Source organism: Cajanus cajan, chromosome 5, assembly GCF_000230855.2.
Source record: "Cajanus cajan strain Asha chromosome 5, NIPB_CcT2T_4, whole genome shotgun sequence".
Classification (NCBI taxonomy): domain Eukaryota; kingdom Viridiplantae; phylum Streptophyta; class Magnoliopsida; order Fabales; family Fabaceae; genus Cajanus; species Cajanus cajan.
The window spans coordinates 39,033,361-39,105,449 of NC_138521.1; the positions used below are offsets into that span (position 1 = coordinate 39,033,361).

A 72,089-nucleotide genomic window follows, 5' to 3' on the forward strand; every position below is an offset into this window, starting at 1 on the left:
ATTTAAATTTTTTAAAAGTTTTTCTTCTCTTTGCTTAATCTTTTGGATTTCTTGTTCCAAAGCCATGATTTGTACTTCTTTTTCAAGTTTCTCTTTTTGTTTTTGAAGCATCTCATCATTTTTCCAAAGTTTTAGTGCTTCAACCTCCTTGACAATTCTTTCAAAACTTTTAGGAGTATCAAAGTCACTACTACCTTGAGAATGATGACTCATGGTTAAGCAAAGAATTTGTATGCTATGCAAAAAGTTATAAAATGTTTTTGGTCTTTTCTAGGAATGAAAATAGCACTTGGAAGTCTAAGTGTACAAGTTGCACTATCAAGGGAGGTGAGCTACAAAGAGCCACTTAATAACCAAGCCTTTTCAAGTGGAAATCACTAAACTCCTTTGTGGTATTTCCAATTCCTCAAAACTTTTCACAAAAATTTTTGTATGCTTTTTCACAATTTGTTTGTTTTTGACACTTAACTAAACGTGAGCAAATAAAACTACACAAGTCTAGACGTTTATAGGCAACAAAGCAAAGCAATTAAGTACAAGAAAACTTAAAAGAAGCAAGTTAAGCAACTAGTCGGATATCCTAAGTGGAAGCTTGAAACATATGAAATTTCCAAGCCACTTCCACTAGTACTACACGTGAGAGTCTATCAAGGGTGTAGATATACCTGACCAGCTTCTTAATACTCCCTCCAAGCTTTACAAATTGGTTTAAAAATACAAGAGAATTGACAAAAATTAAACTAGCCTAAAAAGCAATAAAGTGGCGGCTTTGAAGACCAATTAGTGGCGGTTTTGTGTTCAACTTTTCTAACACTTAACCAAGTGTTTAATCCACCACTAATCCTTCAATATGCTGCTCCTGGACCTGCAAAAGAAACACAACAAAGAGGTTAAGGTGGATGCCTCACAAGGTGAAGGAAATTGGTCACTCAAGTGAAGGAGATTTAGGATGATTTTGGTCACTAAATTAGGTCAAATTTGGTGATTATAGTGTCCAAAATTTTTCCTACTCTTTGTTGAGCAATGCTTGATCCTTGAGCAAGGATTTAAGGCCACTTCCAGCACAGGAAATTATTGAAAGAAAACTAGACAAGCAACAAAGCACAATTTGAAAAGCTTATACCAAAATTAAGAGTAATAGATGTATATGACAAGACTCAAAGAGGTTCAACAAGTAAAACTGAAAATTAAGACTCCAAATAAAAGCTAGCACTCAGAGAGAAGAGTTCCTAGATAGGTACTAGAATAGATGAACAAAACAAAAAAAAATTTGAAGACAATTGGACAAGTATAGCAAAAGTAGTAGCCAAAACAATAACAAGGAATCAAGTAGGTTTTTCAACTTGTATACCTCTCGGCTTTTTCCTTTTAATTTTCTTTCTCTATTTTTTTTTAATTCTTTCTTTTTCCAGTGTCAAATTAAGAGTCCAGAGAGTATATTTGCCTTTTGTTTCAAAATTTTTAGAGATTCCAAGCTATAGAAACCGAGAATACAAATCAGCCAAAAATTAGGTCAAATTTCAAGTGAAAATGATAAACTAGTGCACTAGTTTTAGGTTTTGGTTTGGATTCTATTTGAACTATTTTTATTTTGAACTTTAGGTCTTTTATTTTGTTTAGGCTCTGTTTTATCTCTGTTTTTCAGCCTCCTTTTTTTTTTAAAAAAAATTTGAATCCACAAGAAAAGTGCACTAGAAGTAGGTTAAACACTTGAAATTTTAGGTCACAATTTTTTTTAAGAAATTTTCAAAGGAAAGTGAATTAAAAACTTAAGTACACAATAGAAACCTAACTCTAAAGAAATTTGCTAGAACTAATAGCAAATTATGAACACAATAAGGTAAAAGAAAAGCACATATAGGTAAGCACAAAGAGAAGCAAACCGAGAGCCAAAATAATGAACAATGCACTTAACACAAAAAATTAGGTCAACATGTTATTCAAGGAATTTTGTGACATAAAAGGACTACACACAAACTCTAAGACAAAACAAGATTAAAAACCAAAATCTAATGCATATGCATGAGGTCCAATCACGGACACATACAAGAATGGAGAAACTCAAAGAAAACAAATTATAAGCACAAGCAAAAAGTTCCTAAACAAGTTGATTGAGGAAGAAAATCAAGAACAATCAACCAATGGATCTATGAACACAAGAACATCAACAATATAGATCCGAAAATTGAAACTCAAATTAAGACAAGACAAACACAAGAACACAAGAACACGGACACAAAAATGAAGAACACTTATCTCCTTGAAGACCTTGCTTTGATACCAAAAATGATAGCAAACCTAGGAGAAGTGATGGATGATCTTCTCCATGGATTTGCTTAGGCCGGATCTTCTTCAATGGAGGCTTGATTCTTCAACTCAAGACACTTAGAAACTTAAGAACTCACGGATGCACTCAACCTAGAACTAGGAGGGAAGCATCCAAGCTCAAGCATCAATGGAGAGCACACTTCAAAGAGGAGGATTCTAAGGTGAAATCCTAAGGTTTTGAAGATGAACTCTAAGGTGACTTTGAAAGGGAAAACTCGGCCAAAGGCTCTCAAATTTCATTCAATATTCAAAGTGAGTACAAAAGATGAGAGGAGGGAATCATATAGCATCCGAAATTGAGGAGCACACTTGGCGCCACATGATTGGTCACATGTTGGCGCCAAGATTTGAATTCAAATTCAAATTTGAATTCAAACCTTGTGTCACATGCTCATGACCGGTCATGTAGTGCTAAATGATAGATTAGGTTGAATTTAGAGTGAATTTAGGGTTGCATTTCGGTGTCACACTTGTGCAACCAAGGTGGTGCCAAAAGTGTGACCTAAATGCAACTTAAATTCATCCTAAATTTGACCTAATTTGTCCTAATTCAAATAAACTATTAAACCTCCTTAAACCCTAAACTAATGACCAAAATACAATGGCCTAATGAATACAATCAATAGGAAATATTACAAGGAAAATAATGAGCCCAATATTGGGTACCAAAAGCCCAAAGGCCCATGAAGCCCAAAACTAGGCCTAACTAGCCTATAACCTAAAATGCTACTCTATGTGGTCCAAAATACAAGACCAAAATATATGATACCTATACTAACATGAATATAATAAGAATGTTAAAAACAAGATAAGCCCATGTTGAAACTTGGTTTGGGCCTTCCAAGCCCATAGGGCCCGTTGGGCCTAGACTGGCCCAATCTTCCATGTCTAGCCCACTCCACTTGGATCTTTGAGTGTGTCACCTCTTGCATTCCCAAGTATGATTCCATCAGGGTGGCTAGAGGAACTCTTCTTTCCTCACCTACTTGATGACAAGTGAAGATTTGCTCCACTTTCATCTCCCAATCCAAGTAGGTATCCACATTTTCTTTGCCATGAAAGTAAGGGAGATCAACCCTTGATTCCCTCACTTTGTGTTCTTTAATGACTCTCCTAGGATGAGGTTGGTAGTATGCATCCATGTTCAAACTACCATCATTTTCTTGGCTTTGAGAGTCATTGGAACTCTTAGTAGAAGAACTTTTTTGGCTTTTATGTTTATGAATTTTTTCAAAAGTTTTTCTTCTCTTAGCTTGATCTTGTTTATCTCTTCCTCCAAAGCAACAAGTTGTACTTCTCTTTCAATTTTCTCTTTTTCTTTTTGAAGTACCTCTTGTTGCTTCCAAAGTTTTAGTGCCTCAACCTCCTTGTAGACCCCTAAAATTGTCCGGGTCGGAAATAAAGCTCAAAGACTCTCGAAGACCGAAGGAAAGTCAGCCGGAAGGACTCCTTGAAGACCCTAGGATGATTCTTTGTAGGTCTAGAAGTCTTAGAGTAGCTTAGAATAAGGGTGTGCGAAGATTGGAGCTCAATACACCCTCCCAGAGGTTCAGTACGGCCGTACTGAGCCATTTGAACTGCAATACGGCCGTAGTGAACTCAATACGGCTGTACTGAAGTTTTTGAACTTCAGTATGGCCGTACCAAATTCAATACGGCCGTACTGTAGTTCAAAATGGCTCAGTACGGGCCGTAGTGAAATGATAGAAGTGAGTGGGAGAAGTGATGATTGAACTCCTCCAAGCTCCTTCTAGGCACGGATCCACTTCAAAGGAGATACTACCGAATGAATGAACACCTTAGGAAGGTGAGAAGCTTGCGGAATGAAGGCCTAAGCCTTGAAGGAAGCATCCAAGCTCAAGAACATCAAAGGATTGCACACTTCAAAGGGAAGGAAACTAGGTTTTCCTAAGTGAATTTTGAAGGCACTCTCTAAGGTTCTCTCTTGAATGATTCGGTGACTCTTGAAAATGGCTGAAGCAACTCAGATTTTCATATATTCAAAAGTGATTACAATGTGTAGGAGAAACACTTTAAGTAGGGACGGTTTTGGCACCTAGACTAAACTACACAAGTTGGCGCCTAAAATTTGAATTCAAATTGGAAATTTGAATTCAAATTTTGGTGCACATGGGTGTGGCCGTGAGTTTAGGTATCTAATGTGCATCTACGTCTGATTTGAGAGTCATTTAGGGTTAATTTGAGTGTCACATGTTCAGCCACCAATTGGTGCAAAACATGTGACTCAAATGTAACTTAAATGGCTTCCAAATTAAACCTAATTTAACCTAGTTAACCTACTTTAGTATTTCTTGTATTTTCCTAATCTAATGACCTAAATACAATGGTCAAACAAATACAATGGAAAGGAAAAATTACAAGAATGAAAATGAGCCCAATATTGGGTACCAAAAGCCCAAAGGCCCATGAAGCCCAAAACTAGGCCCAACAAGCCAAAAACCTAAAATGCTACTCTATGTGGTCCAAAATACAAGACCAAAATATATGATACCTATACTAACATGATGTATACAAAACATATGAAAATAGCTATAACAAAATATGGCCCATGAAAAGTTCAACTTGGGCCTTCCTAGGCCCATTGGGCCCGATGGGCCCTGACTGGCCCAAACCTTCATGTCTAGCCAACTCCTCTTGGATCTTTGAGTATGTCACCTCTTGCACTCCAAAGCATGATTCCATCATCCCCTCCCTCTTGAAAAGGATTTGTCCTCAAATCTCGAGGATGAATGGAAGAAGAAAAATTAACACCTACATATAAAACATGCAAGGAATAAGAAGTAACATGGTAAGAGAAAAGATCATGGATCCTAAGAGGAGTCCTAGTATCTAACCTAACAAAGAAAGATAAAATATTAGACTCTCTAAAAATAGGCTCCTCTTCTAAGCATAACCTAGAAGTAAAACCTAAAAATGTAAGAACACTATGACTAAGACAATGAAAAGACTGATTTTTAAACACTACAATATCTTGCCTAAAGTACCCTAAATGGTATCCTAGGCTTTTCCTAAAATATAAAGATAATACTACTAAAAAACGTCCTAAACAATTTTGGATTTGATTGTTTATTAGATACTCATAGTCATATATTCTATTTTTTTCTTGTAGGGAAGGAAACATATTAAGTTCAAAAAAATAAGAACTTCCCATAAGATCAAGCATAGAATATAGATTATTACAATTTATATCTACTAAACAATGTAAACCAAAAATTGGGTGCTTTATGAAATCCAAAGAAATACTTCCTTCCTTGTGCACCTTCAAGGAAGTAGTATAAGGAGTAACACTAGGTATAGTCCACTCCTTCTTCACTATATCTCGAAGTTGAGAAGAATTCTTTACTTGAAATTCATTTTGTTCCTCATTCTCAACTTTAAGATAAGTAGCAGCATTAGGATAAGAGCCAAGACTTTTATGAATAAAGAGAGTTCTTTCCAAATTTTGCTTGGTCATAAAATAACTCTCCTTGGTCACAAAGGTTTTAGTGGAATCCCCTTCTTCCACACTCTTTCCTTCTTTTCTTTCTTTATTTCTTTTTCTTTTCATTTGCTTTTGATCCTCAAACACTTGGGGTGGTGTTAAAGGATTAAAAACAACTTTCTTATTTTTATGAGTGAAGGTTATTTTGTTAGTAAGGCCATCATGTATAGTTTGTTTATCAAATTGCCATGACCTACCAAGCAAAATATGACAAGCTTCCATAGGGATCACATCACATAAAACTTTGTCTTTATAATCCCCTATAGAAAACTTGACCTTCACTTGTTGATTCACCTCCAATTCCTCACCTTCATTGAGCCAATGAAGTTTATAAGGGTGAGGGTGAGGAATGGTGGTAAGGGCTAACTTGTTAACCAACCTTGTACTACAACAATTAGAACATGATCCACTATCAACAATGAGAGAACAAGTTCTTTTAGAAACCAAACATCTTGTATGAAAGATGTTCTCTCTTTGAGATAGTGAAGTGGGACAAGGTTGGCTTCCAAGAAGCCTTTTGATCATAAGAAGATCACCATCCACAGGATATAACTTTTCAATTTTAGGATCTTCCTCACTAGTCTCACTACCACTTGAAGTGGTAGAACTAGATTCATCAAGACTACTATAAATGTCTTGTCCTCTCAAAATCATGACCTTTTTAGTTGGACATTGAGAAGCTATATGGCCTCTCCCAAGACATTTAAAGCATTTGATGTCACTAGTTTTACTACTAGAAGTGACAACATTTTTATTATTTTCTTTTTTTATTTCTTTTTCTTGACTCTTACTAGAGTTTTTAGAAGAGTCATATTGACCCTCTCTCTTGTAGTCATTCTTGATATAAGAGTTAGTTTGAGTTTTTCCTTTTCTCAAATTTTGTTGTTCCACCCTTATACAAAGTTGGACCAAATCATCAAGGTCCCTATAAGGGAGTAACTCAACTCTATCTCTTATATCAAAATTTAGACCACTTAAAAACCTAGCAATGGTCAATCTTTCCTCTTCCCTTATGCCAGCCCTCATGAGATACAACTCCATCTTTTGTCTATACTCCTCAACACTCATATTCTTTTGTTGGAGTCTTTGGAGCTTATCCATAAGCTCCCTACTATAATAAGAAGGTATGTGCCTTCTTCTCATAGCACTCCTCAACTCATTCCAATAAGTGATTGGAGGGTCATTGTGAAGTCTTCTCTCTCTCTCTAAGGATGTCCACCAATACATAGCTTGTCCTTGGAAAGCTAAGGTGGCCAAGGGAACTTTTCTTTCTTCACCTACTTGGTGACAAGTGAAGATTTGCTCCACTTTCATTTCCCAATCCAAGTAGGCATCCACATCTTCTTTTCCATGAAAGTAAGGGAGATCAACCCTTGATTCCCTCACTTTGTGTTCTTTAATGACTCTCCTAGGATGAGGTTGATAGTAAGCATCCATATGCAAACTACCATCATTATTTTGGCTTTGAGAATCATTGGAGCTCTTGGTTGAGCTCCTAGAAGAACCTTTTGGACTTTTATTTTTATTTAATCTTTTCAAAAGTTTTTCTTCTCGTTGCTTAATCATTTGAATCTCTTGTTCTAAAGCCATGATTTGTACTTCTTTTTCAAGTTTTTCTTTTTGTTTTTGAAGTACTTCATCTTGCTTCCAAAGTTTTAGTGCTTCAACCTCCTTTACAATTCTTTTAAAACTTTTAGGAGATTGAAAGTCACTACTACTTTGAGAATGTTGACTCATGATTAAGCAATAAGAGTTTATATGCTATGCAAAAAGGTATAAAATATTTTTGAGATTTTCTAGGAATGAAAATAGCACTTGGAAGTCTAAGTGTACAAGTTGCACTATCAAGGGAGGTGAGCTACAAAGAGCCACTTAATAACCAAGCCTTTTCAAGTGGAAATCACTAAACTCCTTTGTGGTACTTCCAATTCCTCAAAACTTTTCACAAAAATTTTTGTATGCTTTTTCACAATTGGTTTGTTTTTAACACTTAACTAAACGTGAACAAATAAAACTACACAATTCTAGACGTTTATAGGCAACAAAGTAAAGCAATTAAGTACAAGAAAACTTGAAAGAAACAAGTTAAGCAACTAGTCGGATATCCTAAGTGGAAGCTTGAAACATATGAAATTTTCAAGCCACTTCCACTAGTACTACACGTGAGAGTCTATCAAGGATGTAGATATACCTGACCAGCTTCTTAATACTCCCTCCAAGCTTTACAAATTGGTTTAAAAATACAAGAGAATTGACAAAAATTAAACTAGCCTAAAAAGCAATAAAGTGGCGGCTTTGGTGACCAATTAGTGGCGGTTTTGTGTTCAACTTTTCTAACACTTAACCAAGTGTTTAATCCACCACTAATCCTTCAATATGCTGCTCCTGGACCTGCAAAAGAAACACAACAAAGAGGTTAAGGTGGCTGCCTCACAAGGTGAAGGAATTGGTCACTCAAGTGAAGGAGATTTAGGATGATTTTGCTCACTAAATTAGGTCAAATTTTTAGGTCTTAGTGTCCAAACTTTTCCTACTCTTTGTTGAGCAATGATTGATCCTTGAACAAGGATTTGAGGCCACTTCCAGCACAGGGAATTTAAAGAAAGAAAACAAGACAAGCAACAAAAGCACAATTTAAAAAGCTTATACCAAAAACAAGAGTAATAAGTGTATATGACAAGACACAAAGAGGTTCAACAAATAAAACTGAAAATTAAGACTCCAAATAAAGCTAGCACTCAGTTAGGAATGTTCCTAGATAGGTACCAGAGTAGATGAACAAAACAAAAAAAATTTGAAATCAATTGGATAAGTATAGCACAAGTAGTAGCAAAAACAATAACAAGGAATCAAGTGGATTTTTCAGCTTGTACACCTCTCGGCTTTTTCTTTATAAATTTTTTTCTCTATTTTTTTTTTAATTCTTTCTTTTTCCAGCATCAAGTTAAGAGTCCAGAGAGTATAATTGCCTTTTGTTTCAAATTTTTCTATGATTCTAAGCTATAGAAACCGAACCAACAAAACAGCCAAAAATTAGGTCAAATTTCAAGTGAAAATGTGAAACTAGTGCACTAGTTTTTGGTTTTGGTTTGGATTCTTTTTGAACTCTTTTCTTTTGAACTTTTATAACACTTTAGGCTCTGTTTTTCTCTGTTTTTAGCCTCTAAACTTTTTTTAAATTTGAATCCACAAAAAGAGTGCACTAGAAGTACTTGAAATTTTGATTCACAAAAAAAAAATTTGTATAAGATTTTCAATGGAATGTGATTTGAAAACTTAAGTACACAAAGGAAACCTAACTCTAAGGAAACTTACTAGAACTAATAGCAAGTTATGAACACAATAAGGCAAAAGAAAAAGCACATATAGGAGGCAAGAATAATAGGTAATCCGAAAGCAAAATATGGACACAAAACTCAAAATAAAACTAGGTTAAACATGCTATTCAAGGAATTTGCAACAAGTAAAGACTAAACACAAACTTCTAAGACAAAACATGGATTAAAAAACAAAATCTAAATGCAATGCATGTAGTCCAATCATGGACACATATTAGGAATGGAGAGACTCAAAATTAAAATCAAAATAGCACAAGCAAATAATTCCTAACAAGTTGATTGTGGAAGAAAATCAAGAACAATCAACAATGGATCTATGAACACAAGAACATTAAAATATAGATCCGAAAATTGAAACTCAATTAAGACAAACATAAGAACACAAAGAACACAAAATATCACAAGACTATTCGGACCAAAACTCAAGAACACTTATCTCCTTGAAGACCTTGCTCTTGATACCAAAAATGATAGAAGTGAGTGGGAGAAGTGATGATTGAACTCCTCCAAGCTCCTTCTAGGCACGGATCCACTTCAAAGGAGATACTACCGAATGAATGAACACCTTAGGAAGGTAAGAAGCTTGCGGAATGAAGGCCTAAGCCTTGAAGGAAGCATCCAAGCTCAAGAACATCAAAGGATTGCACACTTCAAAGGGAAGGAAACTAGGTTTTCCTAAGTGAATTTTGAAGGCACTCTCTAAGGTTCTCTCTTGAATGATTCGGTGACTCTTGAAAATGGCTGAAGCAACTCAGATTTTCATATATTCAAAAGTGATTACAATGTGTAGGAGAAACACTTTAAGTAGGGACGGTTTTGGCACCTAGACTAAACTACACAAGTTGGCGCCTAAAATTTGAATTCAAATTGGAAATTTGAATTCAAATTTTGGTGCACATGGGTGTGGCCGTGAGTTTAGGTATATAATGTGCATCTAGGTCTGATTTGAGAGTCATTTAGGGTTAATTTGAGTGTCACATGTTCAGCCACCAATTGGTGCAAAACATGTGACTCAAATGTAACTTAAATGGCTTCCAAATTAAACCTAATTTAACCTAGTTAACCTACTTTAGTATTTCTTGTATTTTCCTAATCTAATGACCTAAATACAATGGTCAAACAAATACAATGGAAAGGAAAAATTACAAGAATGAAAATGAGCCCAATATTGGGTACCAAAAGCCCAAAGGCCCATGAAGCCCAAAACTAGGCCCAACAAGCCAAAAACCTAAAATGCTACTCTATGTGGTCCAAAATACAAGACCAAAATATATGATACCTATACTAACATGATGTATACAAAACATATGAAAATAGCTATAACAAAATATGGCCCATGAAAAGTTCAACTTGGGCCTTCCTAGGCCCATTGGGCCCGATGGGCCCTGACTGGCCCAAACCTTCATGTCTAGCCAACTCCTCTTGGATCTTTGAGTATGTCACCTCTTGCACTCCAAAGCATGATTCCATCATGAAATCAATACGGCCGTACTGAAGTTTTTGAACTTCAGTACGGCCGTACCAAATTCAATACGGCCGTGCTGTAGTTCAAAAACCCAGTACGGGCCGTATTGACCTCCCAGGCCGTATTGCGCCTCAATCCTATAAATAGGACGTCATTTGCACGTCCTCCCACACTTTTTCCATACTTTTGGACCCTCTTGCTGAGTATTCTGGGGTTTTTGAGCAGTGTTCTGCCCTAGAAGTCTCTCCGAGAGCCGATCCGACAAAGTTCTTGAGTTCTGAGCATTTAGCTTGAGGATTCGAACTAGTCGAAGGGAAATCTTTTTGATTTCCATAGTAAAAATTAATCTTTAGGGAAGGAGCGAGCAAGCGTGTAGTGGGAAGGAGCGCCAAAAAGCCTCCTAACGTGTGTTTGAATATATAAAAGCACGCTTCAAAGGTTTCTTTTTCAAATCCTTCCTTTTATTGCTTTCTGATTGTTGCATTGCATTTTTCATCATGTAGATATCTCGTTTATAGTCGTTTCTAATAAATAGGGGTAATTTAGTAATTTTACACTGTTATTTATAAAATAATCTGTCATAGGGAACCCGAAAGGGGCGTTGTGGGGTGCTAACACCTTCCTCGCACGTAACTGACTCCCTTACCCGACTCTGGTTGTAATGGCCAAAGTTGATTTATGAAATCAATTGCCTTATATCTTTTTCCAATGTTTTGAGTAAAACATTGGTGGCAACTCCAAGAACCCTTCTTTTGCGAAAACCACTAATCCATGGAGGGTCTCGCTTGAGATTAACATGGATTGGTGACTCATTTAATAAGATTGTTAGTTCGATGAGGTCTCAGTTTGAGAATAAGTCGTTCTAGCAATCCATCATTTTTCAAAACTTAAAAAGAGTCCAACCATCGTCGCGAATGCCAACGTCCGTTTCGGCGGGTGGCGACACTCCTTAACAATTCTTCTAAAACTTTTAGGAGATTCAAAGTCACTACTACTTTGAGTAATATGACTCATGATTAAGCAAGAGAATTTATATGCTATGCAAAAAGATATAAAAGTTTTTGGGATTTTTCTAGGAATGAAAATATCACTTGGAAGTCTAAGTGTACAAATTGCACTATCAAGGGAGGTGAGCTACAAAGAGCCACTTAATAACCAAGCCTTTTCAAGTGGAAATCACTAAACTCCTTTGTGGTACTTCCAATTCCCCAAAACTTTTCACAAAAATTTTGAATGCTTTTTCACAATTGGTTTGTTTTGACACTTAAACTAAGCGTGAACAAATAAAACTACACAATTCTAGACATTTCAAGGCAGCAAAATTAAACAATTAAGGACAAGAAACTTAAAGGAAACAATGTAAGCAACTAGTCGGATATCCTAAGTGGAAGCTTGAAACATATGAAATTTCCAAGCCACTTCCACTAGCACTACACGTGAGGATGCTAACAAGGATTTAGATATACCTGACCAGCTTCTTAATACTCCCTCCAAGCTTTACAAATTGGTTTAAAATACAAAAGATTTGGCAAAAATGTAAACTAGCCTAGGAAAGCAATAAAGTGGCGGCTTTGGCAACCAATTAGTGACGGATTGATGTTCAAGTTTTCCAACACTTATTCAAGTGTTTAATCCGCCACTAATCCTTCAATATGATGCTCCTGGACCTGCAAAAGAAACACAACAAAGAGGTTAATGTGGCTGCCTCACAAGGTGAAGGAATTTGGTCACTCAAGTGAAGGAAATTTAGGAGGATTTTGGTCACAAAATTAGGTCAAATTTGGTGATTGTTGTGTCCAAAATTTTCCTACTCTTTGTTGAGCAATGCTTGATCCTTGAGCAAGGATTTAAGGCCACTTCCAGCACAGGAAAATTATTGAAAGAAAACTAGACAAGCAATAGAAGCACAATTTGAAAAGCTTATACCAAAATATTAAGAGTAATATGTGTAAGACAAGACTCAAAGAGGTTCAACAATTAAAACTGAAAATTAAGACTCCAAAATAAAGCTAGCACTCAGTTAGGAAGATTCCTAGATAGGTACTAGAGTAGATGAACAAAACAAAAAAAAAATTCAAAGCAATTGGATGAGTATAGAACAAGTAGTAGTCAAAACACTAACAAGGAATCAAGTGATTTTTTATCAATACACACCTCACGGCTTTTTCAAATTAAAATGTCTTATATATATTTTTTTTAATTCTTTCTTTTTCTAGTCTCAAATTAAGACTCCAGAGAAGGTGTTTGCCTTTTGTTTCAAATTTTTCTATGATTCCAAGCTACACAAACCGAGACTACAAGTTAGCCAAAAATTAGGTCAAAATTCAAGTGAAAATGAGAAACTAGTGCACTAGTCTTTAGGTTTTGGTTTGGATTCCTTTTGAACTCTTTTCTTTTGAACTTTAGGTCTTTAGGCTCTGTTTTAAACTCTGTTTTCCAGCCTCTTAACTCACTTTTTTTTTTTAAATTTGAATCCACAAAATTAGTGCACTAGAAGTAGGTTTACACTTGAAATTTTGAGTCAAAATTTTTTTATAAGATTTTCAATGGAAAGTGATTTGAAAACTTAAGAACACAATGGAAACCTAACTCTAAAGAAACTTGCTAGCTCTAATAGCAAATTATGAACACAAAAAGGTAAAAGAAAAAGCACATATAGGTAGGCACAAAATAGATCAAACCGAGAGCAACATGTAGACACACAAATCAAAATAAAACTAGGTTAAACATGCTATTCAAGGAATTTGCAACATATAAGGACTAAACATGAACTTCTAAGACAAAACAAAGATTCAAAAACAAAATCTAATGCATATGCATGAGGTCCAATCACGGACACATACAAGGAATGGAGAGACTCAAAATAAAATCAAAATAGCACAAGCAAAAAGTTCCTAACAAGTTGATTGTGGAAGAAAATCAAGAACAATCAACAATGGATCTATGAACACAATTATTTCAAAACATTTAGATCCGAATAGAAACTCAAAGAAGACAAGAAGAACACAAAGAAAACAAGACACGGACACACCAAAATTTAGGAAAACTTATCTCCTTGAAGAACCTTGCTCTTGATACCAAAATTGATGGAAGAGATTAGGAGGAGAGATTGATGTTCTTCTCCTTAGCTCTCCTTATGCACGGATCTTCCTCAAGGAGATGAACTCCGAAACTCAAGTAAAGAAGATGAAGGATTCACAGATGAAGATAAGGCTCAAGCCTTGGATGGAAGTATCCAAGCTCAAGAACTCAAGGGATTGCACACTTCAAAGATAAGGAAACTAGGATTTCCTAAGGGTTTTGAAGGCATTCTCAATGGCTCGCTCTCTTGGAATTTTCGGTGACTCTTGATGGCTGAAATCAATTCAGAATTATCATATATCAAAAGTGTTTTACAAAGGAGGGAAGTGTTACATATATAGGAGGGAAACTAGGTTAAGATTGGCGGCAACTTAGACTAGCAAAGTTGGCGCCAAGTTTGAATTTCAAATTTGAATTTGAAATTCAAACTTTGGCATCCTACAAGCTTAATCCGGTTGCTACCTTCATTTAGGTGTCATTTAGGAGTGATTTGGAGTGAATTTGAAGCTCACATGGCCGGATCCACTCCATGCCATCCATGTGACTCAAATTCAAATCAAATTACTTCTAAATGATACTTAAATGAAACCTATTTCTCCTATTAATGTATACTTCATATAATCCTATGCTATTGACCGAAATACATTGGTCTAATGAATACAATGAATAGGAAAAAATATAAGAAGAAGAATGAGCCTAATATTGGGTATCAAAAACCCAAAGCCCATGAAGCCCAAATATAAGCCCAAAAAGCCTAAACCCTAATCTATGGTCAAAATACAAGACCAACATCAAAGTAACTTCCTATACTAAGAAAATGCAATAAAACATGGTGTTTAATCAATCAAGGTCCAAGTGATAAGCACCCTAGGCCTACCAAGCCCATTGGGCCCACTAAGCTCTGAAGCAGACAAGTCTTCAAGTAATCTCCTGGCCATAGCTCTAGTGGTTGGGCCTTTGGCCCATGCTCTTCCATCAACTCTACTTCCACTTGTTGGTTGACCACCATATCCCCATCATCATTAAGCCAATGAAGTTGATAAGGTTTTGGATGGGGTGTGGTAATCAATCCCAACTTCTCAACCATCCTAGTGCTACAACAATTGCACCAAGATCCACTATCCACTATGAGAGAACAAGCCTTGTTTGAAATCTTACATCTTGTATGAAAAATGTTCTCTCTTTGGGATTGTGTATCACTAGGTTGGTTGTTGAGGACCCTTCTCATCATAAGAAGTTCCTGTCGCCACCCGCCGAAACGGACCTTGGCATTCGCGACAATGGTCGGACTCCTTTTAAATTTTGAAAAATGATGGATTGTTAGAACGACATATTCTCAAACTGAGACCTCATCGAACTAACAATTTTATTAAATGATTCACCAATCCATGTTAATCCCAAGCGGGACCCTCCATGGATTAGTGGTTTTCGCAAAAAGAAGGGTTCTTGGAGTCGCCACCAATGTTTTACTCAAAACATTGGAAAAAGGGATAAGGCAATTGATTTTCGCAAATCAACCTTGGCCATTACAACCAGAGTTGGGTAAGGGAGTCGGTTACGTGCGAGGAAGGTGTTAGCACCCCACAACGCCCCTTTCGGGTTCCCTATGACGAATTATTTTATTAATAATAGTGTAAAATTACTAAATTACCCCTATTTATTATAAACGGCTATGAATAAGATATCTACATGATGAATAAATTAAACATGCGATGCAACAATCAGAAAGCAGTAAAAGGAAGGATTTTGAAGAAGAAACCTTTGAAGCGTGCTTTTATATATTCAAATGTTAGGAGGCTTTTTGGCGCTCCCTCCCACTACACGCTCGCTCGCTCCTTCCCTAAAAATTAATCTTTACTATGGAAATCAAAAAGATTTCCCTTCGACTAGTTCGAATTCTCAAGCTAAATGCTCAGAACTCAAGAACTTCGTCGGATCGGCTCTCGGAGAGAATTCTAGGGCAGAACACTGCTCAAAAACCCCAGAATACTCAGCAAGAGGGTCCAGAAGTCTGGAAAAAGTGTGGAATGACGTCCAAATGACGTCCTATATATAGGAGGGAGGCGCAGTACGGCCTCTGACATCAATACGGCCCGTACTGAAGTTTTGAACTACAGTACGGCCGTATTGAATTCAGTACGGCCGTACTGAAGTTTCAAAAACTTCAGTACGGCCGTATTGGTTTGAGTACGGCCGTACTGAAGTTCAAAAACTTCAGTATGGCCGTATTGAGTTCAGTATGGCCGTATTGTAGTTCAAATTGTTCAGTACGGCCGTACTGAACTTCTAGGAGGCCGTATTGAGCTTCAATCCTCCCACATCTTTATTTTAAGCTACTCTAAGACTTCTAAACCTATGAATAATCATCCTAGGGTCTTCCAGGGTCTTCCAGGAGTCCTTTCGGCTGACTTTCCTTCGGTCTTTGAGAGTCTTCGAGTCTTATTTCCGACCCGGACAATTTTAGGGGTCTACAGTTCCCCATTGTAAGAGTAAGTAACCTCACATGACTCTCCCTCACTTGCTTCTTCTTCATCATCACTTGAAGATGAAGAAGTAGTAGCTTCATCATGGCTACTATAAATGTCTTGGCCCCTTAAAATCATCACTTTCTTGTTAGGGCATTGAGAAGCAATGTGGCCTCTCCCAAGACACTTAAAGCACTTAATATCACTAGACTTAGTGCTAGTGTGTGAGGTGTTGATTTTTTTGTCTTTTTCTTTTTCCTTCCCCTTGTCTAGATTTTTGGAGGGAAAAGTATTTTTCTTTTCAAATTCATTTTGCTTACCCTCCCTCTTGTAGTCAAACTTAGAGAAAGAAGATGAGTATGAGCTTGTTTTAAAACCTTTTCTCAAATTTTGTTGTTCAACCTTTATGCAAAGTTGAACCAAATCATTCAAATCCCTATAAGGGAGAAGCTCAACCTTATCTCTTATCTCAAAAGTTAAACCACTCAAAAACCTAGAAATGGTAATATTTTCCTCCTCCCTAATACCAGCCCTCATTAAGTATAACTCCATCGTTTGTCTATACTCTTCCACAGTCATATTTTTTTGATGGAGTCTTTGGAGCTTGTTGATAAGCTCCCTAGTGTAGTAAGAGGGTATATGCCTCCTCCTCAAGGCACTCCTTAATTCATTCCAATATTGAATTGGAGGATCATTATGGAGATGCCTATCTCTCACAAGAGAAGTCCACCAATACATGGCGTGACCTTGGAAGCTTAGGGTAGCTAAGGAAACTTTTCTTTCTTCACTCACTTGGTGGCAAGTGAAGATTTGTTCCACCTTCATCTCCCAATCTAGGTACCCTTCCACATCATCTTTTCCATGAAAATAGGGAAGATTTACCCTAGATTCCCTTGATTTGGGGGTCCTATGCACCCTTCTAGGAGGTTGTTGATAATGATCTCCTAAAGCAAGACTATCATCATTCATTGACTCTCCTAGGGTTGAACTATGTTGGGAGCTATGTCTACTTCGGTGCTTGTGGTGTAATTTTTCTTCTTTCTCCTTTAATAAACGAATTTCTTCCTCCAAAAGAGCAAGTTGAGCCTCTCTTTCAAGTTTTTCTTTAAGTTTTTGTTTGGCTTCTTGCTTTTTCCAAATCTTAAGTGATCTTAATTCATGTGTTACTTTTGACAGGTCATTGTAATCACTTGAATTACTATCACTTTGAGGAGTAGAAAACTCTTCCATTATAGGAGAAAGATGCTTTTTGATGAATGAATTTTGAAAATCAATTGCTTTTGTGAAAGGTTAAGACTAAGTACTTGGAGGATTATGTATACAAATTGAACTTTGGAGGGAGGTGAGCTACTAAAAGCCACTTAAAAACCAAGCCTCTTCAAGTAAAAATTACTATCCCCTTTGTAGTTAATCTCTACCAAATTCTTTTCAATGAAAATTATTTTTTTTTTGGATGTTTTGTGAACTATGATATACTAGACGTATGAAAGCAAGTAAAGACAAGTATTAAGCAAGAATTTAAACTACCTAAACGTGTCCTAGGGTGAGAGCTTGAGAGATACCAAAGATCAATTAAGGACCACTCCCACCAAGTACTAACGAAAGTTGTAAACCTAAGGAGAGATGGTTGTGTACCAAAGACACTTCCAAGACACTCCTTTAAATGGCCAAATACAAGGAATGAACAAAGCTAAACAGCAAAGAAACAAGTGGCTTAAAGAGAAATTAAAAACAACCACCAAGAATTAGTGAGGAATTAGTGACCAATTTTGCAACAAAATTCACATTAGTAAGGAAAATGTGGTCTCTAAATTTGTCACTAATACTCTATTTTCTTAAAAAAATTTTAAATACAATTCAAGTTGACACTCCAAGAATCTCCACGGATGTCACAAGTCCAGCAACCACAAAATTCCAGCCACAAGTGTTTGGTGTTTGTTCTTTTTTTTTTTGGTAGCCAAATCCGAGAGCCTCCTTTGTCGTTTCCTCCTCCTTTTCTTAGTCCTCTTTTGATGACCCTTGTAGAACTAGCTTCTAAGGAGATAGGCTAGGTTAAACATAGGTCACATTTGAGTTCCATAATGAATACAAACAGCAAAGATATTTGAGAGTTAAAGGAAACAAGATTAGAGTAGTAGAAGACAATATAGATGACAAAAGACAAGAGTTTGATTCACAAAACCAAAATACTCAAGAAAATGTAAGCTGAAAATATTATGTATACAATGAGCAATGACAAACCGAGAAGAAAACTTGTGAACAAAACTCCTTATATGGCTTTTTCTTTTGGAGAATTAGGTTTAGCACTTTTTTTTTAATCACTTTGTTTTTGAATTTTCTTTTGATCTTTCTTCTATATATTTTTTTTAATCTTAGGAGTTGCCTTTTTCTTTTAAATAATATGCAACACACTATTCTCGGTCACACTTAATTGAAGCACCAAAACCGGATTCAAATTTGAATTCCAAATGACAACCAAATTAGGTTAAGATGTAATGAACATGCAACATGCTTTTGATGCTTGTTTGGTTAATTAACACATGCACAGTTTTTTTGGCTCCAAATTCAAATTTCAAAATGAGACTCAAACACAATTTTCAGCACACAACAAGTTACACAAGATTAAACTCACGGATAAGGAGAAAAAAATTTCAAGACATTTTCTAGTATAGAAAACCTAAATTTTTCTAAGAAAACTACTAATGAACTAGTAGTTTATGAACTCAAGTTGAAACAAAAATTATGAGCTCACACCAAAGGCTATGGATCTTGGCCAAATCCAGAAAATATTTTCAAGATGCAATTAAAACAAAATCAAAAGGTTCACACAAGCATAGCTAGGAATGATGAACAAGACAAGAACTACACATTACTACTAGACATGGATTCAAAATAAAATGGACTCAAACATGCAATGACCGAATAAAATTTCAATTATGACTCAAATAAAGCAAAAAGATCATAGGTAGAAATTCCTAATAGGCAAAAAAAATTGGAGCATGATTCATGGAAGCAAGTAGTCATAAATGCATAAATGAATCATTCAAGCAACATGATACTAGATCCATCAAATTTTAAGACAAAAATTAGATCTAGGAAAGAGTAAACTCTAAGTGACAAAAACACAAGAACAAGATGAACACAAGATAATCACAAGACAAGAATGAACCACGGATCCAAACTTCAAAAGACAAGATGATGAACTTATCTCTTGAAGAACCGAATGCTCTTGATACCACTTGATTAGATTCCACTTGGAAATCTCAAGAACACTTCAAGCCTCTCGGAATTCCTTAGAAGAACATCAAGGAAGAAGACTCCAATTGGCTTCAATGTGACCTAGGCTTGCTTCTAGCCAAGTCCGGAGAAGAAAGAGTTCCTAACTCTACAAGGAGAGGAGCTCAAGTAGGGTAGAGTTTAGGAGGTGTGACTTTCAGAGAAGGAGATTTCTAAAGAGAGAAAACTCATCAATTAATTCCAAAAGTAGCTACAAGTATCGGCCATATAGAATATATAGGGAAAATTAGGTCAAAGTGAACCATGGGTTAGCCTAAGGTTAAGTGAAACCATGGTATGGTTACTTAACCTTAGGCGCCCAAAATTTGAATTCAAAATTCAAATTTTGGGAGCCAAACCCGGAACCTCCCATGTGCACCTCATTTGGAATGTGATTTTCCTTCCATTTGAGTTGCATTTCGGTCACACCATGTGCATGTGTGCACATGGCCGAAATGCATATCAAATGCAAAGCTAATTACATTCTAATGACAATTCACATGCAACCTTAATTAACCCTAATTTCAAATGACCTTCAAATGAAATGCCTAACCTAAGTGGCCGAAAATACAAGGCCCAAAAAGAAATACAAGGCACCAAGGCCCAATCCTACACTAACCCTAATCTAATGGGCTTGAGACAAAGCCCAACAAAATAAAGTGATGGGCCTTTCTTGGGCTTGGGCCCACTCTTCATGCATCCTTCTTGCCATAGCCCTAGTAGTTGGGCCCTTAGCCCATGGGCCTCCTCCATCAAGTTCAGTGGTCAAGAAATATGGGAAAGGGTGCAACATCTACCAAGTATTGAAGAATCACAAGAACAAAATCTATCAGGCTATGGGAAAGAGCACAATTAGACAAAACGAAGTATTTTTTTGGGAATTACCATATTGGAAGAAAAATCTTCTTCGACATAATCTTGATGTGATGCACATTGAGAGAAACCTATTTCTCAATATTTTGTTCATAGTCATGGATACCAAAGGAAAAACAAAAGATACTATCAAATCTAGAAAAGGACTTAGAAGTTCATTGTAAGCATAAAGGTTTAGAACTACATGTCAGCAGGACTAGGAACCTTGTAAAGCCAAAGGCACAATATACATTAACCAAACAACAAAGATTAGCTGTTTGTCAATTGGTTATAAGTCTCAAGCTTCCAAATGGTTATGCTTCCAATTTGAGTAGGTGTGGTGACTTGAGGGAAGCAAAGTTATTTGGCATGAAAAGTCATGATTGTCATGTGTTTATGCAATGTTTGCTTTCATTCGCATTCAAAGTGTTGCCTAAGCCTATATGGAACACTTATTGAGTTTAGTCAATTCTTTAGAGAAATTACTTCGTCCCTGCTTTTAGAAGAGAAGTTGTATGTGTTAGAAGATAACATTCCAATCATAATGTGAAAACTAGAACAAATATTCCTTCCAAGTTTTTTTGACTCAATGGAACATCTACCAATTCATTTAGCATATGAAGTAAGAGTTGGTGGGCCTGTTCAATATAGATGGATTTATCCATTTGAAAGGTTAGTTATTATTAATATTGAGTCTATTACAACATCTTTATTTTTTTTTCTTGAATTTTAAGACTTACTTGTTCCATAGGTTTATAGGATCGTTAAAAAAGAAAGTTACAAACAAAGCTTATGTGGAAGGCTCAATTTGTAAAACATATTTACTTGAGGAGATGTCGACATTTGCATCATATTATTATCCTTCTCATATTCCATCAAGGAGAACAAGAGTGTCACAAAATGATGACGGTGAACAATCTTCTTCATATCCTCGATTATCGATTTCAATTATCCATGTCATCTTTTTAGGAAATGTATCAATTCTACCTTGGAAGAGAAGGAAATGGAAGTTGCACATTTTTATCTGCTTTTAAATTGTCCAGAGGTGGTTCCTTACTTAAAGTAAGTATATTTAATATAAACATCGTGTGATAAATTTAAATCATACTTGAAGATGATTAAATCCTCATTTTGGATATGCAGTATGTACTCGCATTTGTTACGGGAATTGAACCCTGAGATAAATGAAGCCAACCTAGACAAGGAAATTTCCATGAACTTTTCTACTTGGTTTAAAACACATGTACGTGAAATGATTATTTTATTTCAAACAAGGTACCTTATTTTATTATCTTTGACTAACAAAGTATCAAATATAGGTGCTTAACCCTGATAATGCAATTGATGATGTGCTTTTAAGGAGTTTGGCATGGGCCTTATTAGAAAAGTCACAAAATGGCCTAATTGTGTTATCAATGGATACAAGTTTGTAACTAAGTCCCAAAATGAGGGAATGAGTACAACAAACCATCATGTTTGTGTGCAAGGAGGCCAATATGAATTAATGGAAAATGATTATTATGGAGTGTTAATTGATATTTGTGAATTGGAGTACACTAGGTGGCCTAACAAAAAGTTGGTTTTATTTAAATGTGATTGGTTTGATTCCAGTTCTCAAGGGACAAAAATAGATATTTATGGCAATGTTGAAATAAAAAAATGTAGGAGATATCATAGCTATGATCCTTTTATACTAGCTCAACAAGCAGAACAGGTGTATTTTACATCCTTTCCTGAGGGACAACAAGGTTGGTTTGGTGTCATAAAAACCATGGCACACAATATAAATAAATCATTAGGAAATGATAAATTTGAAACAAATGTTGCTTACCAAGATGATGATCTACAACAAATGCCTTTAGTTATTTCAAATGATGATTTTCAACAAAGTCTTGTTGATATTGTGGGCATAGCAAAGGAAGTTCCAAATGACATAGATAAAGAAGAAGAAGAAGAAAAAGAAGAAGAAGAAGACATACAATTGACATCAAGTAATAAAGATGATTATGATGAATCTTGTGAAGATATAGATTCAAATTAACTTAATCTCATGTTTCATATTGACTCTTTTATGTAATAGAAGAAGAAGAACAATTAACTTAATTTCATGTTTCATATTGACATCAAGTAATGTTGTAATTGTTTTTGATATGTGTACATTAATATACTTTGATGTCATAATCTTGTGGTTGTTTTAGATATGCATATATTACTATATAGTAGATATTATTTGTTAATCTTGAACTTATTATTGATGTCTTAATAAACTTCATTTCTTAATGTTGTACATTGTGTATATAGATTATGAGTAATAACATGACTGATAGAGGAAGAGGGAGAGGCACTGGTAGAGGTATTAGTAGAGGTAGGGAAAGAGGCAGGGGTAAAGGTACACCATTGTACCACCACCTTCTACTTCTCAGCCAACACATTCTATTGGAGAACCCCCACATTGTACTACACAACCTACACATGCTTCCACCTCCCAAACACCTACAACTCCCCAAAGTAACCAAGCTACACCTACCCTTCATGTTACTTCCACTTCCCAATCACATTTAGTTCCTCAAACTAACCAATCTATACCTACCCCTCATGTTTCTTTGACACAATCCCCAAATATGATTGAAACACCACAGACAAATCCCTCCATTGATGCTACTGGTAGTCCAACTTTTGGATCATCATCATCTATTGATCCATCTTTAGAAATTAGAAGTGTAGACTCTGATGGACGTATTTGGATTCGTCCAGGTCAACAAAACACGTAAGTATTAATAATTCTTCTCTTTTAGATCAATATAAACATGTTTCGTGTTATAAGTTATTTTAATTCTTCTATTTTATTTTTATAGATTTGACCCACCTATTCACCCTACCCGTGAAATTTCAAGAATAATCAAAGGGAAGTTTGAAGGGTCATGGGAATCATATCGAGAGGTTAAAAGAACTAATGAAGATGTGGCAAACATGTGGTTTGAAGAGTTTCAGATATAAAGAACTACAAATATTATAATAACCATTTTATATTTTCATTGCATTAAATTGCACATTGTTTAAATAAAATTTTATTAATTTTTGATGTAGAGAAAGTTCAAGTGACTGCTTGATCATGATGCACAAATAAGAAGAGCATTTGACCATACAACATCTGAAGGGTTTTCAAATGCTATGTATAGGGTGCGACGAGGCATTGATCTAGGGAGTTGGATTCCAAAGCAAAAATGTGTAGAACTTGAACAGAAATGGAATGATGAGAACTAGAAAGAAAAGTCAAGGACTAATACTAATAATAGAAATTCTTCTGATGGTTCATTGCTTACTAGAGGATCCATTCCTACTTCTAAGCATTTTAAGAGATTGGTAAGTAATATTTACTTATTCTTTTAAGGAGTAAAATTTAAAATTAAACTGGATTACATTTTGTTCCTTCAGAAAATATCTACAGATATGACTCCAACATGCTGGGACCTATTCCAAAAGACCCATAAGACAAAGAATCGGGATAGATGGGTGTCTTCCAAGGTAGAAAGGATAGCAGTAAGTTATAATTTTTTATATATTGAATTATGAAGAAGTTGATTGATTCTGTTAGAGAGATAACAATGATTATGTTTGCAAGACTTGACATATAATGGTTATATTAGAGAGACAACAATGGTTATGGTGATGTGAAAGTTATCATGTTTCATCCTTCACTATCGACTTGACATATTAAGATAGGTTACAGTCAATGGTCATTTGAATTTTTTAGTGAATTATGTTAACATAGAATCATTTCACCTTATTGGTTGTGCTCAATTTTAGTTTCATGCAATGTGAAGTGCCACCATCTCTGCATCTTAGTTTACTAATTGCTAAATTCAATGAGATTCATGTGTATGTGGTGTTGCATCTAGGTTTACAAGTTACTAATTTCATTGGAATTCATACTTATCTAGTGATGTTGCTCATAAGTTACGTCTTAGACTTTTTACAAAGTATTTTTTTATGTTCTTGTTGCATGATTCTCTACATCATTCATGAAATTCATGAGATTTTCTATTGTCATTAATGTTTATATACTTTTGTTTCTTACTTTTCTTTTTATAGAATGAGTATGAAAGACGGTTATCTGAAAGAGAGTCACAACGATTATCAGGAGATGCTGCCTCTAGAGTGCAATATGAAAATAGTATTTTCTATGATGTTGTTGGTGGTGTGAACAATAAAGGAAGAATATTTGGTTTAGGTTCAAAGGTTGTCATGGAATAACACTAAGGCCAAGAAGACCAAGAGGTGATATATTGAAGGAGGCAAGAGGAATGAGTTAGTGTTGAAAAACCATAGGAAGAGTAAGCCTACTTTTGGGCCTTAGCTCCTAAAGTTTTTATAGCATTTATTTTTATTCCTATTTTTGCCCTTGACTTTAATTTCCTATTTTACCCTTGTATTTTGGGATATCTTAGTCATAGGATTTATTTTCTTTTGTATTTCCCATTTTACCCTTGTATTATGGGGTGTTTTAGATCATAGGTTTTTAATTTTGGGCTAAGGTATTTAATTAGGGAGCTAGACACATTTTTGGTGGTGTTTGCACCTATTTTTGGACTTAGAAAGGCTTAGGCCCAAGTGGAGGGCAAAGGTTGCATGGTCTTATCATGCACCTAGATGTAGCCTAACTAAACCCAAAGATTCCATCCTTGGCCACCAAGTTGCATCTAGGGTTAATTTGGGTTTCATTTGGTGTGCATTTGGCACCCTAAATGCAACCCTAGATGTCTCCCACTCCTATAAATACCCTAGGCACCACACCTTGTAAATACTTTGGATATTGAATATAAAGAAAGCCTTTTGTGCCTTTATATCCTTCCTTAGTCACCCTTGGCTAATTCAGCCACCTCCCTCCCATCTCCACCTTGAGAGAAACAACCCTAGAAGTGGCCTTCATCATCATGAAGTGAGCCAACCCTAGAGTACCCTTCTCAAGCATTTCCTCAAACACCTTCTACCCAACCTCCATTTTCGTCCATTCCATCATTATCCACCCAAAAGGGGCGTTGTGGGGTGCTAACACCTTCCTCGCACGTAACCGACTCCCTTACCCGACTCTGGTTGTAATGGCCAAGGTTGATTTATGAAAATCAATTGCCTTATATCTTTTTCCAATGTTTTGAGTAAAATATTGGTGGCGACTCCAAGAACCCTTCTTTTTACGAAAACCACTAATCCATGGAGGGTCCCGCTTGGGATTAACATGGATTGGTGAGAGTCATTTAATAAGTATTGTAGTTCGATGAGGTCTCAGTTTGAGAATAAGTCGCTCTAACAATCCATCATCTTTCAAAACCTAAAAAGAGTCCAACCATCGTCGCGAATGCCAACGTCCGTTTCGGCGGGTGGCGACAGATGGCGACTCCACTGGGGAAGCCTCGAGAGTCAGTCCCATTTAGTGATGGATTATTTCTAAAATAATAGTTTAAAATTACTTCATTACCCCTCACTTGTATGATAACATGTTTTACATAGTTGGCTTTAATAAATGTTGGATGTTTAAATTTACGCAATTGTTTGAAATACAAACTGCACACGAACCTTTGCACACAACAGTTCCCTCTATACCCGGGGGCATGAGTGGAAAGCCATAGGGAGTGGATGTTAGTACGGCCGGTTGTCAAATGGGTCTATAGGTGCCCGTAGAGCGTTGTCGGAAAGCATCACTCAAGGTGATAACCATGAACTCAAGTCCGACAGTGCGTTGGAGCTTTCCATCGACTTACGACGAGAGGAATTGGGTCCCTATAATGGGGGCACCTTCGGGGCCTTAGACCAGTGAGAACAGTTAGAACCTCCTTGAATATGCACTTTTCTGCAGGATACCCCTACCTCGTGATTCGCTCGTGACTGTTCGTGGATGAGTGAATTGTTTGTGCATTGTTTATGTGACATTGTTTGAGCATACATTGCATTATTTAAACATACAACATTCCCCTTTAAAATAAGAATAAATAGGAATAAGGATTTTCCATTACATGGTGTTAACATCTACCTTCATCACATTCATATAGGTAGTTTCCATTTTCACCCAAAAAATACAAAAAAAACAAAATACCCAAAAAAAGAAAAGATTATTTATCCAAACCAAGAAAAATCATGCATCATCTTAGGAACATCCCGAAAACATGATAATGCTTAGTTGAATAAACACAATGCATGCACATTCAACGCCATCATCTCATATCATGCATTCTTATCGAAAATCATGGAGGGATCTAGGTTAGCATTTCATACATCTCTCCTAGTAATTCATTAGATTAATAAAAAGAAAGGATTAATCGATGCGTATGTTCGAAGAATGGATCGCACGCCGTTTGTTATTAAGTGTAAGCCAACAACCGCGCCAAGCGAACGCACATCAACTCCGTTGTTGGTAATCAAGACGAATAAAGGGGAAGGTCCGATACCGTTGAAGATCACTGCTCCAAGACCTTTTCCCTATGAATCGAATAAGGCTGTGCCATGGATATACGACATCAATTTTTCTGCCGACAGCGATATCTCTAACATCGCTGGACTTGGGGGCATGACTAGGAGTGGCAGGATCTACACTCCCGAAGATCTTCATGATAAAGCTCTGATGGAAGAGCATGGGCTAAAGGCCCAACCACTAGAGCAATGGCCAGGAGATTACTTGAAGATTTGACTGCTTCAGAGCTTAGTGGGCCCAATGGGCTTGGTGGGCCTAGGGTGCTTCTCACTTGGACTATGATTGAATGAACACCATGTTTGAATTTATTTTCTTAGCATAGGAATTTACTTTGTTGTTGGTCTTGTATTTTGACCATAGATTAGGGTTTAGGTGTATTGGGCTTAATTTTGGGCTTCTTGGGCTTTGGGCTTTTGATACCCAATATTGGGCTCATTCTCCTTCTTATATTTTTTCCTATTCATTGTATTCACTAGACCATTGTATTTTGGTCATTAGATTAGGGTTTAAGGATTATTAGTAGTTCATTTGAGTTAGGACAAATTAGGTTAAATTTAGGATGGATTTAAGTTGCATTTAGGTCACACTTTTGGCACCACCTTGGCTTCACAAGTGTGACACCGAAATGCAACCCTAAATACATACTAAATTCAACTTAATTTGCATTTAGCTACACATGACCGGTTATGCACATGTGACACAAGGTTTGAATTCAAATTTGAATTTGAATTCAAACCTTGGCGCCAACATGTGACCTATCATGTGGCGCCAAGTGGCTTCCCAATTTCGGTGACCTATATGATCCCTCGTAAAACAATTTGTATTCACTTTTGAACATTATAGAAATTTGTGAGCCATTGGCCGAGTTTCCTCTCTCAAAAGTCTCCAACCTCTCACCTTCAAAAACCCTAGGCTAGTTGTCTACTTTCCTACTTTTTGAAGTGAGAATCCATTGATGCTTGAGCTTGGATGCTTCCCTCCTAAACTTTGGAAGAGTGTATCCGTGAGTTCATAGTCTTCAAGTGTTCTTAGTTGTGGAATCAAGTCTCCTTTGAAGAAGATCCGGCCTAAGCAAATCCGTGGAGAAGAACTACCTTCACTTCTCCTAGTTTTGCTATCAATTTTGGTATCAAGAGCAAGGTCTTCAAGGAGATAAGTGTTCTTCAAAGTTTTTGTGTCCGTTTTGTGTTTGTGTGTTCTTGTCTTGTCTTGTTTGAGTTTTTCAATTTTTGGATCTATATTTTGAAGTTCTTGTGTTCATAGATCCATTGTTGATTGTTCTTGAATTTCTTCCTCAATCAACTTGTTTAGGACCTATTAGCTTGTGCTTGTTTTTGATTTTAATTTTGAGTCTCTCCATTCATAATATGTGTCCGTGATTGGACTGCATGCATTGCATTTAGATTTTGGTTTTTAATCCATGTTTTGTCTTAGTATGTTTGTGTAGTCTTTATATGTCTTAAAATTCCTTGAATAGCATGTTGACCTAAATTTCTTTGTGTCTTGTTCATCAATTTGTTGCTCTCGGATTGCTTATTGTTCTTGCCTCCTATATGTGCTTTTTCTTTTACCTTATTGTGTTCATAACTTGCTATTAGTTCTAGTAAGTTTCTTTAGAGTTAGGTTTCCATTGTGTCTTAAGTTTTCAAATCACATTTCCATTGAAAATCTTCTAAAAAAAAATTTTGTGACTCAAAATTTCAAGTGTAATCCTACTTCTAGTGCACTTTTCTTGTGGATTCAAATTTAAAAAAAAATGATGAGTTAAGAGGCTGGAAAACAGAGTTTAAAACAGAGCCTAAAAGACATAAAAGTTGAAAAGAAAAATAGTTCAAAAGGAATCCAAACCAAAACCTAAAAACTAGTGCACTAGTTTCTCATTTTCACTTGAAATTTGACCTAATTTTTGGCTGATTTGTATTCTCATTTTCTATAGCTTGGAATCATATAAAAATTTGAAACAAAAGGCAAATATACTCTCTGGACTCTTTACTTGATACTGGAAAAAGAAAGAATAAAAAAAAATATAGAGAAGACAATTTAAAAGGAAAAAGCCGAGAGGTGTACAAGCTGAAAAATCCACTTGATTCCTTGTTATTGTTTTGGCTACTACTTTTGTTATACTTGTCCAATTGTCTTCAAATTTTTTTTTTTTGTTCATCTATTCTAGTACCTATCTAGGAACTCTTCTCTCTGAGTGCTAGCTTTTATTTGGAGTCTTAATTTTCAGTTTTACTTGTTGAACCTCTTTGAGTCTTGTCATATACATCTATTACTCTTAATTTTGGTATAAGCTTTTCAAATTGTGCTTTTATTGCTTGTCTTGTTTTCTTTCAATAAATTCCCTGTGCTGGAAGTGGCCTCAAATCCTTGCTCAAGGATCAAGCATTGCTCAACAAAGAGTAGGAAAAGTTTGGACACTAAGACCTAAAAATTTGACCTAATTTAGTGACCAAAACTTCTCCTAAACTTCCTTCACTTGAGTGACCACTCCTTTCACCTTGTGAGGCAGCCACCATTAACTTCTTTGTTGTGTTTCTTTTGCAGGTCCAGTAGCATCATATTGAAGGATTAGTGGCGGATTAAACACTTGATTAAGTGTTGGAAAATTTGCATAGCAATCCGTCACTAATTGGTCACCAAAGCCGCCACTTTATTGCTTTTTAGGCTAGTTTAATTTTTGTCAATTCTCTTGTATTTTTAAACCAATTTGTAAAGCTTGGAGGGAGTATTAAGAAGCTGGTCAGGTATATCTACATCCTTGATAGACTCTCACGTGTAGTACTAGTGGAAGTGGCTTGGAAATTTCATATGTTTCAAGCTTCCACTTAGGATATCCGACTAGTTGCTTAACTTGCTTCTTTTAAGTTTTCTTGTACTTAATTGCTTTACTTTGTTGCCTATAAACGCCTAGAATTGTGTAGTTTTATTTGCTCACGCTTAGTTAAGTGTCAAAAACAAACAAAGTTGTAAAAAGCATACAAAATTTTTGTGAAAAGTTTTGGGGAATTGGAAATACCACAAAGGAGTTTAGTGATTTCCACTTGAAAAGGCTTGGTTATTAAGTGGCTCTTTGTAGCTCACCTCCCTTGATAGTGCAACTTGTACACTTAGACTTCCAAGTGCTATTTTCATTCCTAGAAATACCAAAAACATTTTATAACTTTTTGCATAGCATACAAATTCTTTTTGCTTAACCATGAGTCATCATTCTCAAGGTAGTAGTGACTTTGATACTCCTAAAAGTTTTGAAAGAATTGTCAAGGAGGTTGAAGCACTAAAACTTTGGAAAAATGATGAGATGCTTCAAAAACAAAAAGAGAAACTTGAAAAAGAAGTACAAATCATGGCTTTGGAACAAGAAATCCAAAAGATTAAGCAAAGGGAAGAAAAACTTTTAAAAAGATTAAATAAAAATAAAAGTCCAAAAGGTTCTTCTAGGAGCTCAACCAAGAGCTCCAATGATTCTCAAAGCCAAGATAATGATGGTAGTATGCATATGGATGCTTACTATCAACCAACACCTAGGAGAGTCATTAAAGAACACAAAGTGAGGGAATCAAGGGTTGATCTCCCTTAATTTCATGGAAAAGATAATGTGGACACCTACTTAGATTGGGAGATGAAAGTGGAGCAAATTTTCACTTGTCATAAAGTAGGTGAGGAAAGAAAAGTTCCTTTAGCCACCCTAGCTTTTCAAGGACAAGCCATGTATTGGTGGACATCCTTGGAAAGAGAGAGAAGACTTCATAATGATCCTCCCATCACTTATTGGAATGAGTTAAGGAGTGCTATGAGAAGAAGGCACATACCTTCTTATTATAGTAGGGAGCTTATGGATAAGCTCCAAAGACTCCAACAAAAGGGTATGAGTGTTGAGGAGTATAGGCAAAAGATGGAGTTATATCTCATGAGGGCTGGGATAAGGGAAGAAGAAAGATTGACCATTGCTAGATTTCTAAGTGGTCTTAATTTTGACATAAGAGATAGAGTTGAGTTACTCCCTTATAGGGATCTTGATGATTTGGTCCAACTTTGTATAAGGGTGGAACAACAAAATTTGAGAAAATCCTCTTTTAAAGGTAAAACTCAATCTAGCTCTTATGTTAACAAAGACTACAAGAGGGAGGGTCACTTTGATTCCTCTAAGAAATTTGGCAAAGAAAAAGAAAAAGATAATGAGAAAAATAAAAATATTGTCACTTCTAGTAGCAAAACTAGTGATATCAAATGCTTTAAGTGTCTTGGGAGAGGACACATAGCCTCTCAATGCCCAACTAAAAAGGTGATGATTTTGAAGGGGCAAGACATTTATAGTAGTGTTGATGAATATAGTTCCACTACTTCAAGTGATAGTGAATCAAGTGAGGAAGACCATTCCATTGAAAGTGCATATCCTTGTGATGGTCAACTTCTCATGATTAGAAGGCTTCTAGGAAGCCAACCTCATGAGTCCCATCTTTCACAAAGGGAGAACATTTTTCACACAAGGTGTAAAGTTTTAAACAATGCTTTTTCTCTCATTGTGGATAGTGGGTCTTGTTGCAACTGTTGTAGCACAAGGTTGGTGGAGAAGCTTGGTCTTACTATTATTCCTCATCCGAAACCATATCAACTTCATTGGATTAATGAAGATGGGGATATTAATGTTAATCAACAAGTGAAAGTCAAGTTCTCTATTGGTAACTATGAAGACCAAGTGGTTTGTGACATAGTTCCAATGGAAGCTTGCCATATTTTGTTGGGAAGGCCATGGCAATTTGACAAGAAAACCATGCACAATGGCCTTACCAATGAAATTACCTTCACTCATAAAGAAAAGAAATTTGTACTTCATCCTTTGTCTCCTTCACAAGTGATAGAGGATCAAGTACAAATGAAAAAGAAAAGAGAAGAAGAAAAAAAAAATTGAATAAAAAAAAAAGAAAAGAAGGAAAAGAAGCATAAGTTTTCAAAGAAGGATGAAGAGAAATCTTTTCCAAAAGAAGGAATTCAACAAGAACCTTTAAAAGAAACTTTGATTGTTGAAAAACCTTCTTACATTCTTCGTATGCTTCAGTGTCATAATTTAAGCATTGAACTTAGTTCTTTATCTCCTCAAGTTTCTCATTTATTAAAAGAATTTGATGATATATTCCCTAGTGAAGGTCCACAAGGCCTTCCTCCTTTTAGGGGTATAGAACATCAAATTGATTTTGTGCCTGGAGTTAGTCTACCCAATAGACCAGCCTATAGGACAAATCCTCAAGAAACTAAGGAGATCGAGAATCAAGTCCATGAATTATTGAATAAGGGTTGGGTACAAAAGAGTTTGAGTCCCTGTGCTGTACCTGTATTGTTAGTGCCCAAAAAAGATGGAAAATGGAGAATGTGTTGTGATTGTAGGGCCATTAACAATATCACAATCAAGTACAGGCACCCAATCCCTAGACTTGATGATATGCTTGATGAGTTACATGGTGCTTCCATATTTTCTAAAATTGATCTTAAAAGTGGTTATCACCAAATAAGAATTAAAAAGGGTGATGAGTGGAAAACTGCTTTTAAAACCAAATTTGGACTATATGAGTGGTTAGTTATGCCTTTTGGTTTAACTAATGCACCAAGTACATTCATGAGGCTTATGAATCATGTCTTGAGAGAATGTATAGGAAAATTTGTTGTTGTTTATTTTGATGACATATTAATCTATAGTAGGTCTCAAGATGATCATTTAGGACATCTTAAAGAAGTTATGATGATCCTTAGGGAAAACCAATTATTTGCAAATCTTGAAAAATGTATTTTTTGTGTGGATCATGTGGTTTTCCTAGGGTTCATTGTAAGCAAAAATGGGGTTCAAGTAGATCCCGAGAAAATTAAAGCCATTCAAGAGTGGCCCAAGCCTAAAAATGTTAGTGAAGTTAGGAGTTTTCATGGTTTAGCAAGTTTTTATAGAAGATTTGTACCTAACTTCTCTAGCATTGCTTCACCCTTGAATGAGCTTGTCAAAAAAGATATTTTATTTGAATGGACTTCAAAGCATGACCAAGCATTTCAATTACTTAAAGATCAACTTACTAATGCACCCATTTTAGCTCTACCTAATTTTGAAAAGACTTTTGAGCTAGAATGTGATGCATCAGGAGTTGGCATAGGAGCTGTGTTATTGCAAGGAGGACACCCCATTGCATATTTTAGTGAAAAACTAAAAGGTGCCTCCCTCAATTACCCTACCTATGATAAGGAATTGTATGCATTGGTTAGAGCTTTACAAACTTAGGAGCACTATCTTGTGTCCAAAGAGTTTGTCATCCATAGTGACCATGAGTCACTTAAATATTTAAGAGGTCAAGGTAAATTAAATAAAAGACATGCCAAATGGTTAGAGTTTCTTGAACAATTTCCATATATTATTAAATTCAAGAAAGGAAAATCCAATGTTGTAGCTGATGCTTTATCTAGGAGACATACCTTGCTTGTGTCCTTAGGAACTCAAATTCTTGGATTTGATAATATTAGGGAATTGTATGAAGAAGATCTTGAATTTGGTGCTTGTCGCCACCGGCCCGAAACGGGCTTTCGGCATTCGCGAAGGATGGTTGGACTCTTTTGTTTGTTTAAAAATATGGATTGCTAGAATGACTTATTCTCAAACTGAGACCTCGTCAAACGAGCAATTTTATTAAAAGGCTCACCAATCCATGTTAATCCCAAGCGGGACCCTCCATGGATTAGCGGTTTTCATAAAAAGGAAGGGTTCATGGAGTCGCCACCAATGTTTTACTCAAAACATTGGAAAAAGAGGTTTAAGGCAATCGATTCAAAAATCGACTTCGGCCATTATAACCAGAGTCGGGTAAGGGAGTCGGTTACGCGTGGGGAAGGTGTTAGCACCCCACAGTGCCCCTTTCGGGTTCCCTATGACAGATTATTTTTAAAAATAATAGTGCGAAATTACTAAATTACCCCTATTTATTCTAAGCAATTATAAATTAACTATCTACATGATGACAGTTTAAATATGTACACACAGAAAGCGGTAAAAGAAGGGACTTTAAAGAGATAAACCTTTGAAGCGTGCTTTCTTATATATATATCTTGACAGAAATTGGGAAGCGTTTTGGCGTTCCCTCCCTCTACAAGACCGCTCGCTCCCTCTTATAAAATTTTAACTATGGAAATCCGGAGGATTTCCCTTCGACTAGGTTCGAGACTCAAGCAAATGGCTCGTGACTCAAGAACTTCGTCGGATCAACTCTCCGAGTGATTTCTAGGCAGAGCACTGCTCAAAAAAACCCAGAATACTCAAGAAGAGGGTTAAAACTCAGTCCAAAAGTGTAGAATGACGTCCCATTGACGTCATATTTATATGGATGAGGCTCAATACGGTCTCTGGGGGTCAATACGGTCCACATTGAAATTTTGAACTACAATACGGCCGTATTGAATTCAATACGGCCGTATTGAAGTTCAAAAAACCTCAATACGGCCGTATTGAAGTTCAGTGCAGCCGTATTGAAGTTCAGTGCAGCCGTATTGAATTCAATGCAGCCGTATTGAAGTTCAGTGCAGCCGTATTGAATTCAATGCAGCCGTATTGAAGTTCAGAAACTTCAATACGGCCGTATTGAGTTCAGTGCGGCCGTATTGTAGTTCAAAATGTGCAGTACGGCCGTACTGAACTCCAAGGAGGCCGTATTGAGCTCCAAACCTCCCACTTTCTTATTTTTGGCTACTCTAAGACCTCTAAACCTAAAGATAGTCATCCTATGGTCTTCTGGGAGTCCTTCTGGCTGACTTTCCTTCGATCTTTGAGAGTCTTCGAGTCTTATTTCCGACCCGGACAATTTTGGGGGTCTACAGCTACCCCCCCTTTACTTAGTCAAACGGCCTTTTAGTGTACCGGTTGATAAGTAAAGGAGTTGACCCAATTGTCCGGGGTATAAGGCCATCCTTCCGACTTGTAGTGTCTTCCGGTGGAAAATTTGCTGAGTAGCCTCTCCAGGTTTTGCTTCGCTCGTCGCCCGAGCCGGAAGCTGCATACCTCCGTGCTTCTGAACACTCTGGTAGCGTGAGTACCGCCTCTCCAGGCTCTGCTTCGGTGCTTCTGACATCCTAGGCAGTTGAGTTTGCCCTCTCCAGGGTTAGCTTCGCTTGCCGCCCAAGCTGGAAGCTGTGAGTACCGCCTCTCCAGGCTCTGCTTCGGTGCTTCTGACATCCTAGGCAGTTGAGTTTGCCCTCTCCAGGGTTAGCTTCGCTTGCCGTCCAAGCTGGAAGCTGTGAGTACCGCCTCTCCAGGCTCAACTTCACTCGACGCCCGAGCTGGAAGTTGTGAGTACCGCCTCTCCAGGCTTTGCTTCGCTCGCCGCCCGAGCTGGAAGCTGCATACCTCCGTGCTTCTGAACACTTTGGTAGCGTGAGTACCGCCTCTCCAGGCTCTGCTTTGGTGTTTCTGACAACCTAGGCAGTTGAGTTTGCCCTCTCCAGGGTCTGCGGTTTGCCCTCCCCAGGGTCTGCCTCCGTGTTCTTGACGACGTTGGCAATGTGAGTTTGCCCTCTCCAGGGATCTGTGATGGTTTTGTCTCCACAGTCCACGATGCTGCTTCGACGATTTGTTTTTGATTTTGGTGCCGCTGAGGGCTGGATAACGCAGGGATCCGTCTAGGGGATGTGCAGTTACTCATAGGTTCTTGTGTCCCAATTTTGCATTGCGTAATTGGTGCCCATTGAGGAATTTCTGTTTCCTTGGGGGTGCAGACACAAAGATGCTCTTTCTGATGTGAGCGGTGCCTTATGATTGGCTGTCGTCCTTTCGACGTTGTGGAGTATCCCGGCTATCCTTATTCGGGTGACTCTTTTGGATTTTCTGATTTTTGCTGCCTCTGTGTAGGCTGTTATCCGCTGGGGATTCTGGATGTTGATTTTTGATTAGCCTCTTCTGTTAGGCGGATCATCTTGACGCTTGATTTTTTTTGGCTGAAAGCCGATTTCCACTTGGGGAATGGTTTATTGATTTTCTTTTTTTGATTTTCCTTTTTGTAGGAATGCCTCTTGAGTAGGCGACTGGGGATTTAGGGATCTTATGTATCCCAGAGTATTATTTAGGAAGCCTCTACAGGCTTAGACTCACTCAACGCCTGAGTTGGAGAGCTATCTTCCACGGAGGAAGTTTTAAGTCCTTTGACTGAATATTTTGCTTTGGATGATCGCGCTTCCATTGGGGATTTTTGCTGATCTTGGTTTGATAGCTTTCACTGGGGAATTTGGCCCGTGAGTGGAAGCTGAGATATCTCTGGGGAGTATTATTTCTGCGAGCCTCTCCAGGCTCAATTATTCTGTATGATGAATTGGTTTTTTGTTCAGCCCGAGAATGCGAGCTGAGACGTCTTTTGGAGAGTATTATTTCGGCAAGCCTCTCCAGGCTTAATTATTCTGTGGGAGTATTATTTCAGCAAGCCTCTCCAGGCTCAATTATTTTGTGAGAGTATTATTTTGGCAAGCCTCTCCAGGCTCAATTATTCTGTATGGTGAGAGAGTATTGTTTCGGCGAGCCTCTCCAGGCTCAGTTATTCTGAGAGTATTATTTCGGCAAGCCTCTCCGGGCTCAGTTATTCTGTATGATGCTGTTGATTTTCTTAATCTTTGCCTTTTTTGTCGAATTTTGGCTTTTTCTGTATTTTGCCTTTTTGTTGTTTTTTGGCCTTTTCTGTTGACTGCTGTCATACACAAGCAATTTTTCTATTTTTTTCTATTTTATGCAATTGCCTCATGATAAGGTCTTTGAATGTGCAACTAATGTGTGTGTGATGCACAAATGCAAGTTTGATTACTTTATTAATGCTTTTTAGAAAAATGAATGGCTCTCCCTATCCTCCTCTTCTTGGAGGAATTTCTGTCGTTGACGTGAGGGAATATTTTTGTGAGCCTTTTATGCAGGAGATTATGGATTTTATAGGAACCCCTCCAATTTTCTTTATTGACCGATTATTAAGGAATTTCATAAAATTTTTTTTTTTTTTTTTTTTTAGAAATACCAATTTAGAGGCATAATCACATGGTCAAGAGAGAAAAGAAATGAATAGATATTTTATTAATATTCACAAGTGTTTTTACAGAAAGATATACAGAAGGTAATTTCTGAAGAATGGCTGGCCTGGGTAGGCTATTTACATTGGGCTTAACAATTATATCTGTAATTGTTGCTCCGTACGTTCTCCTAGTTGTTTCGGGTGATATGCCTGAGTCAGGAGTGTAGACACTGCAAGACGCTTGCTTCTAGAAGATAATCACATGAATCGCCTTTCGGTTTTCGATTCAAGTGATCGTTGCTTGCTTTATTTTTATGTCTTATTCTTTTGCCCCTAACTTTTGCCTAGGACGTATCCTAGCGGGGATAATTTTGCCTTTGTTTTGCCTAGTACCCTTGTACTGGCGGGCTTTTTGTTTTGCCCTAACTTTTGCCTAGGGTGCCCTTTTTTGGGTTTTCATCCTAGCGGGCTTATGCAAGCAACGTCTTCAAGCATAATACTTCTTTACCACGTCGGCATTGACTGGGTATCGAAGTTCTTCTCCATCTATGTCTGTGAGGATCAATGCTCCTCCGGAGAAGGCTCGCTTCACCACGTATGGTCCTTCGTAATTCGGGGCCCACTTTCCGATTTTGTCCTTTTGGGCTGGTAGTAATTTCTTCATTACCAGCTCTCCCTCATGATAGACTCGAGGGTGGACTTTCTTGTCAAAAGCCCTTTTGATCTTTCTTTGATAGGCTTGACCATGGCATATGGCGTTCAGCCGTTTTTCTTCAATAAGGTTTAACTGGTCATATCGGCTTTGAACCCATTCTGCCTCGGAAAGTTTCGCTTCCATGATTACCCTTAGAGAAGGTATCTCAACTTCAACAGGCAAGACCGCCTCCATCCCATAAACGAGGGAGAATGGAGTAGCTCCTGTGGATGTGCGCACTGAAGTCCTGTATCCATGGAGAGCGAAAGGTAGCATCTCATGCCAGTCTTTGAATGAGACAACCATCTTTTGCACTATCTTCTTGATATTTTTATTGGCTGCCTCGACTGCCCCATTCATCTTTGGTCGATAGGGGGAAGAGTTGTGGTGTTGGATTTTGAACTCTTGGCACAGTTCTTCCACCATCTTGTTATTTAGATTGGATCCATTATCAGTGATGATTTTATCAGGAATACCGTATCTGCATATCATATTCTTTTTGATGAAGGATGTTACCACCTTTCGGGTCACATGAGCATACGATGCCGCTTCTACCCATTTGGTGAAATAATCAATGGCCACAAGAATGAATCTGTGCCCGTTGGATGCTTTCGGCTCAATGGGTCCAATAACATCCATGCCCCACATTGAGAATGGCCAAGGCGAAGCCAATACGTTGAGTGGGGTTGGTGGGATATGAATATTGTCGGCGTATGCTTGACATTTATGGCATTTTCGCACATATTGGTAACAATCCTTTTCCATGGTCGACCAATAATATCCCGCCCTGAGGATCTTTTTAGCCATTGCGGGCCCGGGAATGTGGGTACCGAAAACCCCCTCATGAACTTCTTTGATCATGTTTTGAGCTTCGACTTGGTCTACACATCTCAACAAGACCGAGTCATAATTTTTCTTGTAGAGGGTTTCGCCGACTAGCAAAAATCCCATGGCCCTTCTTCGGATATGCTTCTTGTCATTATCACTGGCCATATCAGGATATTCCCCTTTTGTCAAATATTGCTTGATGTCATGGAACCATGGATGATCATCAACTACTTCATCTATCAGAAGGCAAAACGCTTGCTTATCATGCCTCCGGATATTGATGATGGGTATTTCATGCTCATTATCCAAGGCGAACATTGATGATAGTGTGGCAAGAGCGTCGGCAAACTGATTTTCCTCCCTTGGAATGTATTCAAAGATGACACTTTGGAAGAGTTGTGTCAAATCTTTGATGTGCTCAACATATGGTATCAATTTGGGATTTCGGACTTCCCATTCACCTCGTAATTGGTAGATGACTAGGGCCGAATCACCAAATACTTTGAGCTTTAGGATACCATTGTTGATGGCTGCTTGGATTCCCAATGCGCAAGCCTCGTATTCTGCCATATTGTTTGTACAATCGAAGTTGAGTCTTGCCGTTATGGGAATGTGTTTTCCTTGTGGAGAGATTAGCACTGTGCCAATCCCTCGTCCAAGCATGTTGGAGGCTCCATCAAAATACATGGTCCATGCATCATCTTTAAGCTCTTCATGTTGTAGATGCATTATATGCTCATCGGGGAAATCATCCTGAAGGGATTGGTAGTCGTTGGTCGGCCCGTGTGCTAGGTAATCAGCTAGGGTACTACCCTTGATGGCCTTTTGAGTGACATGTATGATGTCAAATTCTGATAACTGTACTTGCCATCGGGCAATCTTCCCAGTGATTATTGGTTTGTCGAACACGTACTTGATTGGGTCCATTTTGGAAACCAACCAAGTAGTATGCCTTATCATATACTGCCTGAGCCTTTGCGTTGCCCATGCTAACGCGCAGCACGTTTTTTCTAGCGGCGTATAGTGGGTTTCATAATCAAGAAATTTCTTGCTCAGGTAGTAGATGGCTTGTTCTTTCTTTCCTGTTTCATCTTGTTGTCCCAGCACAGCCCCCATAGACTCATCAAGCACCGTTAAGTAGAGGATTAATGGTCTTCCCTCGACAGGTGGCACCAATACCGGTGGATTGGCCAAGCACTGTTTGATCTTATCAAAAGCTTGTTGACAATTTTCATCCCAAACTTCGGAATGATTCTTGCGCAACAGCTTGAATATTGGCTTGCACGTGTCAGTCAACTGTGCGATGAACCTTGCGACGTAGTTCACCCTGCCGAGGAATCCTCTAATTTCTTTCTCAGTTTTAGGAGGAGGCATTTCCATTATTGCCTTTACTTTATCAGGGTCCACCTCTATGCCTTTTTCACTGACGATGAACCCGAGAAGCTTACCCGACCGGACTCCGAAAGTACACTTAGCCGGATTTAGCTTAAGCTGATACTTGCGAAGCCGATTGAATAATTTTCTCAAATATTGGACATGATCCATCTCATCTTTTGACTTTGCGATCATGTCATCCACATATACTTCAATTTCTTTGTGGATCATATCATGGAATAACGTCACCATCGCTCGTTGATAGGTGGCACCCGCATTCTTGAGTCCAAAAGGCATTACCCTGTAGCAAAAAGTACCCCAGGGTGTAATGAAGGAAGTCTTCTCGCGGTCTTCCACATTCATCTTGATTTGGTTGTACCCAGAGTACCCATCCATGAAGGAATAGAGTGTGTTTGTGGCTGTATGATCTACCAATGTATCGATGTGTGGTAAGGGAAAATCGTCCTTTGGACTAGCACGATTAAGATCCCTGTAGTCAACACAAACTCTAACCTTTCCATTCTTTTTAATGACTGGCACAATGTTAGCCAGCCATTCGGGATACTGGGACACAACCAGGAACCCCGCGTCTAATTGTTTTTCTACCTCCTCCTTGATCTTTAAAGACCATTCGGGCTTGACTCGTCGGAGCTTTTGTTTGACGGGTCGAAACCCTTTTTTCAGTGGTAATTTGTGCTCGACGATATTAGAGTCCAAACCGGGCATATCATGGTACGACCATGCAAATACATCTTTGTATTACTTTAACAACTGGATCAATTGCTCCCTTATATCATCACTGATATGGGTTCCAATATTGACCTCTTTTATTTCTTGGCCTTGCCCCAAATTTACGGTCTCCAATTTTTCTTGATGCGGTTGGAGTAGACGAGCCTCTTGATCTAGCAGTCTTTGCAAGTCCGGAGAAATGGTCTCCTCATCACTGTCCAACTCAACCCATTCATCCTCAACTTTCGGATCCCGGTCGGAGCGAACAATCACAGACATAATTGTTTTATTGGTTCTGTTTAGGTTTAGAATTTATTAATATTAATGAGAGAAAGAGAGAAAAGAACAAATGAGAGAATAATGTGTGAAAAATGCCTCTTTATTGATATGTATTAAAATTTGTACAAAGACCCTTATTTACATGAAAAGGTTCTCGTGATCTCGGGTACTGATCACGAGTCCCTAAAAGAAAAGAAAAATACGGAGGGGCCCTATTATGGCTTGTCATTCTCTACTCCTGCTTTGGTAAAGGATTCTTGCTCACGTCGGGTGCTGTCGAATCGAAGGTGACCCACCCGGCATCAATAAGGTCTTGGACCTTGTGTTTGAGAGCCCTACAGTTCTCCGTTGAATGTCCTGGTGCCCCCGAGTGGTATAGGCATTTATCTTGTGGTTTGTACCACTCGGGATAAGGTGGATCCATCTTCCTTGGTGGAATGTAAGCTAGAAGATGAGCTTCCACTAACTTCGGCAGGAGGTCGCTATATGTGGTCGGAAGTTTATCAAGCTTCCTCATAGGGTTATATTGCGACTTTCCTGACTTCGAAGTGGAAGAAGATGAAGAAATGGTTATAGCGTTGACTCCTCCTTCTTTCTTCTTCCCGAAGGCCTTCTTAGCTTCATATGGTTGGGAAGGCTTAGCCAGCTTCCCACTTTTGAGTCCTTGTTCCACCCTTTCTCCAATGGTGATGATGTCCGAGAAGAGTGTTGTCGTGTTCCCTATCATCTTGTCATAATAGGGACCAGTCAACGAATTGATGAACAAGGATACCGTCTCCTTATCCGACAGCGGGGGCTCTATCTGTGCCGCCAACTCCCTCCAACGTTGGGCGTACGCCTTGAAGGATTCATCGTTCTTTTTACTCAAGGCTTGAAGATCTGACCTATCGGGTGTTAGGTCGATGTTGTATTTGTAGCGCTTGAGAAAGGCGTCGGCCAACTGCCTCCATGTGTGTACTAGATTTCCATCTAGCTGCATATACCAGTTGAGCGCGGTATCAGCCAAGCTCTCTTGGAAGCAGTGGATCAAGAGCTTTTCGTTTGTGGCATATGCAGCCATTTTGCGACAGTACATGGTGAGATGACTCTTAGGGCAAGTCGATCCCACGTACTTTGCGAAATCCGGCACTTTAAATTTAGGAGGGAATTGGATGTCCCTCACTAAACACATGTCGGCGGCATCTTTAATGTCAAAATCATGCCCCTCCATAGCCCTCAACCGATCCTCTAGGGCGTGGAATTGGTCTTTTGAAATTTCAGGCTCTCTAATCGTAATCCCCGCCCCAAGGGGTACAGCTCGCGGAGGGTCTTCCTCGTGCTCTTCCTCCTCTCCATGATGGGACTCATGGTCACTGTGGTGTGATCCATGCATATTGTGGTGACGCATGAGCTCCATCATTTGCGCCATCTGTTCTTTGAGCTGAGAGAGCTCGGTTGTGAGCTTCTTATTTTGCTCTTCCAGCGCTTCCATTTTCTTGATTTTCTGCGCGCGCGTGAGGACAGAGGGATGACCAGCCACTTTCTAAAATGAATGTTTATTCTAATTAGCTTATTTATGATATGAATACACTCTTGATGTGAGCTTGATAATCTTTCATCTTTAAGGCGCTGCCTTTTTAAGATGAAAGTTTATCACCCTCCCTAGCCTATGATCTCTCCACAACGGAGAATCTCAATAGTCACGGGTCTCTTTCACTCACATCGAGAGGGTATTAGTGAACCTATAAATGATGATGAGGATGCATGAGGTATTATTGATAATGATGCCTATGCTCCTTACTTTTATTATATTTTCACACATTGGTTTTTCCTCTCATGTCATGGCATTTTCATGCATGGGGATTATTCTTTAGACCTTATCACGAGGTTATTTATTAATGCACAAACAATTGCACATAAGCATTTACACAAACAATTCACTCATCCACGAACAGTCACGAGCGAATCACGAGGTAGGGGTTTCCTGCAGAAAGGTGCATATTCAAGGTGGTTCTAACTGTTCTCACCGGTCTGAGGCCCCCAAGGTGCCCCCATTATAGGGACCCAATTCCTCTCGTCGTAAGTCGATGGAAAGCTCCAACGCACTGTCGGACTCGAGTTCATGGTTATCACCTTGAGTGATGCTTTCCGACAACGGTCTACGGGCACCTATAGACCCATTCGACAGCCGGCCGTACTAACATCCACTCCCTATGGCTTACCACTCATGCCCCCGGGTATAGAGGGAACTGTTGTGTGCAAAGGTTTGTGCGCAGTTTTTATTTCAAACAATTGCAAAAATTTAAACATACAACAGTTATTTAAAGCCAAATAGGTAAAACGTGTTATTATACAAGCAAGGGGGTAATGAAGTAATTTTAACTATTATTTGTTAAAAATAATCTGTCACTAAATGGGACTGACTCTCGAGGCTTCCCCAGTGGAGTCGCCATCTGTCGCCACCGGCCCGAAACGGGCTTTCGGCATTCGCGAAGGATGGTTGGACTCTTTTGTTTGTTTAAAAATATGGATTGCTAGAATGACTTATTCTCAAACTGAGACCTCGTCAAACGAGCAATTTTATTAAAAGGATCACCAATCCATGTTAATCCCAAGCGGGACCCTCCATGGATTAGCGGTTTTCATAAAAAGGAAGGGTTCATGGAGTCGCCACCAATGTTTTACTCAAAACATTGGAAAAAGAGGTTTAAGGCAATCGATTCAAAAATCGACTTCGGCCATTATAACCAGAGTCGGGTAAGGGAGTCGGTTACGCGTGGGGAAGGTGTTAGCACCCCACAGCGCCCCTTTCGGGTTCCCTATGACAGATTATTTTTAAAAATAATAGTGCGAAATTACTAAATTACCCCTATTTATTCTAAGCAATTATAAATTAACTATCTACATGATGACAGTTTAAATATGTACACACAGAAAGCGGTAAAAGAAGGGACTTTAAAGAGATAAACCTTTGAAGCGTGCTTTCTTATATATATATCTTGACAGAAATTGGGAAGCGTTTTGGCGTTCCCTCCCTCTACAAGACCGCTCGCTCCCTCTTATAAAATTTTAACTATGGAAATCCGGAGGATTTCCCTTCGACTAGGTTCGAGACTCAAGCAAATGGCTCGTGACTCAAGAACTTCGTCGGATCAACTCTCCGAGTGATTTCTAGGCAGAGCACTGCTCAAAAAAACCCAGAATACTCAAGAAGAGGGTTAAAACTCAGTCCAAAAGTGTAGAATGACGTCCCATTGACGTCATATTTATATGGATGAGGCTCAATACGGTCTCTGGGGGTCAATACGGTCCACATTGAAATTTTGAACTACAATACGGCCGTATTGAATTCAATACGGCCGTATTGAAGTTCAAAAAACCTCAATACGGCCGTATTGAAGTTCAGTGCAGCCGTATTGAAGTTCAGTGCAGCCGTATTGAATTCAATGCAGCCGTATTGAAGTTCAGTGCAGCCGTATTGAATTCAATGCAGCCGTATTGAAGTTCAGAAACTTCAATACGGCCGTATTGAGTTCAGTGCGGCCGTATTGTAGTTCAAAATGTGCAGTACGGCCGTACTGAACTCCAAGGAGGCCGTATTGAGCTCCAAACCTCCCACTTTCTTAATTTTGGCTACTCTAAGACCTCTAAACCTAAAGATAGTCATCCTATGGTCTTCTGGGAGTCCTGCTGGCTGACTTTCCTTCGATCTTTGAGAGTCTTCGAGTCTTATTTCCGACCTGGACAATTTTGGGGGTCTACAGTGCTAATTATAAAAAATGTCAACAAAAAGCTTTTGATGGTTTCTATATGGCTGAGGGATATTTATACAAAGAAGGAAGATTGTGTATACCCCAAGGATCCATTAGGAAACTATTAATTAAAGAGAGTCATGAAGGTGGGCTTATGGGGCACTTTGGTGTTGATAAAACCCTTAGTTTGCTAAAAGAAAAATTTTATTGGCCCCATATACGAAAGGATGTCCAAAGGTATTATTTTAGATGTTTAGCTTGTTTACAAGCTAAGTCTAAAGTAATGCCTCATGGAACATACACACCTTTGCCTGTTGCTTCTTCTCCTTGGGTGGATATTAGCATGGATTTTGTGCTAGGTTTACCTAGAACCCAAAGGGGAATGGATTCTATTTTTGTGGTAGTGGACCGTTTCAGTAAAATGGCTCATTTTATTCCATGCCACAAGGTAGATGATGCAAGCAATATTGCAAAACTCTTCTTTAGAGATGTGGTTAAACTTCATGGGCTTCCTAAAACTATAGTTTCAGATAGAGATACAAAGTTTCTAAGCCACTTTTGGCGTGTCTTATGGTCAAGACTAGGAACTAAACTCCTCTTTTCAACTACTTGTCATCCTCAAACAGATGGCCAAACTGAGGTAGTGAATAGATCTCTGTCTACTATGCTTAGGGCAGTCCTAAAGGGTAATCACAAATCTTGGGATGAGTTTTTACCTCATATTGAATTTGCCTACAATAGGGTAGTTCATAAAACTACCAATATTTCTCCTTTTGAGGCTGTGTATGGGTTTAATCCTTTAACTCCTTTGGACTTGATACCTCTTCCTAATGTTGCACATTTCATTCATAAGGAAGGGGCTTCAAGAGCTGATTTTGTTAAGAAACTTCATGAAAGGATTAAAAGTCATATTCAAAATCAAAATGAGAAATATGCAAAACAAGGAAGTAAAGGCAAGAAGTCTATGATCTTCGAGGAAGGTGATTGGGTTTGGCTTCATTTAAGAAAAGAACGTTTTCCAAATCAAAGGAAGTCTAAACTCAGTCCTAGAGGAGATGGTCCCTTTCAGGTCTTACAGCGTATCAATGATAACGCTTATAGACTTGATTTACCCTCTGACTATGGAGTCAGCACCACTTTTAATGTTAGTGATCTTAAACCTTTTGTAGGTGCTAGTGATGATGAGGAAGAGTCTTCAGATTCGAGGACGAATCCTTCTCAAGAGGGAGGGAATGATGGAAGAGCATGGGCTAAAGGCCCAACCACTAGAGCAATGGCCAGGAGATTACTTGAAGATTTGACTGCTTCAGAGCTTAGTGGGCCCTGATGGAATAACACTAAGGCCGAGAAGACCAAGAGGTGATATATTAAAGGAGGCAAGAGGAATGGGTTAGTGAGGCCACTTTTGGACCTTAGCTCCTAAGTTCTTTTTAATCATAGAATTTATTTTACTTGTATTTCCAATTTTACCCTTGTATTTTGGGGTGTTTAGGACTTAGAATTTATTTTCCCTTGTATTTCCCTTTTTACCCTTGTATTATGGGGTGCTCTAGATGATTAGGGTTTTTAATTTTGGGCTAGGGTGTTAACTAGAAGGGTGACACATTTTTTTGGTGTTCATTGGATCTATTTTTGGTGTTAGAAAGGCTTAGGCCCAAGTGGAGGGCAAAGGTTGCATGGTCTTATCATGCACCTAGATATAGCCAATCTAAACCCAAAGATTCCATCCTTGGCCACCAAGTTGCATCTAGGGTTCATTTGCATTTCATTTGGAATGCATTTGCCTACTCCAAATGCAACCCTAGATGCCTCCCCTCCTATAAATACCCAACACCCCACACCTTGTAAATACTTTGGATATTGAATATAAAGAGAGCCTTTAGTGCCTTTATATCTTTCCTTAGTCACCCTTGGCTATTTTCGGCCAAACCCTACCATCTCCACCTTGAGAGAAACAACCCTAGAAGTGGCCTTCATCATCATGAAGTGAGCCAACCCTAGAGTACCATTCTCAAGCATTTCCTCAAACACCTTCTACCCAACCTTCATTTTCGTCCATTCCATCATCATCCACCCTAAAACCTTGGTCCACCTTTGAAGAACTTGATCCTTGGAGAAGGCGTCCTCCTCCTTGCTCATCATCTCAAGTTCATGCAAGTAAGGATGCCATCAAGTGGTATCTAGAGCCTTGGTTCTTCAAGGGTAACAATCTCTTTATCTCTAAAAATATCCGGTCATGTCATGTCTTCCTTACATGTCTCCTAAGTGTGCCTAAATGAATCATCTTAATTTCCATATTTTGATGATCCATAAATCTCTTCTCATGTGTTGATTCATACCATATGTTCTTTGTGAATCATCTTGGCATTTTAGGCTTTCTTATTTAGGTTCTTGCTTTTTTCTTTAAATTTTTGAGTTGCTGGAAATTTTGGGCTGCATGTTATACATTAATGTTTTTATTTTTTTTAATCCATCCGGTTTTGTCATAAGCTTGTGTCTTTGAACTACCTTGAAAGAAATTCCAAGTTTTTTATGCTTAGCCTTTGAAATGAACAAAAAATGACATGCATGCCACTTGTTTGATAAAATGGCCGTGAGTCCTTGATGTGCTTTAGAGAGTCAATCATGCATGCTAATTAGTTCTAGCATGTTCTACATCACTTAAAATATCATGTGTGATTAATTCCTTTACACATACTTACTTCAAATTTTCGGCCAATTTTTTGTGTATTCCTTGGTGAACTTGTATGCCTACATGATGTTTGATAATTTGAGTGTGAAATTGATTTCAATATGCCTATCTTTGCTGCTGGACGTGGGCTATTAAAAACTTAAGAAAAACACTCAAATTTTGTCTCATTGAGCTAGTGTAAGTTGCTAAAAGAATACTCCAAAAAGTTGCTAACAAAACCACCAAAAACAAGTGTAAAACCCAAGCAAAGGAATAGTATAAAATTCAAAAGAAAAAAGAGAAAAGTGGCTGGACTTTGAACAAAAAAAAAAAAAAAGGCCAAGAGTTGGACAAGCCCAAAAAGAACAAAGAAACCAAAAACAAGAAAAAGGGAACCTTTGCTAGACTTGTGGAGTTTTGGACCAACTTTCATACCATAGAACTTGGAGTTAATTCTTGGACCATTGGACAATACTTAATGGCCGAATGAGACAATAAATCAAACATGTTAAGTGCATAATTTTTCTTTTAAGCCTACTTGCTAAATTCTATTCTAGTGCCATTCTAGGAATTACTCTTTTGTGTTCTTTCCTTTTATTAATGTGCCTTAATTTCAGTTTTTGAGTCTTTCTTCTACTCTTAAGTTTGTCTCATAAATTCCATTTGAGTTTAGCCTTTTCTTAATTGTGCCTTTTTAGATTTTCTTTCTTGGCCTCTTGTACTCTTGGGTTGTGTTTTCTTCTTGATCTAGGTGGGGAAAACTTCTAAAACACTACACACTTTCTTGGTGGATTGAGTGGAGGGGTTGTCCGATTGGAGTTCAAGGAACTTTGGAGGATCACACCAATTCAAAGAGTGCAAACACCATTTCAAGACTAACATTGGGTGTTCATTGTGAAGGGGTGGAGAATTGAAGACTTGGAGACTTCCTTTTTTTTTCTTCTACTTATTTCTTTCTTGTTAAATTTTGGCCTCTTGTGTTTTTGGCCTTGGTTTCATTCATTTTTGGTTTGTAATTGGCCATTTTTAAACCTTTTCAATTTGGTGGTAGTTTCGTGTAGTTTGAAGGTGATTTGAAAACCTTCACCTAGGAAACCGACTAGCATATGCTTTAAGTGCTTTCCTTTGCATGCTTTAAAGCTTTGGTAGTATATTTGCCTAGGACTTTACATTGTTTATTTGTTTCGTTTAGAAGGCTTCATTTGCCTACTAGGGGGGCGTGCACATCACACACCTTAGTATTGTGAAAATTGTTTTTGTGAGAAAAGTGTGAAAAGGCTTAGTGATTTTTACTTGAAAAGGCTTGGTTTTTAAGTGATTCTTAGTAGTCCACCTCCCTTGATAGTTCACTTTGTACACTTAGGCCTTTTCATACCTATCTTGCACCTTGAAAATCCTTTTTTGTGAAAACCCTTTTATCACTCACTCTTTGTGAAAACTTTTTCAAACCTTTTTGAAAACACTTTGTGAAAACCTTTTTGGATCAAAGATGAGTGATCATTCTAGTGTCCATGGTCATAACTCTTGTAGTACTAGGTCTAGTGTTAGGGAAGAAATTAGGCAACTCAAAGAGTACCTAAGAAAAAAAGAAGCGGAAAATATAAAAAGAGAGGAAGAATTGAGAAGAAAAGAAAAAGAGTTTGAAAAAAATAATGAGGAAATAAAACAACTACTTGCAAAACTAGTTGAGAGGAGAGAAACTAGTGGATCCCAACCTAGGATTGTTCCAACTAGATCTCAAAAAGGCAAAGAAGTTAAAGTTCCTAGGAGTATGCATGAGCAAGAAAATACAACAAGAGAGGAGGAACTTAGAAGGAAAGAAAAAGAAAAGAAAATAGAAAAGAAAGAAAAAATAAAGAAAAGTATAGAGAAGGTTAAAGAGTGGCTAGAAAATGAAAAACAACAACCAACACTCTTAGAGAAGAGTAATGAGGATAATGTTTCTTCCAAAGGGCTTATGCTTGAAGAGAGTCACTTTCCCATTGAAAATGATTTTAAAAAGACTTTCTTCATTCATAAAGACCTTAACTCTTTCTCTCACGTTGCCACTAGTCATGAAGTGGAGATTCAAAAACAAATCCTTTTTAAAGAAAAAGAATCTCAACTTCAAGATTTAGTGAAGAAGAAGTGGACTTCACTTAGTCCCACTTCTTGTGCTACTTCCTTGGTGGTGCCCAAGGAAGATAAGCCTTCTTTCTTTAAGACTCTTTCTACTTTAGTTTTCTTCATAAAGCACCCAACTTTTGGTTTGTATGGTTTGTTGGATACATCTCATAGTGTTGTATCTTCTATTTTTGATCTTGAAGGAAGTTCAAACTTATTTGAACTTAACTTGAATACTTTCCTACAAGACAAACTTAGATTATATGAGTTTCCTAGACTCCTCTTAACACCTTTTTCTCATATGTATCTAACAAATTATGCAATACAAAGTTGTTTAGGTAATTTTTTAGTTAAGTTTTCTTTATTTTCCAATAGATACCTAGGTCATTACATTGGGCACTTCCAACAAGATATTTTAGTTTTTAGGACTAATACATTAGTGTGCTATAGTTTTAGTCTTTTTACCTTTTTAGGTTTTAGTTATACACCTAGACTTCACCGTGGGGAGGATCTTATCCTTAACATTAGAAAGTCTAGTCCTTTTAATTTAGACAATCTTTTTAGCATTTTTAGTAGAACTCCTCTTAGGATACACTTTCCATTTCTATCATATACTATTACCTCTAATGCTTATTTTTATGTTTTTGTTGGTCATGATGCCCACCATGAGGAACCTCTTGATTTGAGGTCAAATCCTTTTCAAGAGGGAGGAAATGATGGAATAACACTAAGGCCGAGAAGACTAAGAGGTGATATATTAAAGGAGGCAAGAGGAATGGGTTAGTGAGGCCACTTTTGGACCTTAGCTCCTAAGTTCTTTTTAATCATAGAATTTATTTTACTTGTATTTCCAATTTTACCCTTGTATTTTGGGGTGTTTAGGACTTAGAATTTATTTTCCCTTGTATTTCCCTTTTTACCCTTGTATTATGGGGTGCTCTAGATGATTAGGGTTTTTAATTTTGGGCTAGGGTGTTAACTAGAAGGGTGACACATTTTTTTGGTGTTCATTGGATCTATTTTTGGTGTTAGAAAGGCTTAGGCCCAAGTGGAGGGCAAAGGTTGCATGGTCTTATCATGCACCTAGATATAGCCAATCTAAACCCAAAGATTCCATCCTTGGCCACCAAGTTGTATCTAGGGTTCATTTGCATTTCATTTGGAATGCATTTGCCTACTCCAAATGCAACCCTAGATGCCTCCCCTCCTATAAATACCCAACACCCCACACCTTGTAAATACTTTGGATATTGAATATAAAGAGAGCCTTTAGTGCCTTTATATCTTTCCTTAGTCACCCTTGGCTATTTTCGGCCAAACCCTACCATCTCCACCTTGAGAGAAACAACCCTAGAAGTGGCCTTCATCATCATGAAGTGAGCCAACCCTAGAGTACCATTCTCAAGCATTTCCTCAAACACCTTCTACCCAACCTTCATTTTCGTCCATTCCATCATCATCCACCCTAAAACCTTGGTCCACCTTTGAAGAACTTGATCCTTGGAGAAGGCGTCCTCCTCCTTGCTCATCATCTCAAGTTCATGCAAGTAAGGATGCCATCAAGAATGGGCTTGGTGGGCCTAGGGTGCTTCTCACTTGGACTATGATTGAATGAACACCATGTTTGAATGTATTTTCTTAGCATAGGAATTTACTTTGTTGTTGGTCTTGTATTTTGACCATAGATTAGGGTTTAGGTGTATTGGGCTTAATTTTGGGCTTCTTGGGCTTTGGGCTTTTGATACCCAATATTGGGCTCATTCTCCTTCTTATATTTTTTCCTATTCATTGTATTCACTAGACCATTGTATTTTGGTCATTAGATTAGGGTTTAAGGACGATTAGTAGTTCATTTGAGTTAGGACAAATTAGGTTAAATTTAGGATGGATTTAAGTTGCATTTAGGTCACACTTTTGGCACCACCTTGGCTTCACAAGTGTGACACCGAAATGCAACCCTAAATACATACTAAATTCAACTTAATTTGCATTTAGCTACACATGACCGGTTATGCACATGTGACACAAGGTTTGAATTCAAATTTGAATTTGAATTCAAACCTTGGCGCCAACATGTGACCTATCATGTGGCGCCAAGTGGCTTCCCAATTTCGGTGACCTATATGATCCCTCCTAAAACAATTTGTATTCACTTTTGAACATTATAGAAATTTGTGAGCCATTGGCCGAGTTTCCTCTCTCAAAAGTCTCCAACCTCTCACCTTCAAAAACCCTAGGCTAGTTGTCTACTTTCCTACTTTTTGAAGTGAGAATCCATTGATGCTTGAGCTTGGATGCTTCCCTCCTAAACTTTGGAAGAGTGTATCCATGAGTTCATAGTCTTCAAGTGTTCTTAGTTGTGGAATCAAGTCTCCTTTGAAGAAGATCCGGCCTAAGCAAATCCGTGGAGAAGAACTACCTTCACTTCTCCTAGTTTTGCTATCAAGCTCCCAAGACTAAAGAAAAGGAAAAAGAAAAAGAGAAAACCGGGGAAACAAGGGTTAGGATACAACCCTAATAAAGATCAAAGGACGAAGAGGAACCAAAATCCTTCTCGACGTTCTTTAAGACAGATCTTTAGGAAGGTCGGTTCACAAGCGTCAAGGCCGGTCGTCGTCATCAAGTGTTCTTCTTCTTCCGATAGGGATGTATAGACCTGATGACTGTTAGAGATCACTCCTCGGGGACAGCCCGACCCCCGAGCCTCGATAGGGCACATGTTTCCACTATAATTATAATAAAATCGTTCTCTATTCTTTCTTATTGCTTCTTTTCTTGCTTACAATAAATTTCTAGACCACATTATTCTTAACCCTGTTTGAATAAGCATGAATGAAGTTGAAATTGTCTTAATAACAATAAACCCGCATCATTTTAAAGGTGTGTGTGATAACTTGGAGCACCATTCCTTGGCCTCGACAAGCGCCATCATGGATAAAAAAGGAATCCTTTAAAGAACAAAAATCATAAAAAAAAAAAAAAAAAAAAAAACTCTGCAGGAAACCCAAAAAGGGGGTTGCGCAAAAATAAGAGCAAAAGACCCGCTAGGAATCCCACAAAAGGGTGACCTAGGCAAAAGTTAGGGTTACAAAAATAAACAAAAACAAAGGTCCGCTAAGACGCTACAAAAGGGTGTTTTAGGCAAAAATAAGGACAATCAAAAAGCGAAAATAAATCCATGATGGTACCATGAGCTGAATTCAAAAAGAAAGGTTCAAGGAAACTATCTAAGTTGTCAAATCACAACGTCAATAACAAGACTTCCTTAACTTCATAAGTGTTTAATCAAACAAGCCTAAACACATAAGCCTACCTTGGCCAGCCATTCTTACAAAAACCATTTTCGAAAAAATAATCCCCTCTAAAACACAAACTTCCGAACAAAAAATATCTTTCCCTTCTTTTCTCTTGTCCCAAACGATTTTAGAGTAATCTAGCGGAAACATGGAGATATAGTGGTCAATAGGAGGGTTGATACATCTTCTAAAGGAAGGGAAGGATCACTGGGTTGATGACACCAATCTCAATATAACACACATCATTCCTCGGTTACAGAAATCGGCAGCGCACAGCCCGTCTAGAGGAACGACAAAAATCCAAACAGAGAAACGCATCGGTTAATCCTTTTGAAAAAATAAATCAAATAGAATTAGGTGCATCATACCGCATACATGCATGCAGATGATAGGTGTACTGGAAGATCACTTATTCTCTGTTTATTGAAAAAAAAAAAAATCAATACGGCCGTATCCAATTCGGTACGGCCCGTATTAAAATTAGGGTTAAGAACATATTTTAACCCAGTACGGGCGTACTGAGTTGAATACGCCCGTACTGGCCATAACGTACACACCAATACGGGAGTATTGAATTCAATACGGCCCATATTGGTCTCCCCTTTTGAACGTTAACAGAAAGGTCAGTACGGCCGTACTGAATTCAATACGGGCCGTACTGACTTACTTTTGTCTATAAGAGCGCCCCTTCCCCCTCTCATTCTGCACAGCATTCTCATCCCTCTGCATACTTTGTCTGTGAGTGAGTCTGAGCTCCCCCCCAATTCCGAGAAATGGCCGAGTCATCAAGAAAGAGGCTGATGGAAATACTAGGAGAAGTGAAGGATGTTCTTCTCCTTGAATTTGCCTAGGCTTGGATCTCTTCAAAGGAGACTTGAATCCGCAGCTATGAACACTTGAAGAAGGATGATTCTCGGTTGGAATAGGCTTAAGCCTTGGATGGAAGCATCCAAGCTTAAGGAGCAAAGGATTCCTCACTTCAAAGAGAAGGAAAAGATGAACTCTCCTATGGCTTTTGATGTGAGAAATTTCGGTGACTCTCAAGAGAAAATTGGGCTGAATAAGCTCTCCAATTTTATTAATCTCAAAAGTGAATACAAAGAGTGGAAGAATCACTTAAGTAGGGTTCCAAGTGTGCAACTTTGGGCGCCTAAATCCAAGGCTACATGTGGCGCCCAAAATTTGAATTCAAACTTGAAATTTGAATTCAAATTTTGGCTCCCATGTGCTAGTCCGAAAATTTAGGTGCCTAGATGCATTTAGGTTTGATTTGAGAGTTATTTAGGGTTAATTTGAGTGGCACATGTTCAGCCACCCATGGTGCTAAACATGTGACTCAAATGTAACTTAAATGACTTCCAAATTAAACCTAGTTTAACCTATTTTGCCTATTTAAGTAATTCTTGTATATTCCTAATCTAATGACCTAAATACAATGGTCAAACAAATACAATGGAAAGGAAAAATTACAAGAATGAAAATGAGCCCAATATTGGGTACCAAAAGCCCAAAGGCCCATGAAGCCCAAAACTAGGCCCAACAAGCCTAAAACCTAAAATGCTACTCTATGTGGTCCAAAATACAAGACAAAAATATATGATACCTATACTAACATGATGTGTACAAAACATATGAAAATAGCTATAACAAAATATGGCCCATGAAAAGTTCAACTTGGGCCTTCCCAGGCCCATCAGGCCCATTGGGCCCTGACTGGCCCAAACCTTCATGTCTAGCCAACTCCTCTTGGCTCCTTCAATATGTCACCTCTTGCCTTCCTAGGCATGTTTCCATCATCCCCTCCCTCTTGAAAAGGATTTGTCCTCAAATCACGAGGATGCATGGAATAAGAAACATCACCTACATACACAACAAACCATGTATAAGAGGTGACATGTTTATGATGAAAAAATGGATTATGGATCCTAAGAGGAGTCCTTATATCTAGCCTAAGAAAAAATAAACTATCAAAATTAGACTCCCTAAAAGTAGAAATAGGCTCCTCTCCTAAGCATAACCTAGAAGTAAAACCTAAGAATGTAATAACACTATGACTAAGACAATGAAAAGAATGATTTTTAAACACTACAATATCTTGCCTAAAATACCCTAAATGGTAGCCTAGGCTTTTCCTAAAATATAAAAAAAAGAATACTAGAAAACGTCCTAAACAATTTTGAATCATATTGTTTGGTAGATAAAATGTCTTGGAAAATCTTGAAAACTCATATAAACTATTTTTGTCTTGTAGGGAAGGGTGCAAATTAAGTTCAAATAAAGATGAACTTCCCATAAGATCAAAAATAGAATATGAAATATGACAAGATGTATCTATCAAACAATATATTCCAAAATTTGGGTGCTTTATTAGAACAACTATGGTAGAAGGATTCCTAAAGAGAGGAAGGCTATCTTCCTTGGGCACCTCCAAGGAAGTAGCACAAGAAGTGGAACTAAATGTAGTCCACTCCTTCTTCACTACATCTTGAAGTTGAGATTCATTTTTCTTTAGAATGATTTGTTCTTGAATCTCTACTTCATGACTAGTGGTAAGATTAGGGTAAGAGTTAAGGTCTTTATTTATGAAGAGAGTATTTTGTAAATGATTTTTAGTGGTAGAACAACTCTCTTCACTCACAAGTCCTTTAGAGGAATTATTTTCCTCCTTACTCTTCCCTAAGAGCAATGCCTTTTTTCTTTCTTTTTCTCTTGTTTTTCTCAATTTTTCTTTTGCTAAAAGTTTTTCTCTCTTTTGTTTAATAATGTGAATTTCTTCCTCTAAAATTGCAATTTGTGCTTTTTTTTCAAGTTTTTCTTTTTCTTTTTTTAAATCTTCTTGCTTTGTCCAAGGTGTTAGTGATTTAAGCCTTTGAGTAGAATGTGAAAAACCTTTTGGAGAGCTTAATTCACTACCACTTGAGAAATATTTTCTCATGATTAAACAAAAGATTTTTTTTTTGTATATGCTATGCAAAAAGTTATAAAATGTTTTTGGTATTTTCTAGGAATGAAAATAACACTTGGAAGTCTAAGTGTACAAGTTGCACTATCAAGGGAGGTGAGCTACAAAGAGCCACTTAATAACCAAGCCTTTTCAAGTGGAAATCACTAAACTCCTTTGTGGTATCTCCAATTCCCCAAAACTTTTCACAAAAATTTTGAATGCTTTTTCACAATTTGTTTTTTTTTTTTTTTTTTGAGACTAAACTAAACGTTAGCAAGTAAATCTACACAAGTCTAGACGTTTCAAGGCAGCAAAAAATAAAGCAATTAAAAGACAAAGAACTTAAAGGAAACAATGTAAGCAACTAGTCGGATATCCTAAGTGGAAGCTTGAAACATATGAAATTTCCAAGCCACTTCCACTAGCACTACACGTGAGGATGCTAACAAGGAGTTAGATATACCTGACCAGCTTCTTAATACTCCCTCCAAGCTTTACAAATTGATTTTAAAATACAAGAGAGATTGCAAAATTTAAACTAGCCTAGAAAGCAATAAATGGCGGTTTTGGTGACCAATTTAGTGACGGTTTTTGTTGTGCAAATTTTCCAACACTTAATCAAGTGTTTAATCCGCCACTAATCCTTCAATATGATGCTACTGGACCTGCAAAAGAAACACAACAAAGAGGTTAATGGTGGCTGCCTCACAAGGTGAAAGGAATGGTCACTCAAGTGAAGGAAGTTTAGGAGAAGTTTTGGTCACTAAATTAGGTCAAATTTTTAGGTCTTAGTGTCCAAACTTTTCCTACTCTTTGTTGAGCAATGCTTGATCCTTGAGCAAGGATTTGAGGCCACTTCCAGCACAGGGAAATTATTGAAAGAAAACTAGACAAGCAATAAAGCACAATTTGGAAAGCTTATACCAAAAGTTAAGAGTAATATGTATATATGACAAGACTCAAAGAGGTTCAACAAGTAAAACTGGAAAATAAGACTCCAAATAAAGCTAGCACTCAGTTAGGAATGTTCCTAGATAGGTACTAGAGTAGATGAACAAAACAAAACAAAATTGAAAGCAATTGGATAAGTATAGCACAAGTAGTAGTCAAAACAATAACAAGGAATCAAGTGATTTTTCACCAATGTACACCTCTCGGCTTTTTCACTTTAAAATGCTTTCTCTAATTTTTTTTTTAATTCTTTCTTTTTCTATATTCAAGTTAAGAGTCCAGAGAGTATATTTGCCTTTTGTTTCAAATTTTTCTAAGATTCCAAGCTATAGAAACCGTGACTACAAGTTAGACAAAAATTCAAGTGAAAACAAGGAAACTAGTGCACTAGTTTTTAGGTTTTGTCTTGGATTCTTTTGTACACTTTTCTTCTTTGAATCTTTTTACTTTTCTTTTGATTTAGGCTCTGTTTTTGTCTCTGTTTTCAGCCTATTTAATTTTTAAAATTTGAATCCAAAAGATAGTGCACTAGAAGTAAGATTAAGCACTTGAAATTTTGAGTCACAAAAATTTTTTATAAGATTTTTCAATGGAAATGTGATTTGAAAACTTAAGACACAATGGAAACCTAACTCTAAAGAAACTTACTAGAACTAATAGCAAGTTATGAACACAATAAGGTAAAAGAAAAAGCACATATAGGAGGCAAGAACAATAAGCAAACCGAGAGCAACAAATTGATGAACAATACACAAAGAAATTTAGGTCAATCATGCTATTCAAGGAATTTTAAGACATATAAAGACTACACAAACACACTAAGACAAAACATGGATTAAAAACCAAAATCTAAATGCAATGCATGCAGTCCAATCACGGACACATATTAGGAATGGAGAGACTCAAAATTAAAATCAAAAATAAGCACAAGCTAATAGGTCCTAAACAAGTTGATTGAGGAAGAAAATTCAAGAACAATCAACCAATGGATCTATGGAACAAAATATGATATAAAGCATGTAGATCCGAAAAGAAACTCAAACAAGACACCTAGAACACAAAGAACACAAAAATAATCGGACCAAAAACTCAAGAACTTATCTCCTTGAAGACCTTGCTCTTGATACCAAAAATGATGGAAATACTAGGAGAAGTGAAGGATGTTCTTCTCCTTGAATTTGCCTAGGCTTGGATCTCTTCAAAGGAGACTTGAATCCGCAGCTATGAACACTTGAAGAAGGATGATTCTCGGTTGGAATAGGCTTAAGCCTTGGATGGAAGCATCCAAGCTTAAGGAGCAAAGGATTCCTCACTTCAAAGAGAAGGAAAAGATGAACTCTCCTATGGCTTTTGATGTGAGAAATTTCGGTGACTCTCAAGAGAAAATTGGGCTGAATAAGCTCTCCAATTTTATTAATCTCAAAAGTGAATACAAAGAGTGGAAGAATCACTTAAGTAGGGTTCCAAGTGTGCAACTTTGGGCGCCTAAATCCAAGGCTACGTGTGGCGCCTAAAATTTGAATTCAAACTTGAAATTTGAATTCAAATTTTGGCTCCCATGTGCTAGTCCGAAAATTTAGGTGCCTAGATGCATTTAGGTTTGATTTGAGAGTTATTTAGGGTTAATTTGAGTGGCACATGTTCAGCCACCCATGGTGCTAAACATGTGACTCAAATGTAACTTAAATGACTTCCAAATTAAACCTAGTTTAACCTATTTTGCCTATTTAAGTAATTCTTGTATATTCCTAATCTAATGACCTAAATACAATGGTCAAACAAATACAATGGAAAGGAAAAATTACAAGAATGAAAATGAGCCCAATATTGGGTACCAAAAGCCCAAAGGCCCATGAAGCCCAAAACTAGGCCCAACAAGCCTAAAACCTAAAATGCTACTCTATGTGGTCCAAAATACAAGACCAAAATATATGATACCTATACTAACATGATGTATAAAAAACATATGAAAATAGCTATAACAAAATATGGCCCATGAAAAGTTCAACTTGGGCCTTCCCAGGCCCATCAGGCCCATTGGGCCCTGACTGGCCCAAACCTTCATGTCTAGCCAACTCCTCTTGGCTCCTTCAATATGTCACCTCTTGCCTTCCTAGGCATGTTTCCATCAGAGGCACAGGGTCCCCGCGCAACTCGAAATGACCGCGCGGCATCAAGAGAGGCTGGAGCTCCTTGAGTCATTCATATTCCAGCCGTCAAGGGTGCTCGACTTCACCATTCTCCGGGCGATGGAATGGGAGGATGAGGTCCGAGGCTACATCAACGCCATAGGATGGGGATTCCTCTTTGATCCCCACCCTCAGATCTTCCCGACTGCGACGAAGGAGTTTCTGGCTACCGTCGGCGTCACTGAGTCGACGAACAGCTTTGGCGCGACAGTCTACTCAGTGGATTTTTGGATGAGGGGAGGATACCGCTCCCTGACACTGGACGAATTCAACGTCCAGGCTGGCTTCTTTCAGCGAGCTGATCAGCTGGAGTATCGGGACGCCATCTGCGAATGCCCCGATAATCTGACCACGAACGAGATGTGGAGAGAGCTCACGGGTCAGATGGACTACCACGCCGGAGTGAAGGGTACTCGGCTCCCGACGGCGCTACGGATCTGCCACAAGCTGATCACCGGCTCCATCCATGCCAGACCGAAGAGCCCCGAGTCAGTGACGCGACAGGATCTGCTGGCTCTTTATTGCATGGTCACCGGACAGAGGGCTAACCCCGGATTCTTTTTCCTCGAGCACATAAAGAATCTAGGGACAAGAGAGGGTAGCGACGCTCGGCGAGGATACATCATGGTCTCCACGCTCCTTTCACGACTCGCCGAGACTTGGGGGTGCCCCGATGGCATAGATGCAGGGGAGTTGGCACCCAAGCCCATCAATGCTGCCACCTTGATCAACATGAATATCATTGCCAGGGCAGGGAGGCAATTTGTACGAGCGACCACACACGACACCTTCAGCGAGCTCTTCGAGAACATCGAGCTCCCAGGTGATGTGGACCCGCAGCCAGAGGCCGACACCTCACAGCAGGACAGGGCCTACTTCGATGCTCGTTTCGATGCGTTGCAACAGAGCATCGACACTCGATTCGACATGGCGCAGCACAGTATCGACGCCCTCAGACAGGATTTTGACAGCCTGTCAGTCTGGCTGCATCGTCGCTTCCCAGACCCTCCACAGGATCCGCCGGTAGAGGAGTGAAGACCGGCCTCTTTTTCTTACTTTTTGTTTATTTGATGGATCGGGCTGTGCCCCACTTTTCATTGTACAAATCCAATTTCATTTAATGAAATTCTCCACTTTGAATTCAAAGCTCTTTAGCATTTCAATTTCTGTACAGAAAAAGCCAAAAATCGACAAAAAAAAAAGGGCAAAATTCAGAAAATCAAACAATCATACAGAATAACTGAGCCTGGAGAGGCTTGCCGAAATAATACTCCCCAGAGACATCTCAGCTTGCACTCTTAGGCCGAATTCTCAGTGAAAGCTATCAGAGCAAGATCAGCCAGATTCCCTAATGGAAGCATGATCATCCAAACGAAAACATCCAAGTCAAAGAACTCAGACTTCCTCAGTGGAAGATGGCTTTCCAACTCGAGCGACGAGTGAAGCTAAGCCTGCAGAGGCTTTCTAAATAATACTCTGGGATACACAAGATCCTCAATTCCCATTCGCCTACTCAGAGGCACTCCTTCAAAAAGAGAAAATCCAAAAAGATTAATACACATTCCCCAAGCGGAATTCGGTATTCAGATACACACCGAGCGTCAAGATAATCCGCCTAACAGAAGAGGCCAATCAAGATCAATACGACAGAATCCCCCAGCGGATAACAGCCTACACAGAGGCAACAAAACCAGAAAAATCAAAAAGAGTCACCCGAACAACGATAACCGGGATACTCCACAAACGTCGAAAGGACGTCAGCCAATCATAAGGCATCGCTCACCTCAGAAAGAGCATCTTTGTGTCTGCATCCCCAAGGAATCAGAATTTCCCCAGTGGGCACCAACTACGCAATGGAAAGTTGGGACGCAAGAACCTATGAGTAACTGCACATCCCCTAGATGGATCCCTGCGTTATCCAGCCCTCAGCGGCACCAAAATCAAAAACAACCGTCGAAGCAGCATCGTGGACTGTGGAGACAAAATCATCACAAATCCCTGGAGAGGGCAAACTCACGCTACCAAAGTAACCAGAAGCACGGAGGTATGCAACCCTAGGGAGGGCAAACCGCAGACCCTGGAGAGGGCAAACTCACGCTACTGAGGTTGTCAGAAACACCGAAGTATGCAACGAGCCTGGAGAGGCGACGACTAATACTCAGCTACCGACGTCGTCAGAAACACGGAGGTATGCAGCTACCGAGGTTGTCAGAAACACCAAGGTATGCAACGAGCCTGGAGAGGCGACGACTAATACTCAGCTACCGACGTCGTCAGAAACACGGAGGTATGCAGCTACCAAGGTTGTCAAAAACACCAAGGTATGCAACGAGCCTGGAGAGGCGACGACTAATACTCAGCTACCCCGTCGTCAGAAACACGGAGGTATGCAGCTGCCAACGTCGTCAGAAACACGGAGGCATGCAGACCCTGGAGAGGGCAAACTCACGCTACTGAGGTCGTCAGAAACACCGAAGTATGCACGAGCCTGGAGAGGCGACGACTAATACTCAACCTGGAGAGGCTACTCAACAGTTTTCCCACCTGAAGACACTACAAGTTGGAAGGGTGGCTCACTCCCCGGACAATTGGGTCAACTCCTTTACTTGTCAACCGGTACACCAAAAAGTCGTTCGACTAAGTAAAGGGGGGGCAGCTGTAGACCCCTAAAATTGTCCTGGTCGGAAATAAAGCTCAAAGACTCTCAAAGACCGAAGGAAAGTCAGCTGGAAGGACTCTTGGAAGACCCTAGGATGATTCTTTGTAGGTCTAGAAGTCTTAGAACAGCTTAGAATAAGGGTGTGCAAGGATTGGAGCTCAATACACCCTCCCAGAGGTTCAGTACGGCCGTACTGAGCCATTTGAACTGCAATACGGCCGTACTGAACTCAATACGGCCGTACTAAAGTTTTTGAACTTCAGTACGGCCGTACCAAAAATTCAATACGGCCGTACTGTAGTTCAAAAACCCAGTACGGGCCGTATTGACCTCCCAGGCCGTATTGCGCCTCAATCCTATAAATAGGATGTCATTTGCACGTCCTCCGACACTTTTTTACACATTCCTCAACCCTCCTACTGAGTATTCTTGCGTTTTTGAGCTTTTCTCTGCCCTAGATATCTCTCCGGGAGCCGATCCGATGAAGTTCTCGAGTCATGAGCCATTAGCTTGAGATTCGAACAAGTCGAAGGGAAATCTCTTTGATTTCCATAGTAAAAATTTGTCTTTAGGGGAAAGGAGCGAGCGGACGTGTAGTGGGAAGGAGCGCCAAAAAGCCTCCTAACGTTGTTCTGATATATATAAAAGCCCGCTTCGGAGGTTTCTTTCTAAATCCTTTCTTTTACCGCTTTTATTGATTTTTGATTGTCGCATTGCATGTTTAGAGCTTTCATCATGTAAATATTTAATCTATAATCGTTTCTAATAAAAAGGGGTAATTTAGTAACTTTATACTATTATTTATGAAATAATTCGTCATAGGGAACCCAAAAGGGGCGTTGTGGGGTGCTAACACCTTCCTCGCACGTAACCGACTTCCTTACCCGACTCTGGTTGTAATGGCCAAGGTTGATTTATGAAAATCAATTGCCTTATATCTTTTTCCAATGTTTTGAGTAAAATATTGGTGGCGACTCCAAGAACCCTTCTTTTTACGAAAACCACTAATCCATGGAGGGTCCCGCTTGGGATTAACATGGATTGGTGAGAGTCATTTAATAAGTATTGTTAGTTCGATGAGGTCTCAGTTTGAGAATAAGTCGCTCTAACAATCCATCATCTTTCAAAACCTAAAAAGAGTCCAACCATCGTCGCGAATGCCAAGGTCCGTTTCGGCGGGTGGCGACAGAATGGAATTCAACAAGTAGGCTTAAAAGAAAGTAATGCACTTAACATGTTTGATTAAATATCCCATTCGGCAATTAAGCATTGTTCAATAGTCCAAGAATTACTCCACATGCCAAGGTGTGAAAATTGGTCCAAAATTCCACAAGTCTAGCAAAGTTTCCCTTTTCTTTTTTCTTTTTTTTTTGATTTTTGATCCTTTTGTTCCTTTTTATACTTGACTAGGGTGCAGTTTTGATGTTCCAAAAGTCCAACCACTCTTTTTTTTGTGAATTTATATTTATCCTTTGTTTGGGTTTTACACTTGTGTTTGTTGGTTTGATTAGCAAGTTCTTGGAGTTTCCTCTTAGTAAGTTTCAATAGCTCAATGAGACAGGATTTGAGTGTTTGTCTTAAGGTTTTAATGTGCAACATCCAACAGCAAAAATATGCACATAAAAGCTACTTTCATGCTCAAATCATCAAACAACATATAGGTATGTCAAGTGCACAAAAAATACTCAAGATTATTGGAATGGCCAAAAACTTTTCAGGCAAGAATGTGCAAAGAATTTAATCACACATGATATTTAAGTGATGTAGAACATGTTAGAACTAATTAGCATGCACGATTGACTCTCTAAAGCACATCAAAGGTTCACAGCCATGTCATCAAACAAGTGACGTGCATGTCATTTTTTTTATCATTTTAATGTTTAAGCATGAATACTTGGAATTTTTTTCAAGGTAGTTCAAAAGAGACAAGCTTATGACAAAACCGGATGGATTATAAAATAAAAATTATCATTATATCATGCAGTCAAAAATTTTCCAGCAACTCAAATTTAAAAGAAAAATGGAAGGAACCTAAGCAAAGAAGCCTAAAGCACCAACATGATTCACAAGAATGAGAATGACATGAATCAACACATGAAAGAAGAAATATGGATCATGAACATATGGCAAGATGATTGTAGACCCCTAAAATTGTCCGGGTCGGAAATAAAGCTTGAAGACTCTCGAAGACTGAAGGAAGATCAGCCAGAAGGACTCCTGGAAGGCCCTAGGAGGGTTCTCTGTAGGTCTAGAGGTCTTAGAATAGCTTAAAATAAGGAAGTGGAGGGAATGAAGCCCAATACGGCCGTACTGAACTTAATACGGCCGTATTGAGGCTTCAATATGGCCGCAGTGAACTCAATACGGCCGTATTGAAGTTTCTGAAACTTCAATACGGCCGTACTGAAATCAATACGGCCGTATTGAAGCTTCAATACAGCCGCAGTGAACTCAATACGGCCGTATTGAAATTTCTGAATTTCAATACGGCCGTATTGAACTCAATACGGCCGTATTGAAGTTCAAAAATTTCAATACGGCCGTATTGATTCCATAGCCCGTATTGGGCCTGTTCCCTATAAATATGACGTCAATTGGACGTCATTGGACACTTTGAAACATAGTTTCAACCCTCTCCTTGAGTATTCTGGGGTTTTTGAGCAGTGTTCTGCCCTAGAAATCATTCGGAGAGTTGATCCGACGAAGTTCTTGAGCCCCGAGCCATTTTGCTTGAGGATCGAACCTAGTCGAAGGGAAATCCTCCGGATTTCCATAGTCAAAATTTTATAGGAGGGAGCGAGCGGGCTTGTAGAGCGAGGGAACGCCAAAAAGCTTCCCAGTTTTACGAAATATATAAAAGCACGCTTCAAAGGTTTCTTCTTAAATCCTTCCTTTTACTGCTTTCTGTGTGCATATTTAAACTGTCATCATGTAGATAATTAATTTATAATTGCTTAGAATAAATAGGGGTAATTTAGTAATTTTACGCTATTATTTTAGAAATAATCTGTCATAGGGAACCCGAAAGGGGCGCTGTGGGGTGCTAACACCTTCCCCACGCGTAACCGACTCCCTTACCCGACTCTGGTTGTAATGGCCGAAGTCGATTTTTGAATCGATTGCCTTATCCCTTTTTCCAATGTTTTGAGTAAAACATTGGTGGCGACTCCAAAGAACCCTCCTTTTGCGAAAACCACTAATCCATGGAGGGTCCCGCTTGGGATTAATATGGATTGGTGAACCATTTTAATAAAATTGCTCGTTTGACGAGGTCTCAGTTTGAGAATAAGTCATTCTAGCAATCCATACTTTAAACAAATAAACGAGTCCAACCATCATTCGCGAATGCCGAAAGCCCGTTTCGGGCCGGTGGCGACAGATGGCGACTCCACTGGGGAAGCCTCGAGAGTCAGTCCCATTTAGTGACAGATTATTTTTAACAAATAATAGTTAAAATTACTTTATTACCCCTCACTTGTATGATAACATGTTTATCTATTTGGCTTTAATAACTGTTGTATTTTTAAATTTACGCAATTGTTTGAAATAAAAACTGCACACAAACCTTTGCACACAACAGTTCCCTCTATACCCGGGGGCATGAGTGATTAAACATAGGGAGTGGATGTTAGTACGGCCGGTTGTCGAATGGGTCTATAGGTGCCCGTAGACCGTTGTCGGAAAACATCACTCAAGGTGATAACCATGAACTTGAGTCCGACGGTGCGTTGGAGCTTTCCATCGACCTACGATGAGAGGAATTGGGTCCCTATAATGGGGGCACCTTGGGGGCCTCAGACCGGTGAGAACAGTTAGAACCACCTTGAATATGCACTTTTCTGCAGGATACCCCTACCTCGTGATTCGCTCGTGACTGTTCGTGGATGAGTGAATTGTTTGTGCATTGACTATGTGACATTGTATGAGCATACATTGCATTTCTTTAAACATACAACATTCCTATTCTTTTAAAAATAAGAATAAATAGGAATAAGAATCTTCCATTATACGGTGTTAACATCTACCTTCATCACATTCATATAGGTAGTTTCCCTTTTCACCCAAAAAATACAAAAAATATATAAAATAAAAAATACCCAAAAAAAAAAAAAAAAAAAAAAAAAAGGGTCATTTATCCAAACCAAGCAATATCATGCATCATCTTAGGGACATCCTAAAAACATGATAATGCTTAGTTGAATAAACACAATGCATGCATATTCATCGCCATCATCTCATATCATGCATTCTTATCAAAGATCATGGAGGGATCTAGGTTTGCATTTCATACATCCCTCCCAATAAATCATTAATAAACATTAATAAAAAGAAAGAAATAATCGATGCGTATGTTCAAGATGGATCGCACGCCATTTGTTATTAAGCGTAAGCCAACAACCGCGCCAAGCGAGCGCACATCAACTCCGTTGTTGGTAATCAAGACAGACAAAGGGGAAGGTCCGACACCGTTAAGGATCATCGCTCCAAGGCCTTTCCCCTACGAATCAAATAAGGCTGTGCCATGGATATACGACATCCATTCTTCTGCCGACAGCGATATCTCCAACATCGCTGGACTTGGGGGCATGACTAGGAGTGGCAGGATCTACACTCCCGAAGATCTTCATGATAAAGCTCCCAAGAATAAAGAAAAAGAAGAAAAGAAAACCGAGGAAAAAGAATCCGAGGAGGAGACAGACGAGCTGTTAAAGTATATCCGACAGAGCGAGTACTCCATCATGGATCAACTTCATAAGACGCCAGCAAAGATTACTCTGTTGTCGTTGATCCTATGCTCCGAACCGCATCGACAAGCTCTGTTGAAAGTCTTGAACGAGGCATATGTGTCGCATACCATATCCCAAGACAAATTTGAGGGGATTGTTAGTCACATCACGGCTAATGATCACCTCACCTTCACAGATGAAGAGATCCCCACCGAGGGACCGCACCATAACAAGCCCTTGCACATCTCTGTAAAGTGCAAGGAGTATCACATCGCAAAAGTCTTGGTAGACAACGGATCTTCCTTGAATGTGATGCCCAAAAGAACGCTTGATCAAGTGGCAATCAAGGGAGTCCAAATGCGCCCGAGCAACATGATCGTTCGAGCTTTCGACGGTTCTAAAAGAGAAGTAGTGGGAGAAATCAATCTTCCAATCCAAATTGGACCCACTATCTTCAACGTCGAATTTCAAGTGATGGACATTACTCCCGCATACAGCTGTCTCCTCGGCCGACCTTGGATTCATGATGCGAAAGCTGTACCCTCTACGCTCCACCAGAAAGTCAAGTTCATAGTGGGTTGTAGACCCCTAAAATTGTCCAGGTCGGAAATAAAGCTTGAAGACTCTCGAAGACTGAAGGAAGATCAGCCAGAAGGACTCCTGGAAGGCCCTAGGAGGGTTCTCTGTAGGTCTAGAGGTCTTAGAATAGCTTAAAATAAGGAAGTGGAGGGAATGAAGCCTAATACGGCCGTACCAAACTTAATACGGCCGTATTGAAGCTTCAACACGGCCGCAGTGAACTCAATACGGCGTATTGAAGTTTCTGAAACTTCAATACGGCCGTACTGAAATCAATACGGCCGTATTGAAGCTTCAATACAACCGCAGTGAACTCAATACGGGCGCATTGAAATTTCTGAATTTCAATACGGCCGTATTGAACTTCAATACGACCGTATTGAAGTTCAAAAATTTCAATACGGCCGTATTGATTCTGTAGCCCGTATTGCGCCTATTCCCTATAAATATGACGTCAATTGGACGTCATTCCACACTTTTTAACATAGTTTCAACCCTCTCCTTGAGTATTCTGGGGTTTTTGAGCAGTGTTCTGCCCTAGAAATCACTCGGATAGTTGATCCGACGAAGTTCTTGAGCCCCGAGCCATTTTGCTTGAGGATCGAACCTAGTCGAAGGGAAATCCTCCGGATTTCCGTAGTCGAAATTTTATAGGAGGGAGCGAGCGGGCTTGTAGAGCGAGGGAGCGAGCGGGCTTGTAGAGCGAGGGAACGCCAAAAAGCTTCCCAGTTTTACGAAATATATAAAAGCACGCTTCAAAGGTTTCTTCTTAAAGTCCTTCCTTTTACTGCTTTCTGTGTGCATATTCAAACTGTCATCATGTAGATAGTTAATTTATAATTGCTTAGAATAAATAGGGGTAATTTAGTAATTTTACGCTGTTATTTTAGAAATAATCTGTCATAGGGAACCCGAAAGGGGCGCTGTGGGGTGCTAACACCTTCCCCACGCGTAACCGACTCCCTTACCCAACTCTGGTTGTAATGGCCAAAGTTGATTTATAAAATCAATTGCCTTATCCCTTTTTCCAATGTTTTGAGTAAAACATTGGTGGCGACTCCACGAACCCTACTTTTTGTGAAAACCGCTAATCCATGGAGGGTCCCGCTTGGGATTAACATGGATTGGTGAGACATTTAATAAATAAATTGGATAAGATCGACAAGGTCTCAGTTTGAGAACAAGTCGTTCTAATAATCCAATACATTTTCAAAACTAAAATAAAAGCGAGCTCGACCGTCTTCACGACCGCCGAGGCCCGTTCGGGCCGGTGGCGACAGATGGCGACTTCACTGGGGAAGCCTCGAGAGTCAATCCCATTTAGTGACAGATTATTTTAACAAATAATAGTTAAAATTACTTTATTACCCCTTACTTGTATGATAACATGATTTATTATATGGCTTTAAATAACTGTTGTATGTTTAAATTCCGCAATTGTTTGAAATACAAACTGTACACAAACCTTTGCACACAACAGTTCCCTCTATACCCGGGGGCATGAGTGATTAACCATAGGGAGTGGATGTTAGTACGGCCGGTTGTCGAATGGGTCTATAGGTGCCCGTAGACCGTTGTCGGAAAACATCACTCAAGGTGATAACCATGAACTTGAGTCCGACGGTGCGTTGGAGCTTTCCATCGACCTACGATGAGAGGAATTGGGTCCCTATAATGGGGGCACCTTGGGGGCCTCAGACCGGTGAGAACAGTTAGATCCACCTTGAATATGTACTTTTCTGCAGGATACCCCTACCTCGTGATTCGCTCGTGACTGTTCGTGGATGAGTGAATTGTTTGTGCATTGTTTATGTGAAATTGTTTGAGCATACATTGCATTTCTTTAAACATACAACATTCCTATTCTTTTAAAAATAAGAATAAATAGGAATAAGAATCTTCCATTATACGGTGTTAACATCTACCTTCATCACATTCATATAGGTAGTTTCCCTTTTCACCCAAAAAATACAAAAAATATATAAAATAAAAAATACCCAAAAAAAAGAAAAAAAGGGTCATTTATCCAAACCAATCAATATCATGCATCATCTTAGGAACATCCTAAAAACATGATAATGATTAGTTGAATAAACACTATGCATGCATATTCAACCTCATCATCTCATATCATGCATATAGATCATGGAGAGATCTAGGAGTCATTCATACATCTCTCCTAGTAATCCATTAATAAACATTAATAAAAAGAAAGAAATAATCGATGCGTATATTCAAAGAATGGATCACACGCCGTTCGTTATCGAGTGTAAGCCAACAACCGCGCCAAGCGAGCACACGTCAACTCCGTTGTTGGTAATCAAGACAAACAAAGGGGAAGGTCCAACACCATTAAGGATCACAGTTCCAAGGCCTTTCCCTTGCAAATCAAATAAGGCTGTGCCGTGGATATACGACATCCACTCTTCTGCCGACAGCGATATCTCCAACATCGCTGGACTTGGGGGCATGACTAGGAGTGGCAGGATCTACACTCCCGAAGATCTTCATGATAAAGCCCCCAAGAATAAAGAAAAAGGAAAAGAAAACCGAGGAAAAAGAATCCGAGGAGGAGACTGACAAGCTGTTAAAATTTATCCGACAGAGCGAGTACTCCATCGTGGATCAACTTCATAGGACGCCAGCAAAGATTACGCTGTTGTCGTTGATCCTATGCTCCGAACCGCATCGGCAAGCTCTGTCGAAAGTCTTCAACGAGGCATATGTGTCGCACACTATCTCCCAAGACAAGTTTGAGGGGATTGTTAGTCACATCAAGGCTAATGATCACCTCACCTTCATCGATGAAGAAATCCCCGCCGAGGGATCAAACCACAACAAGCCCTTGCACATCTCTATAAAGTGCAAGGAGTATCACATCGCAAAAGTCTTGGTGGATAATGGATCTTCCTTGAATGTGATGCCAAAAAGAACGCTCAAGCAATTGGCAATCAAGGGAGTCCAAATGCGCCCGAGCAACATGATCGTTCGAGCCTTCGATGGATCTAAAAGAGAAGTGGTGGGAGAGATCAATCTTCCAATCCAAATTGGACCCACTATCTTCAACGTCAAATTTCAAGTGATGGACATCACTCCCGCATACAGCTGTCTCCTCGGCCGACCTTGGATTCATGATGCGAAAGCTGTTCCTTCTACGCTCCACCAGAAAGTCAAGTTCATAGTGGGTGACAAACTGGTGACTATACAAGCTGAAGATGACATACTCATCAGCAAGCCATCCACCATACCTTACGTGGATGCAGCGGAGGAAGCTTTAGAAACCGCCTTCCAAGCATTGGAAATCGCCAATGTCGAAACGTTTCCCCGAGAAATGAAGAAGGTAGCCTCCATGCTCACCAAGAACGGATACTTGCCGGGACAAGGATTAGGCAAGGACTCCCAAGGAATCCCGGAGCTACCCATTATCAAGGATAATCCGGGGAAACAAGGGTTAAGATACAACCCTAACAAAGATCAAAGAACGAAGAGGAATCAAGATCCTTCTCGACGTTCTTTAAGCCAGATCTTTAGGAAGGCTGGTTCACAAACGTCAAGGCCAGCTGTCGTCATCAAGTGTCCTTTTCCTTCTAATAGGGATGTATAGACTCAGTGACTATTAGAGATCACTCCTCGGGGACAGCCCGACCCCCGAGCCTCGATAGGGCACATGTTTCCGCTGCGATTATAATAAAATCATTCTTCATTAATTTCTTATTGCTTCTTTTCTTGCTTGCAATAAAATTCTAAACCACATTATTTAACCCTGTTTGAATGAACATAAGTGAGGTTAAAATCGTCTTAATAATCAATAAACCCGCATCATTTTTATGTGGAAGTGTGTGTGTCAACTTGGAGCACCTTTTCTTGGCCTCAATAAGTGCCATCATGGATAAAGAAATCCTAAAGATAATAAGCTCGGCAGGGAACCCAAAAAGGGGACTGCGCAAAAATAAGAGCAAAAGACCCGCTAGGAATCCCACAAAAGGGTGACCTAGGCAAAAGTTAGGGTTACAAAATGAAGACAAAAACCCGCTAGGGTTGAAAAAAAGAACAAAGACAAAAGCCCGCTAAGACACCACAAATGGGTGTTTTAGGCAAAAGTTAGGGTCGTCAAAAAAAGAAAAACAAAATAAATCCATGATGGTACCATCAATTGAATTCAACAAGGGGCTCAAGAAAAGCTATCCAAGTTGTCAAAGCACAATCATTAATAACAAAGATGTGCTTAACTTCATAAGTGTTTAATCAAACTAACCTAAACACTTGAGCCTACCATTGGCCAGCCATTCTTTCAAAATCCATTTTTCGAAAATAAAATAATCCCCTCTAAAACACAAACTTTTGAAAACATATATCCTTTCCTTCTCTTCTCCCTTGTCCCAAAGATTTTTGAATAATCTAAGTGGAAACATGGAGATATAGTGGTCAATAGGAGGGTTGACACATCTTCTAAAGGAAGGGAAAATCATTTGGTTGATGACGCCAAATCTCAAATATAATACGCATCATTCCTCGGTTACAGAAGTCGGCAGCGCACAGCCCGTCTAAGAGGAATGGCAAAATCCAAAAACGCATCGGTTAATTCTTTTGAAAAAAGAGTCAAATAGAATTAGGTGCATCATACTGCATACATGCATACAGATGATAGGTGTACTGGAAGATCACTTATTCTCTGTTTATTAAAAAAACAAAAAAAATAATAAATATAAATTTCAGAAAAAACAATGCGCCCGTACCATGTTCAGTACACCCGTACTAAAATCAGGGTTATGAACAAAATTTTAACTCAACATGGGCGTACTGAAATGGATGCGGCCGTATTGGCCATAAAGAAATTTTCAAAGACCTCGTCATGAGGCAACTACATAAATTAGAAAAAATAGGAAAAATTGCTTGTGTATGACAGCAGCAAACAAAATGCAAAGATTCAGAAAATCAACAGCGTCATACAGAATAACTGAGCCTGGAGAGGCTTGCCGAAAGAATACTCTCAGAATAACTGAGCCTGGAGAGGCTTGCCGAAAGAATACTCTCAGAATAACTGAGCCTGGAGAGGCTCGCCGAAATAATACTCTCTCAAAATAACTGAGCCTGGAGAGGCTCGCCGAAATAATACTCTCTCAGAATAACTAAGACATTTCTATACAGAAAAAGCCAAAACCAACAAAAAAGGCAAAAATACAGAAATCAACAAAAATACAGAAAAAGCCGAACTCAACAAAAAAGGCAAAAACACAGGAAAAGCCAAAATCAACAAAAAAGGCAAAAACACAGAAAAAGCCAAAATCGAAAAAAGGGCAAAATACAGAAAATCCAACAAATCATACAGAATAACTGAGCCTGGAGAGGCTTGCCGAAAAAATACTCGTACAGAATAATTGAGCCTGGAGAGGCTCGCCGAAATAATACTCTCTCAAAATAACTGAGCCTGGAGAGGCTTGCCGAAATAATACTCTCTCAAAATAATTGAGCCTGGAGAGGCTTGCCTAAATAATACTCCCGCAGAATAATTGAGCCTGGAGAGGCTCGCAGAAATAATACTCCCCAGAGAA

The 72,089-nt window shown here is 38.7% G+C and overlaps 1 protein-coding gene across 1 annotated transcript; it reads left to right on the forward strand.

Annotated features, from left to right (window-relative positions):
* The first annotated feature begins 46,296 nt into the window (after positions 1–46,296).
* Positions 46,297–51,028, forward strand: LOC145958309 (uncharacterized). Its single transcript, XM_083075223.1, has 2 exons — positions 46,297–46,620; positions 47,841–51,028. Exon 2 carries the CDS (start codon positions 48,579–48,581, stop codon positions 49,974–49,976), a length of 1,398 nt encoding a protein of 465 aa, XP_082931349.1. The 5' UTR covers positions 46,297–46,620; positions 47,841–48,578; the 3' UTR covers positions 49,977–51,028.
* The last annotated feature ends 21,061 nt before the right edge of the window (positions 51,029–72,089 follow it).

Coding starts and splice junctions, on each gene's coding strand:
- LOC145958309 (XM_083075223.1), top strand. CDS start 48,579: ATGAGTGATCATTCTAGTGTCCATGGTCATAACTCTTGTAGTACTAGG.